General features: G+C 46.6%; 1 non-coding gene across 1 annotated transcript; it reads right to left on the bottom strand.

Moving 5' to 3' along the window:
* Window positions 1-41,422: 41,422 nt before the first annotated feature.
* Window positions 41,423-41,495, bottom strand: TRNAA-GGC (transfer RNA alanine (anticodon GGC)). The gene has a single exon. It is a non-coding gene; the product is annotated as a tRNA-Ala (tRNA).
* Between the last annotated feature and the right edge of the window lie 30,406 nt (window positions 41,496-71,901).

Here is a 71,901-nt window from a genome sequence, read left to right as displayed (position 1 = left end):
TTTAATAAAATTTCCCTCAAGCTCCGTTGGAAGTGGCTGGGATTCAGATCCTCCTGGGAATGGTATTTATCCTCTGAGTCCCAGCTGCCTTGATAATGAGAGAATCATATCTACCTTGTGGCGTTGCGTGAGGATTAGATATTGTAGGAAAAGTAACTGGCATATGGGAAGAATCCCTTAGATAAATGATAATTAGTGTTAGACATTTTCAGATTCAAGTTCTTTAACCCCAGATCTCAGTTTCCCATTTGTCCAAAGCACATCGCTCTAACTGAGAGTGCACAGTGTTCTCAGAGGGAGTTTGCGTGTGTATGTGGGTGTACACGTATTGTCTGTTCTCTGCTGGATAAATCACTGTGTCCTTGTAGCCCATCCATCACGGCATGAGGCTGGAGAACAACAGCAGCAAGCAAATCAAAGCAAACCAACCAAAAATGACTCTAAACTCTCACCGTGGTTATATTTGTCTCAGGAAATTTGCAAAGCATAGAGACCAGATATTAAACAGAACCCACGGGATAGGGCTGATCTGTGGCACAGCCTCAAGTCTGGAGAGAAAGATCCACCCTTTCCCTGGCTGGAGGTGTCTTTGCTTTTTGGAAGGATATTCCCTGCAGCAGAGACTCTGGGCAGAGTGATGCTGCAAGGATGCCTTTAAAAGCTATGGACCTCCTCTCTAGAAATATGAACACACCCGTTTTCCCACAACAATTTGCATGCCATTTTAGAGTGTTCCTAGTTGCTATAAACAATTGACTTTGGAGTCTATTAAAGAAGCCTGTAGGAATTCGAGCGCTTGGCTTGGTGAACCTGGGGTAGTAACTTTAGTTCTGCTTAAACAGGGAGGGCTGCCCTGTGGCTTCTTTCCTTATAAGGAAGGAAGCCAATGTCTATTGAGCATCTAATGTGGAGCAGGGGTTTCACAAATCATAACTTTAATCCTCAGGAGAGCCTGGCAGGTGTTTTATCTCTTCTTTATTATGAAACTGAGAGAAGTGAAGTGACTTTTCCAAGGTCTCACAGACAATAAGCATTGGGGCCCAGATTTGAGAGATGCCAACATCCAATGATCTTCTGTCACTTTCTGTTTGGGTCTTGGGGTGCTGGCTGGGACCTGCTTCTTCAAACAGATCATGACTGGGGAGCTTGCTGGTCCTAAGCTTGCTGTTTTATTTCCTGTGTCCCTTACTCCCTCTCTTCCATCTCTGCCTACCTCTGGCCCCTTTAACTGCTAGAGTATAGTGTTGAGTGGCAGTGGAGGGCCTGCTTTGTTGCTGGCAAGGCTTAAGAGAAGCCATCAAAGACAGTGATGTGAACAAGGGCCCCAGAGTCCGTGTGCTTGGTCTGGAATCCATTGAGCCTCCCAGACGAGCCGTAACTCCAACATTTATTTAGCACATTTGTTTTACAGTTTTTTCCTTTGAAATAAGCTAGGCATGCAAGACATTTCTATGTCCATTTACAGCTGTGGACGCAGAACTTTTTCAAGGAAAATTGTCTTACCACATCTTCTGATTCTGGTTCCTGGTCTCTTTCCAGTCCCTTCGAGCTGCCTCTTTTGGAGAATAAGGTTAAGCAATGCCATTCTGGGAAACTGAAACTACAAGAATGAAAACATGATGGCTTGGAGCAGTAAGCCATAAGTCATTGTGATTGGGAGGTGGCTTTCCTTGCTCGTGTTCTGGGAAACAGCCATCACAAATGTAGCTAATGTAGAGTGGGCAGTAGTCTGGGAAACTGTGACATGAGATCACATCACGCCAGTGGCTTTTGAAAGATAGGGTAAATGATAAGGAATATCAAGGAAGGAACAGAGGAGACTAAGACTTTGAAAGATTTCCTCTAATGTTGCCCGATGAGAGCGTGATCTGACTTCAGATGACCTGCACTGGTTCCTCAGACTGAAATATTCCTCCAGTGGAGAAAGGCAATTTATCAAGCAACCGGAGCTGGAAAGTAATTCTCTGAAAGAACATCCAGCTGCCCTGGCTCGTGTTCTCTGCTCACCCAGCAGAGAACTTGCAATCTGATGACTGGCATGGGCTTTTTTTTTTCAGTGAGAACCCTCCTGCTGGAAACTAATAAGGGATATTAGTCTATCAATCACTCTTTGTTGAGTTCAGCTCCCACGATTCAGTCTCTTGTTGTCTGATCCTCTCTGCTGGACCTGATAAGACCCCGTTGAGCAGATTTGGGACCTTGGGTCCTGACTTTGGTGCAGCGAATACTTTCTCATTATGTGGCCTTGGTAGCTTCTGGGGACCATAGTCTTATTTTGTCCGGGAACTCAGCATGTACATCTAGTCCTTAAGCTTCAAAGAGCAGGTATTTCAAAGCACATGGGTGTGTGTTTGAGTAAGAAACTTTCAGAAGCATTCCTAAACACAGCCTCCAGTGAGGGTCTCCAACTCAGGTTAGCATCCCAAATAGAGATGAAGGGAGCCTCCCTACTACTAGGCTAAGTGCCTAGGAGGCCCCTTTGGGCCTACAGTGTCCTGAGGCTTTGAAGGAAGGAACTCACCTGTAGCCTGAAGGGACAGAGCAGTATCTCAGGAGGCAACCAGATAGAATCTCTTTGGGACAACAGCTGATCAGGCCCAGGGGCAGACGGAGAGGAGGCAGCACAGGGAGGAGAAAGGGAAGCTGTCATTGGTCTGGAGGCTGGGAAGTTGGCTGGTAAGGATGCCAGTCACATTTGGTCCTGGGTTCTCTTTGTAGAGATCCTTCCCATGGTCTCCTCGCCTGGCCTTGGCAGTGTCCCCCCTCCACCGTTGGCAATGCCCTGAGACAGGTTGGGTTGGATGGAACACTTTGAGATTCCATGATGAAGAGGTCTCTAGGTGAGCCAGTGAGCGGCCCCAGGATTCTGGCTTGCTGGGACTCAGTAACCCAGATTGGTGGGGAAGGGGCAGAAGCTGGATAGCTTGGCTGCTAAGGCAGGACATTATATAGTGTCCTGTTGGCACAGCAGAGTTTGGGGAGCCCTGGTGTAGTGAGGGAAGGGAATGTCTTACCTGGTGGCTGGAGATGGGTGAAAGCAGGTGACACCTAAGTCAGATGGTACGTGTGTCCGGGCTCGGCACCACCTATCAAGACCAAACAAGATACTACACAGTACAGTCTTTACACTGTGGCTGATAAGTGCTTACTTAACAGTGGCAACCACCACCACCATCATCTTCAACATCGTCACCGCCATCTTGCATAGTACTTGACTCCTATGTTCATGTTGCGTTCAGAACGTCTGATAGTCGGTTATAGAAATTATAGTAAATTGTTCTGCAGTTGTATTCAGTCCACTGTTAATCCATGGTAGAGGCTGGGCCCTTAGTGGCTTCTCAGAACTGGAAGAGCCCATGAGGAACCAAGGGTCATATGCTCAGGATCAGGGCCAGGCGGGTAGGACGTATATGTTAATCAGGTTATAGAATAACAGGGAAGACTGGGGGCTGGGGGAACCCTGGAAGCACGTGCCACGTCTAAGGGCAGTGGCTCATCAACTCTGGTTGGCTATTGCCATGCAGAGATGTGCACCCAGGGATTCTAGCGCTTCTGATTATTAATGAAAGACAGAGATTCAGATTTTAAGGTGACATTTTACAGTTTAAAAAATATTATAAGCCAACAAAAATGTGTCTTTAGGCTGCACGGGCTCCGTTGAGTGTCAGTCTGGGACGCTCTTCTCTGAAGTGACAGTCCCCTCTAGGGCCCTCCTGCTCCACGGTCATCCAGTGAAACCCCGGCAGGATGGCCTGATTGTCCTTTCTAAGTCCTACCTGTATGGCAGTGTGACAAGCCTCCGAAGCTGCAAATCTGGATCAGGGCTGGGTCAATAGGTCTGTAACTGCAGTCACCTGCTATTGCTTACCTGCTGTTCCAACCATAATTGGATTGGACACAGATTCTTATCTTCCACCCAACACCATTCACCCCAGGCCTGAACTCACTTTGGAGCAATTGGAGGAGTTACATTCCTCTTGTTTACAACCTTGCCGCTGACATAAGCTGGGGCTTAACCTCTTAAAAGCTGCAGAAAACCGGAGTCAACCTGAAGAAGCAAACCCTGGGTGATGCTAGAAACATAAATGCAGCACTGGCTACATGGTTATGTAACCTGTGCATTTGCACAGGGCCCCGTGCTACGAAGGGCCCATACTTGGTAAAACGCTCTGCTCTTGTTTTGAAATTCTTAACATTTTTTTGAACAAGGGTTCCGTGTTTTCATTTAACACAGGGCCCCACAAATTGTGTAGCCATTCTGAATAAATATGGTCAGAGTTGGAACCAGATCGCATAAGTGGAATTCTTTTCTTTGGAGGGGGTTGGAACCTCCTACAAACAGATACATGAGCACTTTTATGTGAGTTGAGGTAGTACCCACAGAAAGCAGGGAGCAGGACAAAGCTTTCCTGACCATTATAAAAGATGAGTGTGTTCTCCCCTGCTTTGTGGTGTGGGGAGAGTTGGGGAAGGGTCAGTTTCCCACGATGTGACCACTTCCTGGGGTTTTTTCCCCTTGTCTCAGGTGCTGGATCAGCACTAGCGGGTAGGCAAAGGAGATGCCAAGTGGATGTGGAGTTAACTGTTGGGCATCTGAGCAGTTTTACTAATGCATTTTATTTGGCTCTACAAGATCAAAACGGAGGACGCTGCAAAGCTACTGAAAGGTCCTCATCGAACCTCTGTGGGAGATTCACTGGTGCTGGAACCGTAATTAATTCCACTTCTGTTGCTCCCTTATTCATGATGTCTAGGGTCTGCTGCACGAGATCTTAATTGTGCGACTTTGGGTACAGTGGGAGAATCCAATAGAGCAAGCTTTAAAAATTAGGACTTTGTCTTTGCACTTTGGCTTTTTAGCAAAGGATTCAGAGACTGCAGCTACGGAACTTGCTCTTAGAGAGGAGGCAGAACTCGAGGCAATCTATTGTATTAATGCCCTCTCTAAGTCGCAGAGATTTGTAAATCGAGAAATGGCCTTACAAAGTTGGCAAACTGGATAGGATGGCCAACGAATGATGATTAGAACAAGCCATCAATCTAAGGCTCAAGCAATAAAAGCAAGTGTTTCCCCTGGATAATCACCCCCTCTCTCTGCAACTCAAACACTCAAATCTTTGGGATAAAAATTACATTAACTGTATAAATGAATTTGGGAGAGAATTGACATCTTTACTACAGTGAATTCTCCTGCCCAGGAACACAGGATGTTTCTCAGCTGATTCAATTCTAACTTTTATGTCCTTTAGTGAAAATTTATGGCCTCTTTTATTTAGTCCTGCATATTTTCTTATTAACTCTGTCTTTGGATATTTCATATTTTCAATGCGATTTTGAATGTCATCCTTTATTTTTTTAAAACTATAATTTCTACCTGGTTAGTTCTTACTGGTATAACAGAAAGTCAGTATTTTTATTTAATGAAAGATTCTGTAAATTCTATAATGCTTTATGATTTTCAAAAGTTTCACACACATGATTTCATATATACTTATTTTGTATATTACCATTGTCTTATTAGTTTTAATAGTTTTAATACCCCTTTTGGGGTAATTAATTATGTAATATGCAACATGTGGAATGACAGCTACAAGCACTTTCTCCAGGGTCAGAAATCGCTAATGATCATTCCTTCGACGATGAGTGCAGTACATGCTTCTCATCTGCACTGTGTTGGGAGACGATTCTGTATCATTTTGTCATGTGCCTGCACGTATTCTGAATGGGGCACTCACTGCCCATTGCTCTGAACTATCTTTTCAATGTTGTTTGTATAGCAAACAGCCTTGGAGGACAGAGATAGTGTCTTTCTCATGAGCAAAGGGAAGCTATGCTAGGAAGGACCGAAGACTTAGATTCCTTAAGCTGAGATTTCTTCTGTAACACATCTCATTGCAGGTGCTGGTGGCCTCTGGCTTTCTTTCTATCACCTGGTGGGAATTGGAATTGATGTAAACAAAAATGGGCTACTGCTATTGATGTGAGTAATAAATGGTCTTTTATCTCTGACCCAGGAGTCTCTGGTCTTCTACCAGCATCTACAAAACAATGTCAGGCTAACTTGTTGGCTTATAAGTGGGGCAAAATCTCAGACTCTCTCATTTTTTGACAGTTTTGGTGATGAGGACGAGATGCTCCAGAAACATGGTTTTCTGGAAGAGGAAAGATGACAGTCGTATGGGTTTAAGAATGAGACCTGACGAAAGTCCATGGAATTGGCAGCAAACATGTCCACTGAAATTGTGTGGTTGGGTGGATAATAGTCTTCCATTCTACATTTCATTAGTGAGGAGAAATTGGGGAGGGGGTTGCAGACTGAGTACCGGGAAATAAGTTCAAAGACAGCAGCTCTAACGGTGCCTGGTTGTGCTAATTCTCCCCCAGGACTTTGTCACCAATCCAGCGGTCAGCCTCCAGTCCACCCCATTTAATAGCTAGGACTAAGGTCTGCCTTGAGCAGGGAGAGGGTTCATTCCTTTCAGACAACACTTACAGAGATGCCCATCTACACCAAGCAAGGGAGGAGGGAAATTTGTCACTGCTGTGGGCAGAAATCATTAAAACTTCGGCTGGTTACTTGGTCTGAGAGTTGGTGTGTATTAGGAAGAATGGCAACAGCTGAGACTCTTATGGTTCAACCTCTCCTGCAGGCTTGATGTCAAACTTAGAGCCACTGGAAACAAGAGTGAAAGGTCTCAGACTTGGTTTTTTGTTTCTATTTTTGTGTGTTGTTTTTGCCTTTTTTTGGTTTGTTTGTTTGTTTTTTGCAGTGGTTTCCAGCTGCTATAAGGGAGCTTTGGCCCTTTTAGGGAGATTTCCCTGAAAAAGACAAATTGCTGTGGGAAACCATAGTTGAGACATTGACGTGTATTTAGGCTCTTAAAGCCGAGCTTTGGGTTTACAATGCTATGAAGATGAAGGAGAATGAAAAATTGAACCAGAGAAATCTAGCTAGATTCTTGTGACCAGCCCAAGCACGTGGGAAAATTGTCCTTAGACCTTTTGTTGAAACTGCACAAGAACTTAAAGGATGTTATCATTGGCGATGGTGCAGCACAGCGATGAGCAAACCTTCTCTGTGAAGGGCCCAGCAGTACACATTTTAGGCTTTGTGGCCTAAAACATGTGCTCTAACTACTCCACTCTTTCACTGGAGCACAAAAGCAGCCACGGGCCATATGTAAACAAACAGATGTGACTTTGTTCCAATAAAAGCTTATTTACCAAAGCAGACAGCAGGCTGGATGTGATCCACAGTCGTTTGCTGACCCCATATCAGATGCTTCTGGTGAAGATGTTGTCCTCAAAGAAGGATGCTTCTGGGCTAGCTGAGACTGAGTCAGCAAGGGGGTGAAAACCCCGTGGCTCTAGAAGCTTCTCAGTGAGAGGGTTTCTAATACTGAGACAGATGGTGTCAGCCGTGAGGACCTTGCTGCCTGACGCAAGAGTGTTAGGTGGGCAGAAACCATTGGAAGTTTGTTTGGAGGAGCCAGGAGCTGCCACCATGATGCTTAGAACCTAAAGTAAGTGAGAAAGCTTGTTTAATGGATGGAGCCATTCTATCCCTTCATGCTCCCTCAGCCCCTCTCCTAGCTACCCTGACCTCAGCTCCTTTATAGAGAAATGTGATTAAAGGTAGGGCTGAAATCTCTGTCTTCAAGGGGGATCAAAGGTCACACACATGGAGGGGTGGGTATAGCTCAGTGGTAGAGTGCATGCTTAGCAAGCATGAGGTCCTGGGTTCAATCCCCAGTGCCTCCATTAAAAACAAACAAACAAACAAACCTAATTACCTCTCCCCACTCAGGAAAAGGTCATACACACCCATCTGAGCATGCTGGGTAACTTCAGGAAGGGGAGGGACTCAGCTTTTTATGACTTTGTGAAATACGAGTGCCCAAGTCACTATCCTGCTCAGAGGAAAGGCACCTAGAGCCAGCTGTTCATTACACAGACTTGGCCCTTGGTATGTTGTCTTGGACGTTGTCAAAACTTTCTTTTTTGTACCACTGACATCTGAGAATTAAGATCATCTGGTATTACCATGGCTCGGCCTCCTTTCCCCAAGGTATATCAAACTCCTGCTACCAGAATTTAGCGAGTGTGCCTCTACCCTTTCACGTCCACAGCTTTCACTATTTGGATGATGTCCCATTGATTGGTATTATAGACGGAACTGTGTTCCCCTTAAGTTCACACGTTGATGCTTTAACCTCCAATGTGATGATGTTTAGAGATAGGGCCTTTAAAGAGGCAATTAAGGTTAAATGAGGCATAAAGGTGTGACCCTGATCCAGTAGGACTGGTGTCCTTACAAGAAGAGGAAGAGGCCCTATGGGTCAGTGTACACAGAAAACAAAAACAAAAACAAAAAACAACACATGAAGACAGGTAAAAAGGTGGCCATTCGCAAGGCATGGAGAGAGGCCTCAGTAGAAAGCAAACCTGCGAACACCTTGTTCTTCGACTTCCAGCCTCCAGAAAGGTAAGAAAATATATTTCTGTTCTTATGCCACCCAATCTGTGGTATTTTGCTATGTCAGCCCTAATAGGCTAACACAGTTGGCAAGTCAGAGTTCTGACTCAAGGGTCCAGACTTCAGGGTTATCACATCTCTTCCAGCAGGAGTGGCTGGTGATCCTTGAAAAATTCAGGGGGATCCTCCAAAATAAAGATTCTTGGCTCTGTGTTGGCAGATTCGCAGTGCTCAATCTCTCTGTCCAGGGGAATGGTCAAGGAACAATTGCTGTCTCTTCAGCCTCCCATCATTAAAGAGAAGGCCCAGCACTTTACTGGACTCAGATTTTTACCTTAGGGGTGGTTGTAAGAGATTTTCAAATGTTTAAGGAAATGTCACCAATAGATAATGTAACCCTCAAACAACTGTGGTGATTTCTCCACAGGAAAGCTACCCTAGGTCACTCGGGAAGCTTCCAAGAGGATAACGGACTCGTTATTTATGCATACCTTGCAGGCAGTTATTCCTAGGATGGGAGTCCAACAAAAAGGCGGGATGAAACCCATCCCTGACATTAGTTTAAGTGGTGAGTGACACTATACTTGTCCTGGAAAGCATTCAGGTTAGAGTCAACCTGTTGGACAGGGTTGTTTTTATTGGTAGAATTGCTTTAGTCTTTCTCCTCGTGGGCCAATATAGAGTCAGTGCAATCATTACCCTTCTATGCCTGGATCAATATCTTGACCCAAGTTGAAAGGTTAACACAAAAGCTTAAGGAGAAAGCCACCTGGTTCTCTAAGGCAGACCCTGCTGGTTTATGGGATTTGTTCAGCTGGCTGGGTCTGTTACTTGGAGTCTTATTGATACTGGCCTTAATCAAAGGCTGTATGAGACAAATGGAATGGATTTGGAATCGGCCTCATTTTGTCTGATTGATTGGAGTGGCCAACAGAGTGGGGAAGATTCTCCAGAAGACAAGATGCTGTGTAAATGAGGGCTACTGTTCTGAGACAGTCTTCAATGGGCCTCTTGCATGTCTCCTGAGCAAGACACTCGCTGCCCTTTGTTCTGGACTATCTTTTCTAGGATGCGTGTATAGTGGCCAGCCTCGGAAGATACAGTGTCTCCTTCCAAGCAAATGTTAGATTTGCTTACATTCTTGGAAAATGGAGGAGATAGTGTCTCTCTCCAGAGCAAAGAACCAAGCATACTTAAATTCATTATAAAAGATTTGTGTTCCCTGAGCTCAGGGTTCCTCTTCTGTAATGCAGCCAATTGTGTGTGCAGTGGCCACCTGGCCCCCTTTATGTCACCCTGTGGAAACTGAGGCTTGGGGAACTGGTGTAAAATGCTGATACTTTGGCTACAATTGTTGTGAGCCATAAATGATCCTTCCTCTCTGATCCAGGAGTTTCATGTTTTCTGCTAGCTTCCATAAACCTGTGGCAAGCTAACATATTAACTTGCAAGAAAGAGAAAACCTCAGACACTGTTCAATTCTTGATACACTCCATGGAGCCACTACTAGGCTGTTGAAGTTGGCACACAGGATGAAACCAATTTTCCACCCTGGGCCCAGAGACTGTGAAGAGGGCAGTGGGCCTGCAATGGACCAGAAAAGGCCTGGACTAGCAGGCCACGGCAGGGGGGAGGACCCAGGAGCAGAGGGGCATGGCCATGCCAGATCGCTCTGTCTCTAGGCATGTCACAGGAAAGTTTTTCACTTAATATGAAAAAGGATTTTATCCGGACTTCTTGCTTTATTTACTAGAGCAGTTTTGCTTGACCTGTCTTCAGTCTTGCAAGGGACAGGCCAGGCTGCCATGGTGGGGTTCAGGAAAACTTGTTATCTCCTTCAATTCCTGTTTTTATGTCCTTGTCTCCTTCCTAGAAGCTCCTTTTCTACAATGAAAATCTGTTTGAATGGAAGAACCCATTAATGGTCAGTTACACCCTCGTGTTAATTTACATTATTTGGAGTGTTATATCTCTCGGAGAACATTATTTGAACCTTAGCTACATTTTTGGAAAAGATGACTCTTCACACAGAAGACAATTACAGCACTTTAGAGCAGGCAGAGATATCGGGAAGGGTCTTCCAGTGCCTTTGGCATGGTGCCACGTTGACCACAGCTCTCCTCCACCTTTCTGACTAGCAGGGGTGCTGATGGCTGGCTCCTTGATACCCTTTCCCTCTCTGAACAATCCTTAGACTTACCATATGATCCAGCAATCCCACTCCTGGGCATATGTCCGGAGGGAACTCTAATACAAAAAGATACATGCACCCCAATGTTCATAGCAGCACTATTTACAATAGACAAGACATGGAATCAGCCTAAATGTCCATTGACAGATGACTGGTTAAAGAAGTTGTGGTATATTTATACAATGGAATACTATTCAGAGATAAAAAAGAATAAAATAATGGCATTTGTAGTAATATGGCTGGACCTAGAGATTGTCATTCTAAGTGAAGTAAGCCAGAAAGAGAAACACCGTATGATATCACTGTGTAATAGTGAAAAAAAAAAGAAGAAGAAAAAAGAGGACACTAATGAACTCATCTACAAAACAGAAACAGACTCACAGACATAAGAAATCTTATGGTTACTGGGGGAAGAGGGGAAGCGGTAAATTTGGGAGTTTGAGATTTGCAAATGTTAACCACTATATATAAAAATTGATAAACAACAAATTTCTTTTGTATAGCAGAGGGAACCATATTCAATATCTTGTAATAATCTTTAATGAAAAAGAAAATGAAAACGAATATATACTGTATGTATATGCATGACTGGGACATTGTGCTGTACACCAGAAACTGACACATTGTAACTGAGTATGCTTCAATTAAAAAAAAAAACCTTAGTCTCCTAAAACAAAATTGTACTAATCTAAAACTGTAAAGAAAATTAATCTAAGTATATGCCACCTTTTAGAGTCTTTTGCAAACCTCCACCAGCTGGGAAACCTCAGGGCATCATTTTCATGCTAAGGGGCGCTTTTCAGAAACTTGTAGAACATCTGAAGGGAGAGAGAATTTGCAAGCGATCCTCAGGCCAATTAACTTGGCCCGTTTTTAAGAAACAAGAATGATTATCTCGGAGATTAATTAAGCCTGCTAACGGTGATGGCAGACTAGAACCTGAGTGGTCCCATAAATTCTTCTCCCCTGGTTTAGAATGAACACTTCACAGGCAAAAGGGTAGAGGTTATTAAAGTGAATGAGGTTGTTGCCCTTTACAGGTCGATGGCGCCCTTTCATTTCACAGCAGCAGGTAAAAGAGAGGAGGAGAAATCTTCATTGCCTTCACATTTGGATGTGGATTCTCTAATGTAATATGAAATATCATCCTAATGAATTAGTCTTAAAAATGCTGCCTATCAGAGTAATGAACAGAGTGCCTGGAAGTCCAGGATTGCTTCTGCCAGTGACATCAGAAACCATCCAGAGAACGTAGTTATCATCCAGTGCCTCATCTCCGAGGATTGAATGGCTCTGAGAGACGTGGGGAAGAATGAGTTCAGACTTTTTAATAAGAAATGCCTCTGAAATGGCTGAATCTTTATTTTTGATTATGAAGAAAAAAATATTGTCCACTGGTCCTTAAAAGCTCTCAGACCTTTTGGCCTGACGTGATGGAGACTGGAAAAACCCAGGAACAGCATCTTTCAAGCTAAACGAGACCCTCAGATCGTACACTACCTGCAACAGTGTCTGAGGGACTGGCTTGTGAAGATTCATTTCCCACTGTGGTCTCCTGACCTGAATGAACATTTCAGAAAGAGTTTTGTTCCTCTGCAGTGACAGTCCAGAAGGAGCCATGCTCCAACAGGGGAGTGTCATCTTTCCCCGGCTTTCTCTTTTTTTTCCCAAAATTTTAAAATTATTAAAAACTTTTTTGATTAAATTTTAATATAATTTTTTGAAAGTTACACTCCATTTACAGTTATTACAAAATATTGGCTACATTCCCCATGTTTCCCCAGCTTTCTTGATATGCTTGGATTACTTGGGAGTGGTTCCACATGCATCCCTTGCCCACTAACAGAAATGATTTTGTTCAGGTGTCCAGCTGTCACTCTCTGGGCCCAATCTCAGCCCCGGGAGATAAATCTTTATTATAACAAATCAACCACATTAATAATGTCCTGCTTACCAGTGACAGAATTCTGGCCAATGAGGTAGAAGTGAAGTGAAGATGGTGATGTTTTGGAAATGTTTTCCTTACTCTTAAGAAGAGATACAAGAAAAGGATGTTCTCTCTAGGCCTTTGGACATTTTTGTGTGGAGACATGATGTTTGGAGCTGCGGCAGCCATCTTGTCACCATAAGAGTTCAAGCTTGAAGACAAAGGGGACAAGCAAAAAGCTGAGAAGGGCAGAGCCCAAAGGTAGAAGGAACCTGGCCCCTCAGTGACCAGACTGAGCCGCTGAATGAAACTGAATATGCCCCAGTTCCACACTTCATGTTATGTGACGTAAGTGCTCTTACTTAATTTTCTCTTATTTATTCAAAAGCCTTTTTGAGTTGTGTCTGCTTTTACATGTAGCTGAAAGGATTCTAAACTGACATATAGTCACCATCTTTGCCTCCCCTTTCTTTCCCCTTTCCTCTCCTCACCCTCTTTTATGAAGACTTTATTATTTTTTTTTGGTGATATACTAATTACCTAACATAAATTATTTTCTGATTTTTATTTGAGCATACTATTTTTTTTTCTCCCAGGCTGCAATTTGCATCAAACTTAGTTATTTGTTTATTTATTTATATTGAAGTACTGTCAGTTACAATGTGTTAGTTTCTGGTGTACAGCACAATGTCCCAGCCATGTATATACATACAAATACTCATTTCCATATTCTTTTTCATTAAAGGTTATTACAAGATATTGAATATAGTTCCCTGTGCTATACAGAAGAAACTTGTTTTTTTTTAATCCAGTAGCTAAATAAATCTCAACCTCCCAAATTTATCCCTTCCTACCCCTTTTCCCAGTAACCATAAGATTGTTTACCATGTCTGCAAGTCTGTTTCTGTTTTGTAGATTAGTTCATTAGTGTCCTCTTTTTTCTTTTTTTAGATTCCATATATGAGTGGGTATCATATCATTTTCTTTCTCTTTCTGGCTTACTTCACTTAGAATGACAGTCTCTAGGTCCATCCATGTTGCTGCAAATGGCATTATTTTATTCTTTTTTATGGCTGAGTAGTATTCCATTGTATAAATATACCACAACTTCTTTATCCAGTCATCTGTTGATGGACATTTAGCTTGCTTCCATGTCATGGCTACTGTAAATAGTGCTGCTATGATCATGTATCTTTTCAAATTAGGTTCCCTCCAGATATATACCAGGAGTGGGATTGATGGATCATAGGGTAAGTCTATTTTTAGTTTTTGAGGAATCTCCTTACTGTTTTCTGTAGAGGCTGCACCAAACTGCATTCCTAACTAGCAGTGTAGAGGGTTCCCTTTTCTGCACACCCTCTCCAGCATTTATCATTTGCAGACTTTTGAATGATGGCCATTCTGACTGGTGTGAGGTAATACCTCATTGTAGTTTTGATTTGCATTTCTCTGATAATTAGTGATATTGAGCATTTTTTTTTCATGTGCCGATTGGCCATTTGTATGTCTTCTTTGGAGAATTGCTTGTTTAGGTCTTCTGCCCATTTTTGGATTGAGTTATTTGTTTTTTTGTTATTAGGTTGTATGAGCTGTTTATATAATCTGGAAATTGAGCCTTTGTCAGTCGCATCATTTGCAAATATTTTCTCCCATTGAGTTAAGTTGTTGTTTTGTTTTGCTTATGGTTTCCTTTGCTGTGCAAAAGCTTGTAAGTTTTATTAGGTCCCATTTGTTAATTTTTGCTTTTACTTGTATTGCCTGGGTAGACTGCCCTAGGAGAACATTGCTAAGACTTATGTCAGAGAATGTCTTCTTCTAGCAGGTTTATCGTGTCTTGTCTGAAGACTTATTTCTTGATAGGCAGTTGTTGCTTGCAAGCTCAGGCATCCACATAGATCCCACAACAGCTGGCCCTCTCTGAGGACACGTATGGGACAGGGGTTCTCCAAACTTTCCTTGAACTCAATGGCTCAGAAAGGAACACCTTTAAAGCAGCGACTTGATAAACATCAGATTCATTCTTCCTTTAGAGTGAAGTCAGAGACTCATGAAACATCAGAGGAGTGACAAGGACTTGGGATCTTCGGCAGAGCAATTCACAGTGGCCCATTTTCGCTTGTCTACTTGTCTGGTCCTCTGACTCCCGCTGCAGGATTCTCCTTGACTGGGAGAGGGGAGTCAGGTCACTGTAAGGAAGAGAAGAACTTGTATTTCTTAGAACTTTTTGCTTTTTCTTCCCCAAACTAAAAACAAAACAAAACAAAACAAAAGAACAACAACAAAAAAAAACCCAGGAAAATAAATCCCCCACATATTTCTGAATTTATTTTCTTCCCCAGTCCTCACATCTCTAAATATATCGAACATGATAATTTTATGAGCAACCAAGTTATACATAATACATTTTATGTTCTGAAATGTATCAAGTGATTTTAGATCTGCACAGGATGCTAAAAAACAAGAACAGACAGTGCCCAATTTGTAAATTAATTTGGGAGTATAACTTTTTTTAAGTGGGTTTCTTGAACTCAGAATGCTTTTTCTTAGGGAAAGAAACAATGGTGGTTGAGTTCCAAAAACCCACACATTCCATAATGTGCTGCAGCCTTGTGGTTTACTCACCGCACTAATAATGAAACATTGCTGAGCCCCTCCTGTGTGCCTGACTCTTTACTCCACCTTTATATATGTTATCTTGATGGTTGAATGCTCACAACATGTGTCAAAGGGAACTAAAATTCAGATAGCTTAAGTAATTTGCCCAAGGACACACAGCATGTATATGGTTAAAAAAAAAAAAAAAAAGACCCTGTCGTCTCTCTGGCTCCAGAGTTGGTTGTTTTCACACTCACCCTGCCCACCTGATGGGTCTCAATCACCATCTGCATCAACATTTCTATGTAAAAATGCATTCCAAATTCCAATTCCAATGCCAAGATCACATCTCTCAGCTCTGGCAGCTGAAGTCCCCCTTGCCCTTCCAATTTCTCTGTTTTCTTTTCAATAGCAGAGAGAGAGCGAGAAAGAGAGAGAGAGAGAATGAATCAGTGTGATGGGTTGGTCTGGCAGGAAAGCCTCATCCAACCATTTGGCAGGCAGCCTGTCTCCATCTCATCTCAGGACTTGAGCATCCACTGCCTCCCCCAGCTTCTTCAGGTAGCTGAGCTGAGATAATACACACTCTCCTCATTACATTTCTGCTACTTTAACCACCTGTTTACAGCCTGACCACTGATACAGCTTTGATAAATGAGCTTGGTGATCATTCAGATCCCACCTTGGACCAGAACCTCACTTTGAAACCGTTCAGTAATATGTGGGTTTAAGATAAACACAGTGAGATTTCTGCCTCTCCATCTCCCACTGGTCTCTCACCCAGTGTGGACCATCAAAATTTTCTCTATGTCTCATCTCTTGTATCTAGACCTGCCGTCTCCCTTCCCACCAGGTTAATCTCTTCTTCTTTTTTTTTTTATTAATTCTGAAAGTGTTGGGAATCTTGTAAAATCAGCCAGGCTGCCTTAATGCCTCCAGTTGACCTACATCTCACCCAATGTACAATCACTTTATTCCTTAGTTTAAAAAAATTCTTCCAATCAGGTTTGTAGTCTTCCTTGATAGCAACTACCACCCCACATTTTTTCCTGAAAAGCATGTCCTAATTTCTCCTGTTACCCTGTAACGATCTTTTGTGCATCCTTGACTGCTCTTAAGAAGACCTTAAACTACCCTCTTTGCGTTTAGTTATTATTATTATATTGAGAATTTATAACTTAGTTTGTGGAGTATTTTGGGCCTGGCTCCATGATTCTTTTCTTTCCATTTCCTGGATTTCTCTGCTCCTTGTGGCTCCTACCCAAGGGGAAAAGAAATGGCAGGAAAAAGACACAGCACGAAGCCACAGCCAAGGGGAAGTTGTTGCCTCTTGACTGGCTGAAAGGAGGTGTTTCCATTCTCCGTGGACTCTCAGTATTGGCTTTATAAAGTGGAAATGACAAGAAAAAGGAAACAGAGAGACAACATAGCAACACAATCCACCCTGAAGATACATGCATTCTGAGTTCTTGGCTAAGAAATTATCCTGAGTTTTTAGGAAATAGAGAATGATCGCTGATAGGAGTGAAAAGTGTTCCCTTTGGGAGCTGAGCCTCCCTAGTCTCTGAAGACCTTCGCTGCCATTAGTTGATTAATTAATTCATTAACACCTCGTAGAGCACAGGATATTGACTCCATATGGCACGGAGCAGGCAGTTTGATTTCTTTAGAAAATTTCTCTTATACGAAAGCACAGAAATAGTAAATAATTATGCTCTAAGCCGCCTCATTGTGATCTTTTATTGATCAAGGCAGAGATTTGAGAGGAAGAAGGCTTCAGGCACTCACTCCAACCAGACTGTATTTGCCCCACGATGAGATGTTACTGCGAGACGCTTGTTCCTATTATGAAGACTTTAAGGAACAAAACAAGCCCGCGATGTGTTTATGGCTCGCGGTACTTCTGTCCGAGGTTAATCACCCCAGTCCTGAAGACTGAAGCATTTTCTGGTGGACTCTCAAGGGGCCAAAGGAAGTGAGAGATGCGGATGGGCTGCCTGCTGCCTTCTGAGTCCTGGCTTCATTAAGCTGGATTTTAATGCCTTTTTTTTTCTAATAAAGCTATTAGAACAATGACTTATGATTGTGCGGGTCAGTGAGACCTCCAGGGAGTGAAGGGCTGAGCCTGGATCAATGACAGGGAAAGTGGTCTGAGCCGTTCTGCCCATGGGATTTTTGCTGCTTCCCTCCCAGTGCACCGTGCTGCCCCCCAGAACACCTGCCCCCGCTCCCCAGCCAGCCAACTGCCCCTCCCCCAAGGTCTCCAGGTGGACCCAGGTCGGGGAGAGAGCCATCCAGGTGGGATCGTTCACTGCCTTGGTGTCTCAAACCTCTCCCCGTCTCTCGTCCTGCTTCAGTTCCCTTCCCTGCCGTGTGCCCCTTCAAGGACTATCCCCTTCCCTGCCTGCCTTCTGCGCAGAGCTCCTTGAGGGAATTGTCTACACCCACCATCTCTACCCTTCTTCCCACGTCCCTGGCACCTTCCAGCTGGGGCTTTCATGCTCCACTTGTAACTGCTCCTTGGTGACAAACCTCATCTCACTGCTCTGGGGGGTAAATCGAATCCACAATCACATGGTAACCTTCCTGCTGGGACGCTTTGGAAACTGTCCACGATTCTCTCCTTACTGTCACCTCCTTTGGCTTCTGTGACAGCTCGATGTGTCTTCCCACTTACTCCTTGCGGTGGTCATGGAAATACAAGGCTCAGACCTCCACTTTGAGAAAGGACGTACTGCCTAGTTGAGGCTCCCTCAGGATTCCCTTCATCTATGGGTCAAGGTCTTCTTGACCAATGGCCGGGCAAGGAGGGGTAGAGGGCTCAGCCACTTTCCCACCTGGGATCCTCCAATGGGAATCTTTGCCCTGGAGCTCCCAGTAGGTGGCGGAGACTTGGGTCTGCACCAGTCTGACCAACGCCCTGCCCAGTCCTCCTCCTTACCTTCCTCCTTCACAGCGTTGCTCCCAGTGAACCTTCTGCCTCCTAACTCCGTCTCGGTGTTCGTTTCCTGGAGGACCCAGGTGACACGTTCCTGATACTCCTCTGTTGCCATCCGTTTTTGCCAGCCTCTTAAAGGATGATGTTTCAAAGGTGTTGATCTAGGCCCTCTTCTCCTCTCAATTTGCCCATTGTTCTTGGGCCACTGTCTTCTCCTCTGTGTCTCTCACTCGCCCCCACCCCATCTAGTGAAAAAATTCAGATCGCCCTTAGATCATCTCTCTCTCCGGTCTTCAAGTCTGTGTATTTTTGCTTTGCCGAGATCTCCATTTCAACGTCTTGTAGACATCTCAAACTTCACAGGTACAAAAAACCCTCATCAATCCCAAATCCTTATCCCTGTCAAAATTAAAAATAAAAGGTCCTCTTGTATTTACTGCCTTAGGGTGTGGTCCTAACTGTGGATAAAATCTCTGTGCCAGAAACCTTGCTTTTGTTCTTGATTCCCCTGGGGCCCCTCTGTTGCCCTGCCACCCACAGCCCATCTCCACGCTCACGTGACCACCGTCTCTGTTCTTGCTGGAGCTGCCTTGTTCTCACCTGGGTCCCTTGCAACTGCCTCCTGACTAGTCTTTCTTTCCTTAATCCCAGCACATGCAGTCCATCCTTGACTGGATGTTGTCAGAGTGATCCTGAAATACAAACCTGGTATCATTCCCCGATCAGCCCCTTTTAATAGCCTTCCCTCCACCCTCAATCCAAACATTATTAGAGGAAGAGGAGTCCCTGGACCAGCAACATCAGCATCACCTGGGAACTTATTAGAAATGCAAATTCTCAGGCACCAGCTCAGACCTGAATCAGAAGCTCTGGGGGTGGGCCCATTAATTTGTTTAACAAGCTTTCCAGGTGATGCACGCTAAAGTATGAGTATCAGTGGCTTGGGAAGCCGTTCACGTCTCTGGTTCCCTCATTTGTCCCAATACACATCCGCATCCTCCCCTGCTCTGATCACACTGAACAACTTGCCTGCTCAATATGGGGCTCCCTCTGCTAATTCCTGAGTCAGGGCATGCACCACCTCCTCCAGGAAGCCTTCCCTGACACTCCTCTAGCTGAGTTAGGCACCCCGTCCTTTGTGCTCTCAAGTTCCCTGGGCTTCACTCTATCACAGCTCTTATCTTGCTGTGGTGTAATTGCCTTTTTACCAGGCTGCATCTCCCACTAGACTGTGAGCTTGTTCAAAAGACAGATTGTCTTTCATCTCTGACTCCCGGGGGCCTGGCTCGCTGCCAGGCCTAGAGAGGGGGCGTAGTCATGACGTCCTGGTGGAGGAGTATGAGCCTCTGCCTTTGCTGGGGTTGCTGGGCGACAGTGACACCGTCAGCTGCCTGGACCAGGTGCATTTGGCCTCCTCAGGTGCCTCTGGACATCTACTCTAAAAGTAGTGGGACTGGAGTTTGATCTCATCCTGCCTGTTTCATGTTAGCCCTGGGGAGGTGGATGCTGGCGTGTGCTAATTGGATGACAGCATTGGGTCTGACTGGCCTTGTGAATGTGCACACAGGCAGTGAGAGGAGCACAGTTCAAACAGAATCATCTTGAAAATGCTTTGATTCTCTCAGCTAAGCAGCCTGACCCTGCACTCCTGGGAACGGGGCAGAACTCTGCCACGCTGCTGCTGGGGACCAGCTCTGCGGAGGGGACTGTTGCTGCTCCATCCTCCCAGCCTGTTTAACCCTGCAAGGTCTTAATTTGTCCATCTTCGCAGTGGCCATCATCCAGATTAGTCATGTGTCATGCCAAGTGCTCTAGGCACAAGCCTTTCCAAATGAGTCACTCCCACCATGGTTCTGACTTGAAAGCACACAGAGCATTAGGTGTGCATCTGGAAATGCATAATGGAAAGGGGGAGGCTGAGGGCGCACTGGTCTTCAGGCAACGTGGGAGCCTGAAGGAAGAATGGTCCAGGTTGCAGATGCTAAGAAAAAACAGAGCAGAGAAAGCTTACTTCCTGGACTGAGAAGAGCTATGGTTCTCCCTTTCCTCACCTCAAGTCATGACAGCTCTCACCAGTGTCCAGGAGTCAAGGATGCAGCAGGAAGAGGGAGCCCAGGAGACAGACAGGGGAAGGTTTGAGCTACATAGAGCAGTTTTGTGGATGCTGATCCCTTGTGACACTGCACCTGTCAAACGTTCAGCTTCCTCCTATAAGCCACCCCTTAGACCAGATGCATCGCTTTAAGGCAGGCACTGGTCCTTAGTCTATCTGGTGGGGAATCAGGGATCCTTTTGAGAATCTAAGAAAATGGTAGTAATTCTCCCCAGAAAAAGGAACAGTTCCATAGATGCATATTTTTTGGTCTCATTTCGGGTGGTTTATGAAATCCCTGAAGTTTATCCATTAACCTATAGAAGCCCCTGAACGGCTGAGAAGGAATCCACACTGCTAGTTGCTCCTGGTCTTTTCTGCACTGAAGTCCCTCCTGTATCAGCCTCACTCCTGGAGCCCCAGGCAGAATTGCTCCCTCCTCAGCGCACACGTGCACGTAGCCTCAATACACAGCAAAGCCCAGGAGAGGACAAGGCCTCAGTCCCCAGAGTCAGGAGCCCAGTTGCTACATGGGTTCCTGCCCTGGCTTCCCCACTTACCCGCTGTGTGACCTTGGGGATGGATGGATGAGCCGTGCCAAGCCTGCTCCCTGGCTGATGCCCGAAAGTTGGAGAGCTGGCCAGCTCAATTATGGATTAAATGAGATAATGTGAAAAGTGAAGCACAAGGCAGACGCCCTGGCTTTACAGTCAGAACAGAGTTCAAAATTAGCCCTTTGGGAGGGGGGAGGGTATAGCTGAATGGTAAAGCGCGTGCGTAGCATTTGTGAGGTCCTTCGTTCAATCCCCAGTACCTCCATTAAAACAAAGAAACAAACAAAAAGCCTAGTTACCCCCCCTAAAGATATTTTAAAAATTATTTAGAAAAGGAAAAAGAAAAAAAAGCTAGCCTCTGACACTTCTCTGCCTTCGGGCAAACTTAATCTCTAAAGGCCTCAATTTCTTCAAATGAAATGTGGGCCGATTAAAGGCTGTCTCATAAGATCAGATTATGTCAAGGATATAAAATGTTTAGCATATAAAGATGCTGAAGAAGTGGGCGCTGTGGTTGTTACTGGAGGCAGTGGAGGGCTGAACGGACGTGAGGTCTGAAGATCGATCGGTGTGCTGCCGTTCATGGTGGGGGTAGGGTCAGCCCAGCCCTAGACAGAGGACTGGAAACTGGCCTGATACCCGGCTGCGGGTTAGGCTGCTTGAATTCCAATCCCAGCTTATCCCTTACGAGCTGGGTGGCCTTGGGCGAGTCAGTTAATCTCTCCGAGCTCCAGTTTCTCCACCTGTGAAATGGAGACAGTAACACTGTCTACCACAGAGTGTTGCTCTTATTGTGAAGGTCACGTGAGAGAATGTGTAAACTGCACCTAGCGTGGAGTCTGGCACCGAGCAAGCACGCAGTACGTAGCAGCTTTATTACAGGTCTTGTCTGAGGGAGGGCGGGGGGGCATCCACACCCCAGTCCCTGCCCTAACCTGCAGAGCTCACCAGGTAGCAGGGGTCAGCCTTAGCGTCTTGAGGAATTGTTTTATTTTGGTTTTGTTTTATAGTTAAATTTGGACAATGTAATGAAAGCCTGGGGGTGGTGTGGCCCGGCGTGGGGTGCCAGAAGAAAGACTAAGGTCCCATAGACTCCAGGGCCGCGGGACCCGGTATGCTCCCGACAGCCTGCTGCTCGAGCTCACTGTCGGGGATGCTCTGTGCCTGTTTCCCGGACAATGGGTTCCTCCCTTTCTCGGTCCCTGGAGCCCCTGCCAGCTGAGGTTTCCAGGAATACACCCACGCTGTCCTGGGTGGCAGAAGTTCATCTCAGGCTACCTGAAGCAGAGGTCACAGGGATCCAGTGCTCTGTGCATCCCAGCTCCTCCAGGAGAGCGCCCCCCCACCCCCTCCCCCTGCCCAGGCCCAGGGAGGCTGCTGAGCTTCGTTCATATTCATCATCACTTGGAGCTGCACCTTTTCTCCAGGCTGTGTGAGGATGTGCATCACCATGGAAACGCTAGAGGTGAAATCACTCAAGTGTTGGCAAGTGGAGTTTCTCTCTGGAGCTTGGAAAAATGGAGATCAGGCTCACTGTGTCACAGAAAGGAAAGATGCCCTCAAAACAACCTGCACACTCCTCTCCATTCCATGTGGGGACTTTCTCTTTAAATAAAAACTGCACAATAGATGAAAGAGAAATGTTTTCAGGCTGCAGATTGGTGGCCCCAGAGAGTCCACTTGGAGTGGACACGCCAATCCTTTCTGGCTTTCCTAAACTGCTACATCTTGTAGAGTGCATAACACGTTTTTTCTGAAAAGAAATGGGGTGACATCTCGGAGCTGATATTTTAAATTGATGGAGCTGGAGCCCAGAAGCATGGACCCTTGTGCTTCTTGGCCATTTCTGGTCCTTTGCCTGATTTTTGTGCCCAGGACACATTTTCTAAAGGAAGATCTGTCAGGCTCCTGGTGGCTGAGTTCATCAAGGATGTATTTGCTACCTGGGCCGGCTCCAAGACCTCTGCTCATACCTCCTCCCGGGTTGCCCTGCCTTCAGACTCTGGAGGGCTCTATGCCAGCTCCCAGGAGCTAATTTGGGCAGTGAGAGACCACACAGCTTTGGCTGCCCAGGCTGGGGCAGAGGAGGAGAAGCAGGGAACAGAGGGAGTGCGGGCGGCGCTGGGGTGTGGTTGGGCACTAGGGCAGCTTCTGGGAGACTTTGGCTAGGGGCTGGGGGGTGGATCTGAGTGCGCCCGTGGCTTGGAGGAAGCCCTCGGTGTGGACCGCTTGAATCTAGTTCAGCCTCAGAGTATGGCTTGCTTTCTTGTCTTATTTTCTCCCACTGGGTGAGAAGAGCCCTGGTAACACTTCCTTTCCCCCCATCAAGGGCAGTTTTGGACACGACGTGTAAAAGCTTGGCTTCACTCACTCACTCATTCATCTAACAAGTACTCACTGAGTGCCTGCTGTGTGTCTGGCACCATGGTGGGACGTGAGGATACAGCCTTCTTGCAAATAGTTATGGACCAGGATGGCAGAAGGAATATATGGTCACAGATAAAGTAGATGCTTTCAGCAAATGACCCTATTGTAACAGTGGTAGCTTTTCTGTTTTTGTCAGGGACTTTGCTCTGTCAAAGGAGGTTAAGACAGACAGACAGACACCCACATCCACACACACAGCAACTGGTCTTGAAACTAAGGTCAGTGTTCCACTTTCTGTGAGAGACAGGTCATTTGAAATGCAATCTAAGCTATTCCATTCTGTGCTTTTAAGGTTGCCCCTTCACCTCTGAATGCCTTCATTTCTCGATATTAAACGTCAGTCAGAATGATTCGAATAATCTATGTTTCAGTGGTCCTAACATAGGAAGAGCAAAGGTGTGGAGATGTTGGCATGTGGGGTCAGTGATGCCTTTCCTGGTGTCTGACTTCGGGCTGCCCACGGCATAACTCAGGGGGCATCTTTTCCATGGATTACATTGTGGAAGGTGCTTCTGGAGCTGTGAAACTAGACAGCCCTGCTGCAGGTGGCTCTGAGGGTGGTGTTTGGAGCCAAGTGGGGACTAAAGTCTAGGAGGCAGGCAGGAGGGGAAGAGGTTCTTCAAGGGGAGGAGGAGGTCCAGAGTGAGTCAATGCTGGTGGGGTGAGCGCTGTGCTGTTGACACAGCAGAACGTTAACGTGATGAGCAGGGGGATGGTGGACAGGAACCAACAGGAGAATGAGCAAGAACGCATGGGGAAGAGACCACCAGTTCCTTTGGGAGGCTTCTAGAAAAGCACCAAGATGGAGAGATCTGAAGTGCTACCATACTGTAGGTGGGGCTAATGGTCTGCAGCCTGGGGGACAAAATTGTAAAATGGCCACATCTATGATTCACTATTTAGTGGGGCGTTGGGTCATATGGGCCCCCGGTTTGGTAAAGAGTTCTCAGGAGGATTATTGTTTTAGAAAAGGAACACTTGTTTCCTTCTTGAGGGCCTCCGGGAGAGAACTGCCAAAATGTGAGAGGATGGAAAATAATGTTGCGAATCTACCTCTACTGAGCGCCTGGCGTCCCTCTGCTCCTGGCAGAGGCTGACGAAGGTTCAGTGGATTTCCTCTTCTTCCTGAGTACGTAGCTAGACTACATCTCCCAGTCTCCCTTGCAGTTGGGTGTAACCATGTGACAGGGTTCCTGCCAGTGGAATATGAGCTGAAGTGATGTGCTTCCAAACCTGGCAAAAAAAACATCCCAAGTGCAGGGCTCTACGATCTTTCCCGTTCTGCTGGCTTGCTGTAGATCAACATGGCAACTTGGAAGCCACACTTTGAAGGTAGGAGAAGCTCAAGATGGAAACAGCCTGGGTCCCTAAATCACCACTCAAAGGAGACCTGCCTGCCAATTAGGAACCTCCATGTAGAAATTTACACAAGTAAGAATAAGTCTATATCAGGTGTAACCCATCATGCACGTGGGTGTGTTTGTTGCAGCAGCAAACATTACTTTACCTAAAACGCTGCTGGCCCTGTGCGCTCCCCATGGTCAGGTCTGACTATTCCGAATCAGGAGTCTGTCTACTTCTGGTCCAATCAGTGTGGTAAAGGGGTTGCACAGAGCAAACTGTGGTTATCTCTGTTCCAGAAATGACCTAACACTTCTCTCAGCAGGGGCTTCAAATTTTTTTTGGAAGAGAACTGAGAGCCTGGCAGTTACCTTGTTTTATTGTCTAAGGCTGTTGGGGGGGAAACACACAGAATTCTATATGACCCCAAATCTGCCTTCTAGCAACATCTTAACTCCTTATTCCCAGTTCTTCTCTTTGCAGCAAGTGTTTAGTCCCTTCTCTGTTGTCACATTTCCAGGGGTTCTCATCTGCAAGCGATTCCTCAGTTCTGACTTTGTTCTTTTATGGTCTGGTTCCAGAAACACGGGCTTTTGGAGTTACAGGGACATCAGCCCAAGTCCACCCATTCTCACACGCTGGCCTTGTGATGGTGAACACGTTCTCTCTCTGAATCTCAGCCTCCTCATCTCTACAGCAGAGACGGAGGTACTTCATAGGGTTGTTGTTGTAAGTGTTTAATGAGCTCTTGTGCCTGAAGCACCCAGCCTTGGGCCTGGCAGGGTGGGCTCCCACTCAGTGGTGGCTGTGATTTCTATTGTGTTTGATGTTGTGATTTCAGGATTTCATCCTGGTTAGTGGCTCTGAATATATTGAGGTTGGTTCAGATCCTGTGGAACTTGGATCTGAATGTAATTTGGCAGCTGGTATCCAACTGACATCAGTGCAGGGGACTGTTGCTTTCTGTGAGGTGGATACTGTATTCCTGCTCCTTTCTGCTGGTCAGCAGGCCCATCAAGGAGCTTGATCTCAGCTGGACCCTCAGACCAGGCAGTAGGATTGTACTAAGGCACCTGGCCTGCTTAAGGCATCATTCTTTGTCTTAGGTCTTGACGTCTCAGGACACCTCCCTTGGCCCTGGGAGGTGTTTCTGGGAGCCTGACACATTCTAAAGGATGTTTGAATGGACTTTATAGAACAATCATTTGTCACCTTTCTTGGATCGTGGGTCTTCTGGAGAATTGGATGACAGTTCTGAATTGTCTCCTGACACAGATATCCAGACACACACAGTGTTTTGCATGCTACTTGGAAGGCCTCCTAGGAAAGTCAGCCCTTGGCTGGCCAGGTTGGGCTGGGAACATGCCTACATTTCCTGGGGAGCTGTGGACCCTTCCCGGAGAGGGAGCTCCGGGCTGCCTTCCCTCCCGCCACCTCAGTGAAGTGAGGATGAGCCAAGCACTTTTCTCATCAAGCTCAAATCAACCGTGTGAAGCCTCAGAGGGGCCTTCCACATACCCTCCTAGTCATCTCGGTCTGAACAATCCTACAGGTTCTGAACGTTCATCAGTGTCATCCGGAGTCTGCCGCTGTTGTGTGGAACTTAATTGATTCTTTGGAGGAAAGTGAGTCACCATCGAGGAGTGCAGGCTGCAGGGCAGGAGTGCACCCAAGGGAAAGGAAAATGACACTGCGCGCAGCAGAGATCAAGTGTGCCCTCGCGTCTTCTCCCAGACCGCAACCTGAGAAGAGTCTGCTTTGGCTGATGGCGCTTAAAGAGGTTTTCAGAAGAGCTGAGATGCTGGACGCTGCCTCCTCCACCCCCCTCATCCCCCTCCTTTGTTTCTTTCCCTCCTTTTGTGCATGTGGAACCGCATCCAGCGGAGGAGGAAGGGGACAGGCCGTCCACTTGACTGTCAGAGCTGATCACTGCTGACCTTATCAAAACACAGAATCAATACACTCTTCTCCCAGCAGCCCGGAAAAATCACAAGGAGTTTGAACTGAGGTGATTTGAAGTGCAGCATCGTCTGAAGCAGAAGACAAGTCAGGAAACCGCTGGGTCTCTGGGTCCTCCCCCACTCAGAGCCTGGTGAGACCCAAAGCAGGCTTTGTCAGTCACGCTGCTCCTGGCTGGCTGGCCCTGGGGGCTCAGAGTACCCCCTGCGGGGCTGGGGGAGGGAACGGGGTGGGTGTCGGGAGGGGGGTGTCGGGCAGTGACCCTGGTCCTCCCCAGGACTTTTCAGCAGGCTCTTGGGAAAGCCCTCTTCCAGCCTGGCCCTTGAGCAGAGAGGCCTCTAGGCTCTAGCTGGATCCTTGGAAAAGCCAAGCCGTGTCACTAATTTAGTGCCAAGGGGTCTTCATGAGGCTACCACCCCCCACCCTCGTTTCTTTGCTCCTCTTTCTTTTTTCTTAAGCCTTGCTTTTATATTCCCTTTCTCTTTCTACTTTGCCTCTTTCTTCAGGAGGAAGAAGATTGAAAGGAAGCAATGGAGTAGAAACTATTGTGGGTGGAAGGGAAGGGGAGTTAGACGAGGTCACCTGGTCTCACAGAAGACAGGGTCGCTCTCTCTGGTAGGTTTTGGGTTGGGGTAGGGGGCATGCAGACCCTCCAGGACACCAGAGGCTATTCCCTGGTGGCAGTGGGACCTGAGCTGGAGTCTTCTATTGCTTCTCTGGCCTTCTCAGCCCTTCTACAACAAACCAGGGTCTTGGGTATATTCCCTCAAGACATCAACCCCCTACACATGTCTCCACCTCCTATTTCTGGCTGTTCCTGCCATTCAGCGCTCATAACTGTTGGAGCCAGCGTGGGTCAGGTGCCCAGGGCTGGCAGAACCATCAGGCTTTGCTGTACTACACACAGTGTACGACACAGCATACACATGGTGTGCCACCACCCAGTCTCTCTGTCCCTCGGCACTGAGGACTTCAACTGGTCTGATTCATCCTGGTGTCCCCAGAGCCTGTCCCAGGAGACTGCACAGAGGAGCGCCCAGAGACTGGCATTCCTGAGGGGCCCAGTGCTCATCAGGAAGGCAAGCCTACCTTGACTGAGGTCTACATGGACCCAGCCCTACAGAGAGGCATCACTGTCAGCCCTTCTGTGGCCCCGTAGCTTCATTATTGGGCAAGAACACAGACAGCAGAGCTGGCCACCTCACTTGCCTCACGACACTAATGCATTGTCCTGCCTTTGCACATCCAGTGGCCTCTGCCTGGAATGCATCCTACCCAGGCAGAATTAATTGCTGTCTTTTCTGAGTTCCCAAAGGACTTTGCACTTAAGATTTTTACAGCATTGATTACATTGTGCCTTATTGGTTGTTTGCATGACTGTCTCCTCCTGTGCAGGCATTCATCCCACAAATACTGATCGAGCATCTTTGCCAGGTGTGGGGGTACGTGGGGAACAACACAGGCAGGGCTCTGGCCCTCATGGAGCCACATGGGAGGATGAATGGCCTTGACAATGCCAGGCACAGAGTAGGCTCACATCGGATGTTCATTGAATGGAATTGAGGATGTGGTATTTGGAGAGACTGGGCAGAGAAGGGGGCCAGGAACAGGAGATGGAGGCACATCTAGGCGGTGAGATCTTATTGTTATTATTTAGAGAGTTTAGTACTGGGAGGGGAGAAAAGTGAGCAAAACAAGGAAATCTTGTTGGTAGAGGGGGGCTGGGAGAGAGAGCGGTCCAGCAGGTTAGGCTGCTATAAGGATGGCATTAATGAGGAGCCTGCTGTCTGCAGGTCTTACCCAAGGCTGTGGCTGCAAGTGTTCTGCCAGCCATTGATACCTGCCACCACTGTGGACACGGGTCTCTGGATGCTGGGGAGAGGGGAATGGTAACCAGGAGCGTGCGTGAAGCAGCAGTGGCAGGTAGGCTCTGGAGCTGACTTCGTTTATTGAGGGGAGTGTAATGCACCCGATTTTTTAATATCACACAGGTAAATGGAGGGAAACCATCCCTGAGCAAACAATAAAATAGCAAGGATGAAGCATCACAGGTTTGCATCCTCCCCTCTAAGGAAGAAGAAAGTAATGGTGTGGGGTGCAGATGGGAGTGGTACCCTTGGCCTCTCGAGTCAGAGTCCCCAGCATGTGGAGCCCATGCCTATGACTGGTGCTGGAGTGAAGCTTCCAGTTCCCTGTGGAACTTAACCCGCCCCAGCGGCAGATGAGGCTGCCAACCTGCCAGCTGTCAGCATCTACTGACAGAGCAGCCCAGAGCCAGCTCCTTTGGAGCAGAGGAACGCTGGTACCCGACCTTTCTTCCCAGCGCATCCCTTCCCACACAACTGGGCTTCCGAGGCCTGGGCATCCTGGGAAATTCCTCGTGCCCCAGAAGCTCATCCACACGCGGGCAAGGAGCAGAAATGAACACGGCAGAACCAGCCACAGATGGCCACGGCTTCTAAATAAGCATTTCATTAGTTCGGAACCCAGGGAAAACACGGTTCAAGTTATAGGGAAAAATAAATGAGTAAGGAGAGCCCGATTTTAAATCCTTCTAGTTATATTCCGCATGTCCATAAAAATAAGCGGAGCTCTCTTTTTAAAGGGGCCACTGTTAATTAGCCACGGTGCCCATCCAAGCACTTTGTCTAGTTACAGTCTGGTTATGCCATGCTGGGGAAGAGGCATACGGTCCCACATATCCTTTTTATGCCTCCTCCTGTCATGCTGAAATTGGCTCCTTCACTCTGTAACTGTGCTTTATGTAGGAGCTGAATGGAAGTAGCGTTCTGGGTGTTTATACTTGCTGTCCGCCCCCCTCTAAGGCCAATTCTTCCTCATTCCTCCTTCCCCAGGTTGGTGGTCCATGCCGATTGCAGTGGACATTCTGATTCCATTTCCTCAAGCTATGTGTTCTGTTTCTCTTTTTCTTTCCCCATGAAGTGATGCCTGGGAGTGCTTGCTGTGTCCTCTGTCTAACCTCCAATGGCTTGCTCTGATTTTTCATCCTCCGTGGGAATAGCAGGAGTCCTGCCACCCGCTCCCCACTGAGACCTGGGGTCTAGTCTCAGCTCTCAGCTCCCAGGTAGGCTTGTCCTGCCCAAGGAGGGGTTTAGACTGTGGCTCATAAAGCCTCCTGAATGCCACTGTCATTAGACATTTTAGCAGGTGACAGGGGCTGTGTGGGGCACCGGAGACCTGGGTTTGGGTCCCAGCTGCACCACTGATAACTGAACCCCAGTTTCTCCATCTGCAGGATGCAGACAAGCGGCCATGTTGTGGGGAAGAATGATGGCCCAAGAGCTCCAGGGCATCTTCTGACCTGCTTCTTTCAGTGTTCATCAGCTTGGGCTTACATTAGCTAGAAGATCAGGTGACCTTAAAAACAAAAACAAAAAAAAACCTTAAAAAAAAAAAGCCAAAGAGCTTCTCAGATTTAGGCTGATTCTGGGTGCAAAGGGTTGTGGTTTCAGAGTAAGTCTAGTTGGCTTGGATATTCCGAGATGCTCTTGGAAGGACCCCACGAATCCCATTAGGATGCTAGCCACTGCTCTGTGAGCACCTACTGGTGTGGGCGCTGATCTGGTGGTTAGCACTCTGCATCATGCAGTCTTTACCATGACACCATGAGGCAGGTGTCCTTACTCCGATTTGATGGGTAAGGAAACTGAGACTCCGGGAGGTGAATAATGGTTCCAAGACCTCACATTCAATTTGCATTTCAGCTGGCCTGCTGACTTCCGACTCTGTCTCCCAGCATGCATTGCCGTTCCTGCACAAATCCCAGAATCCAAGAGCAATTCCCTAGAGCAGTGCTGTCTATTAGAAAGTTTTCTACAATGATGGAAAAATCCTATGCTGCTGTGTCTAGTACGATAACCATTAGCTGCTTGAAATGTGGCTAGTGTGACAGGGCTGAGTTTTACATTTTATTTCATTTTGCTTTCTAAATTTAAATAGCTCACGTGGGTAGTGGTTGCCATGTTGGACAGTGCCGTGCTAGAGCCTGAATTTAGTTAATGCAAGGTCCTCAGGGAGACCCCAGGAGCTCGTAACCTATGGCCCCCACTCAAGCTCCTCCTACCCCCCTGCCACGTATAGATACGCTGAGTGGCTACTTTCCCATAGCTCTGTAGTAAACTGGGTGTCACCTTCTGCTCACAGTGATATGGCCAGAGCCCTGGGGGCTTCTGTTGGACTGGATGGCTCTCCATCTGGTAGTTTCTTTTCCCAGCTTCCCTTTAACTTTTGGTTTCTGATCTTCAATGTCAGAGTCGAGTCTCCCGCTTGCCAGCTCAGTTCTATCTGCAGCTATGATTGGCGGTCCAATTAGCCCTCTAGAAGTCACTGGTGCATGGGTACACAGGCTCTTTTCTCACTCTTGGCAGTTTGGGCATCACGTCTTTTCTTTCTCTTTGAAATGTCTTTTTTTTTTTTTCTGATTGAAGAAGAAGTGCATGTTGATTATAGAAAATGTAGAAACTACAGGAAAATAAGTAAAAACTGAGAGCCATGCTAGTATTCACACTATATCACTTTTATAGTTTGAGATTTTTATTCTTCCAGGTAGATGTAGTTTTAACATTAGGAGGATATAATTTGAAATGTAAACTTTTATTTACCAATAGACCATGAATGTTCTGTCATCAAACATACTGCAATAACATGGCTTTAAACAGGCGTAAAATACGTTCTTGTGTGACTATTTTAAAGCTTATTTAACCAACCTCTCAGGGGAACATTTAGGTTAGTCCCAATGTTTTTGCTATTTTGGATAACACTAATGAACACCCGTACAGCTGATTCAGGTAATTCTTTGCGTATATCTGTCATCAGTTCATTAGAGCAGACTCTTAAATTGCAGTTGAGAGGTCAAAGCACATGTGTCTTTTAAAGCTCTCTCTGAGTGTTGCCAAAACTGCTTCCCAGGAGGTTTACCAACTTTTATTCCCATCCGTAGGGCACAAGAATGCCTGCCTGTGATGCGGGCAAGTGACCTGAGCAAATGCCCGCCTCTTGGGTTCACCACTGCATTTTAAAAAATTGGAATTAAAAGGTGTTTCACTTACTCTTGCTTTGTAACAACTTATTCCCAAACTTAGCCACTTAGAACTACCACTTAATTTGGCTCACAGTGTTGGGAGGCAGGAATTCAGGAAGGGCTTGGCGGGGCGTTCCTTGCATGGAGTCTCTGATGTGATCACTGTCCGAGGCTGGCTGGGGCTGGAACCATCTGAAGGCTTGGTGAGGCTGGACATCCAAGACGGCTCACTCACGCGGCTGCTCTTGATGCTCCCGGCTGCGTGGGAGCTCAGCTGGGGCTGTCAACTGGAGTCCCACTTGTGACTGCTCCAGCATGGTGCTCTCAGGGCAGCTGGATTTCTTGCATGGCACCTGGCTTCCCCCAGGGTGAGTATTCCAAGAGATCCCACTTGAAGCTGCACAGGCTTTTCTGACCTAACCTGGAAGTCCTACAGCATCACAACTACCACACTTTACTCATAAATGTGTGCAGATTCACGACAGGAGACATAGACTCTCCAGTTCAATGGGAGAGATGTCAAAGATTTGGGGCCATTTTTGAAAACCGCCAAGAAGATATTTTACATGGAAGCATGGTCTGCATGGTATTAGAGATGTACCATCACCAGTGGTCCTCAAGTTGTCAAGGGACCTGTATCTGAGACGGTGTCTAAAGACTGTGCTGGACATACATGATGGCTGCTAAGGGCCTTGTGCTGGGTGGATGTGTATAAGGACAACCATGGGCAGGCTGGGGATTTATTAGTCAATGTGAACAACAGTCAAGAGTCCAGAGTCTGGGGCTGGCTGGTCACTGACTCCCAGGCATCTCTGACATAAGGAGGGGATTCAGAGAGCCCAGTCAGGTAGGAGGATGGAGCTGTGTGGACCAGAATCTTCTGGAGACTTTTCCAGAATACATATAACCAGACTGAGGAAGAGAGTGTGGCATGTCTATTTTGCAACAATTCTCTGACAATTAAGATGCTGCCCTCCCCAAAGGGCCCTGGCTGACAAGATGTTTTATTTTGTGTCTGTCACCTCAGTTGATTCTTGCAAAAGGCAAGGCAGGTGTTAGTACCCCTGTTTCACAGAGAAGGAATTGAAAGTGCAGAGAGATTGAGTGACTACACAGACAGATCCACGTTCAAACTGAAAATTTCTAGAAATCACTCAGCATGTTTCTTTCTGGGAAGACTTCATGGCCAGTCCCTTTACTGTGGCATTCTTGAGGCTGTCAGTGGGGTGACTGGCATACATTTGGTTGGACTGTGTTGGTAGCTTTATGGCCCAGAGTGTCTGGGACAGGGAGACTCTGGAACTTGGACTGAGCCATCTTCTGTGCACATAGGGACAATGTCCTATCTGATTGGACTGCAAGTTTCAACTGAATTTGGGTTGTGAAGGTGACACCTCCTCTGGTGGGGATGCTGAGGCCATTACGGATGCACAACACATCTCCAAATGCAACAGCCAGGCTCCACTCCTCCAAAGGTGGATTGGTGGTGCAAAAACAACAAAACAAACCTTGATTTTACAGTTCAAAGGGCTGCTAGGGGGAGGAGGCTGGCTTGCTGCTTGGAAGTAAATCTGGGCAGGAGCCAGCTTTTAAAGATCAGGATGTATCCTTTTGATAGAAAGGAAAAGGGGGTATCGAGGAGCAACAGACTTCATCCCCAGCCAGCGGGAACAGTGATTGCTAAATAAATGTCCCCTGATCTTGCAAGCCTTTGATGATAACCGACAGTATAATCTCTTCAGGTGGGAGGAGACAAATGAAGGTGAAAACCGCAACTTGTAAGAGTTCAGAGAGCCCCTGGTCAGCTCCCATGATGTCCAACATAAAAGCCAGGCTCTGAGAGAAGAGACTTGTCTAAAGTCACTCAGTGCATAAGTGGCAGCAATAGGATGAAAACCCAGAACTCGCCCTGCCCAGTTCAGGCTTGTGCCGTCACGGCGACCTTGAGGCTCCCTGGAACAGGGGACCCAGAATGCAGAGCGGAGCCAGGCATTTTCTCACTCCTGAGGTGACACGTTTTCTGTTTTGATCCTCTTTGTCATCCCATCCCTCTTCCTTTGGTGGGAGGATGAGCTGTTAGTTAAAATGAGATGCCTTACAATTGGCCTGGTGAGCTTTGAGCGCTTGGAGAAACACCCCAACCGTTTCCTCCCACCGCTAAAAGGATCTCTGTTTGTAAGGTCCCAACATTCCCAGTTAGTATGTAAAGCAATAAGCTATTATTAGCTTTATACATTTCCAATTTTGTTTTCCCAATGAGTGTGAATCATCAAAGCAGATCTTCCGATAGGGACAGAGGACAGGTAAGTCTTGATGGCTGGAGGTGGACTGTGAAATATGTGTGCAGTGAACATCCCCTGGGGAAGACCATGTATCTGGGAGTTTTATGGGCCATCAGGGATAATATAAAGGTACCCAGAGCCTGAAGTGAGGGGACGGAGGAGGAAAACCACCAAACAATGGGCATGGCGGGGAGTAGCTGCACCAAGACCTCCACTGCCCAGTTCACAATTCTCCTGGGACTCATGCCTGCTGTTATTCTTGGCTAAATCCATGGGGTTTCTCACTAGGCATATGGGACATTGGATCAGTGGTCAGAGAATCTGGTCCTCCTTTGGTCTAAGAGCATGTCTGCCATGTCTGTGTCCTAAGAACCTGGTATCAAGAAGAGCTACTCTCTGGAAGGACATCTAATCAAGTCCCTTCACTGGACTGGTGAGATCCTGAGAGACTCTGTGACCTGCTTCAGCCAGCCAGTGGGGCATTGATCCTGAGTCCCCATTCCCTGACTTTTATCTCCTTCCTTCATTAAAAACAAAACCCAAAGGTACCAAAAACTGCTGTCTGCAGCTGGTGATTGGGACTTGGGACTCTGGCTTTGGCCTCTAGCATCTCTGAATTGACAAGTGTTGGGGTGAGGAAGAGATGTCTCGCATCTTTCCTGGGTCAATGATCAGGTGTGGCCCACGGTGTGTTCACTCTGAATGAATATTTCCTGGACAAGTGCCTTACCTGGGGAACAAAAGGAGTGAGAGAGAAAAGGGAAGAAAGAAGGGAAAAGTGGCTTAACTTGGCAAATTAGACGAGGACAAGGATAAATTTTATAGTTCCCATTCCCAGAGGGAGTTCTTGATGCATGGGATGTCCTGCTCAGAGAGAGAGCCCAACCTGTCCACTCAACCTCATGCCTGATCATCTGACTCCTTTGATAGAAGCCAATAATGATAGTCCACATTCACTTAGCACACATTGCCAAGAAACTCAAAAATGTATTATAAATGTCATGTGCTGTGACAGGCACTATTATCCTTTGAGAGATACGGCAACAAATCATTTAATAATTAATTTACAAATACCAGAAAACCGGAGGGTACTGGATGGAAACCAGCGTGACTGTGCAAGGGACCAATCACATCAGACCAATTTAATTTCCTCCAGTGTCAGAATGACAGGTCTGGAAGATGAGGCAAAAGCAAAAGACGTAAAATATCCTGACTTCAGTGAGCCCTTTAGCTCTGTTCCGTGGGGTGTCCTCATAAACATGCTATGAAAATATGGTGCAGCCTCTGCTATTGTTATTTAGTCTTTGATTTATCAGGGTTCCCTTTCCCTAAAGAGTTGGAGTGGAGCGTTCTGCAGAGAAATGCCTGCCTTCCTGGAGAGCCCTGGGAGGGCCTCGCTCAGGACCCAGGCCTGGAATGAGTCTGGTTCAATAATATGATTACAGAGATAATTCATGGTGACATATGCACTTGAACATTTAAAAATGCTTCAAGTTGGATCTCAAACCCAAGTCGTTGGATTCCCAACTCAGAACACTTCCTGCTCTCCCATAAACACCTTTAAAGGAACTGGTCACTCAGCCATCCTAGAGGAATTGTGGTTTCTTCTAGGACAGCAAGGAGGAGGTCTTAGAACAGTAACGTTTACCGTGGAGACTGGGGAAGCTTTCCTGAGGAGAGCCCTCCAACCCTGTGGCCTCCAGGCCCTTTCCAGAGCGATTCCCTCCGTGCACTAAAGGAGCGGTGGGCAGGCCTGCTGGTGAGCCCAAGCAGGTGTGATGCTGGCCATTTGGCTCAGGTGAGCGTAGAGTGACCAGGGTAGAGAAGGCTTTCTATTCTCAGCGTGAAGACAGAAGATTTCACAAACCTCTGAGAGATCCAATTGTTAACAGGTTCTGGGGGACATACAGAGAGCTGCTGTCCTGGTTGTGTGGTCCCTGGAAGCGCTGCTTGAGCCTGCTGACCAGCGGTAGAAGGTGGGAGAGGACCACTACTCTGCCCACTGAGGGGAGACACGTGGGCAAAGCTGCTTCCGGGCCCCCACTGCAGAGAGGAGGCTTGTCATCATTTGACAGCCCATTCACTGCCCGCCCACTAGGAGGCAAAAATCCACCATCTTTCTGATGCCTTTGGTTTGAGAGACCCTCAACAGCTGGAACTGGCTGAATGCCCAGGAAACATGTCACAAGTAGAAGAAGAAAACTCATCACCGACTTAAGGGAATTTAGTCAACAATGAGAACGGGCGGCTTTTACTGAGGTAGAACCAAACAATGAGGCAGAAGAGAGCTTTAGTGGAACAGAGGGAAGAACTCTCAAGGAAAACTAGAGAAAACACTGACTTTCTAAAACCACAAAAAGCAGTTTCTTAATTAAAATTGATAGGCAAACTGTAAAAGAGACTGGTCACTGCTGGGAACCAAATCGATGTTCTGGATGATCGTAAGGGAGAAATAGCTCACAAACAAAATAAAGAAACAAAAGACGTGGAGATCTGGAGCAAAAGCTAAGAAATATAACCAAGTAATGCAATGTGAAAAAAAATTGCAAATACACCAGGGGTTCGAGAAGGGTAGATGGAGAAATAATAATTAAAGAAATCACAGAAGAAACATTTCCTGACCGAAGAGAGACAAAGTTTGAGTCTTGGCGGTTCCAGGATCATTGCAAACAGATGTACCCTAGACAACGTCAGGTGACGTCACTGAGAACCAATGAAATAGAGAAAACTTTACAGGCCAGAAGCCAGAAGACCGTGGACCAATATTCACTAACACTGAAAGAAAAGAATTATGGTCTAAGAATTCTATTACCAGTGAAGGTAACGGTCACCTCTCAGGGCATCTTTGGACACATAACTCACCAGTGATCATTCCATCCACATTCTGCACGCAAGTTCAAAAACTGGAAGGGAACTTAAAGATAATTGTAGCCTCTTCTCTCCCCTCGATCCATTGTATTTATTTTTCCTTTGGGTGTGTTCCTGGTGTGATAAAAGCAGGGCAGGAAGTGGAGAGAAAGTCAGGAAGGATGTTAAAACCATTATATGGGTTTTAATGCTTATTTCTGTTTAGAAGAACTGAGTTGACCATAATAAACATAATCCCAGTTCTGCCTGAGGGGCCCCAGGGAATCAATTTGGTGCCAGTGGAATTTCCCAATGGGGGAGGCACGAGACAGTGCTGCAGGGTTGGAAATCCCTGAAAAGTTCCCACCTACAGTTTTCCGACTTGAATAAAAATATGGGATGCCCTGTTAAACTTGAATTCATGTAAACAATGACATTTTTAAGTATAAATACGTTCCAAATATTGCATGAGCATCCTGTATTTTACCCAAGAACTTTATTCTCACCTCCACAGTCACCCGGAGTCATAGAGAGCTATAGTTTTCAGGGCGTCTGGGACATGGGCTATAGACGGATGCTTAAGACTGGTGTTTCAATGGAAGGAAAAAAAGAACACCTAGAAGTGAAAGATGGGGTTAGTGCCAATGGGGGAGCCAGAGGACCAGTTTCTGAAGGACAGCTTGTCTCTCTTGGGATTTGAAACATATTTGAACAGGTCCTTGCCTGTGTGGCATTTAAATCGAGACTGGCAGTTACTAACTACTATGTATAAAAATAGACAGACAACAAGTTTATACTGTATGGCACAGGGAACGATATTCAATATCTTATAGTAACCTACAAGGAACAAGAGTATGAAAACGAATAAATGTATGTCTATGTATGACTGAAACATTATGCTGTACACCACAAATTGACACAACATTGTAAACTGACTATACTTCAATAAAAAAGCATGCAAAAAATCTCATTATAAAGAGTGTGTGTGTGTGTGTGTGTGTGTGATAATAAAGGCTAATTTTCATTGAGCATTTACTACACCAGGCACTCTGCAAATCACTTTATCCCACTGAGTTTTTAGAACAATGACTTCATTTTATAGATGTGGAAAAAGGTGCAGAGAGCTTACGTTACTTGCTTAAGGTCATAAAGCCAGCAAGTGGCAGAGCCAGAACTTGAACCCAGGGTTGCCTGACTTAGCAGCTATGCCATGCTATTATCTAACAGCAAGCAAAAACCAAAACCAAGCAAAGCAAAACAAAAAAGGCTGATGCTGTATGCAGGCGCTGAGGCACTGGAAGGGGTCGGGGAGATGTCAGTGTGGGCCAGATCAACTAGGGAAGCCTCTTTGGAAAAAGAAACTCCGGCAGATTCAGGGCTGGGTGCCTGTAGGGGCAGCACATTGGACATTACGCCTCTCAGGCAGGGTTTTCCCCATGCTCTGGTTTTACATAAAACCCACACAGCCTTTCAGATCACCCACAACCCCGGGCCAGGCGCTGTCTTCAACACTGTGTGCGGGCAAGCCAAGCCATCGCCCTGCGAGGCAGCTGAAATAAAATGTGTAATTGTGCTCCAAGACACCTTAATTGTTTATTAATTACTCCATAAATCATAATGACACCTGTGTTTGTGCTCCTGTTAATTTACTCTCACAAGATGGGGGATGGAAGCTCACAGCCAAAGAATAACTGGGCTCATAGCTATGGGATGGAGGGACCCAAAATGGTCCGGGGACACCGGGGCTCACGATGCTTCTCCCTTGCCATCAGCCTCAACTGCATTTCCATCCACTTCTGGCCAAGACTGCTACTTATAAGGGGTACTAATAATAGCACTCAAAGGAGCCTTGATGGGGCCAGGGTGGGGCTAGGCACTTCATCTTTCCATCCAGAAGCCGGTAGAAAGAGGAGTTATTGTATTCATTTCACAGGTGGGAAACTGAGGCTTTTGTAAGTCCCAAGGGCACACAGCCAGGTAGGTGGCCTTGCTGGAGTTTGAACCCTGGTTTGAATGGCTCCCGAATGATGTAGCCATCGTGCGAGAGTCAGAGAACAGCCTGCGGAGAAGGGAGCTTTCCTGTTAACTATCCCTGACATCTCCTGTGTGTCTTTTACATTTATCCAAGGAAAGGCAAGCTATTTTCGAAACACTGATACCCATGATGTCCCTTGAGGGTCATATCTAAAACAGAAATAGAATTCATCCAGGGGTTTTGGCCTGGATATGCTGGTGCCCTGCCACTCCGACTAGTCCCTGCTGGCGTCCCCCTCTAACTGACCTCCATCCCAGACAGTCACCCGCCCCTGTCCCTCGGAGCCCCTCTCTGCCCACATCTGTCTGCAAGTGCTTGGCCCTGGAGAGCACGCCATTGCTCCAGATGGCTAATAGAACTTTATTGCTGCAATCATTCTTAATGTGACCATTCCAAAACCCCGTCTGGAAGCTCAGCCCCTGGAAGGGGGCGGCAGTCCCTAGAAGCTGGGAACAGGGCCACCGCCGCCTGGCCCTCTCTCCTGGGTCTGATAGCACACTTTCGCAGATGCCACGAACCGGCTCTTTAGAAGACAAGTAATGCCATAAAATCCAGTTTGAAGGTGATCCTTTTTCCCTGGGTTGAGATCAAGACTTTGGAGGAAGGGGGCGAGCCCCAGGCAGCGGCTGTAAGAGACTGTCTGCTCTGGGTCCTGAGCAACGTGGAAGAAGGGGGCTTGTCAGGGGTCGGCGGGTAGAGAGGCCACCCTATCCTGTCCCTGTCGGCCCTGCTCCTCCCTTAGATCTCAGCTGCCAGAGACTTTCCCTGAGCAGCCAGTCCAGGTTATTCCCTCCCTCTTTCCTCCCCTTCCCCCCACCCCCACCTCCCGCATCTCCCTCAACCTGTTATTTTCCTTCCAAGCACTTTTCTCCATTTGTAATGATAAACTTGTTCATGGGTCTATTTATTGAATGTCTCTCTCGGACAGGAGACTAGGCGGGGGTGATGTTTGTTTTGTGCTGCAGGGCACAAGATGTCAACCCAGTGCCTGGCACAGAACAAGTATCCAACCAATATTTGTTGAATGTACAAACAAACGAATGAGTATTATTTATCCAGTGATGGTCATTCCAAAACAGTGCTCTCAGGCTCTCGTGATGGGCTTGCAAGCTGGTGATTTAAGATTGGAAGGAAGGTGGAAGGACATAAAGATGCTTTCAGAGGCCTACAGAGTAGGTTCTGGGCACTGAAGCCTGAGGCTAAGATGCCCAACGCAGTGCCTGGCACATGATGGACACTGAACACATTACCTGAACAAATGAATACATGAGAAAAGGTTAGAAAGACTAGAAAGAATGTTTCTGTGGACAGCAAGTAGGCGAGTCTGCAGGAGGAGAGCTGCCGTGTCTTCAGACAGGGAGCAGGAGAGTTTGAACGCTGCCCCCATGTTCACGAGGTAATGTCACCGCCACAGGAAGTGTGGCGTTTGCCTCCCCAGCCCGCCTTCTCCCTCCTGTGCTCTGGCCTGAGGGGAGCTGCTAGTGGCTCAGCGCCTCCCAGGAGGAAGGCAGCCAGGGCACCAGGCCGTCTCTCTGGGCTCCAGGTGTGGTGGGACTGGACGGGTGGAGGACGTTCAGGTCAGAACCAGGATGTGGAGAGGGAAACCCCGAGTCTTTGAGGAGCCGTCTGCAGAACCACCCTTCCTCAAGAACCAGAGCTTTCAGGGAGTTTAGAAACCTCCCCGGCCCCCTGGACCATTCTCCCCCTGGCTGGGCCAGTTGGCTGCCTGGTTCCGGTAGGTGGGGCCTCAGCCAGACAGGAGGCTCCCCGCTGGGAGTCTAAGGAACATAGGTGGGCGTGGCAGAGAAACCGCCAGGTGGGACGTGTGGCCGAGAAAGCCTTGGCGGAACCTGCCGGACTAGTTCTACTGTGTTCATCACCATGGCTGCTGTGGGGGAGGGGGAGGCCTCAAGAGGAGGGGAGGAGCTTGACCTGATCCCTAGAGGACCCCAGAGGGTCAGAGAGGCAGGGGAGCTTGGATGGGGAGAGCAGACTGTGGTGAGGACGGGCTGGAGGAGGGGGACCCAGGGGCTCGGGAGGAAGGAGGTAGAGAGAAGACTCATTAAGAAGAGGCCTTTTGTACCCGAGGAAGGGCTGTGGAGATGGCCTGTGATTCCAGAAGCCTGGAACTATGCAGTCCTCCCTGCAGGCTGGAAATGCACGACCATGAAGATGAAGGTGTAAAGCAGGCACTGAGGACCGAGGCAGGGAGGGGATGGTGAGAGCCTGCGGCCAGTTCAAACTCCACACACCCTGCCGAGAGGATGGGGAGATGTGAACTGAGGCTGCAGGTTCAAAAGCCAGAAAAAGAATCCCACAACCAAGAACAAGACATCTGGTTTATGAAAACTTAGGAAAGATGTTGCAATCATTTGAACTTACATGGATTCACTGAGTTTTGTCAAATTAGCCTCATACTTGGGTCAGATCTTGTCGTGCCATCTTCTAGATAGGTCAGGAAAATAACGTCCCTGTGTGATCCTGTCTTGGGCAAGTCAGAGACCTTGCAGTCTCGTGTTACATCTGTGATGAAGGTGATAAAATGCGCGCTGGACAGAAAATGTGCGGGAGCCATGATGGTTGAAGCCAGGCAGTGCACAGTTAAGGGTGATCGTGTAATTTATCATCTAAATGGGTTCACTTTTGCATTGCTGTTGCTCATCTGCAATTTAATATTTTTGGGGGGCTGGAGGTAATTAGGTTTATTTATTTATTAATGGAGGTACTGGGGATTGAAGCCAGGACCTTGTGCATGCCAAGCACACACTCTACCACTGAGCTATACCCTCCTGCCTTAAATGGGTTCACTTCTGAAAGCAAAAGAGAACTTGAGTCAGCTGGTCCTCTGGGAAGCAGACACTGAGGACTTAGGAGGTCCTTTCCTGGGAAGGACCACTTGTGGAAGGAAAAAGGAAGAGGGTGTAGGATTCGCTATAGGGAGCGGTGAAACCATGATGCAGACCTGCCAGCGTCTGTCAGTCTAAGGAGATAGTATTGACCATTAGGAGGGTCCTGTGTTGAATGGAGATTGGCCGGGCCTTTGTCCCACCGCCTTGCTCAGTCACCAGCCAGAATTTGGGCTCAAAAGCTGACATAGTCCTGAGGACAGAGCAGATGTAGGCTGTCAGGTAACCACACTCTGTAGGGGGACAGTGAGTCATTCTGGGACTGGGCATCTGAGTAGCACGGTTTCATGTCTGGCCCAGGGCACTGTTAACAACTATGCTGGGACCACAGGGGTAAACCAGGACCGTCCCTCTAAAACCAGGGCATCGGCCACTGCACTTCCAGAGAACTTTTATAGGATTCAATCTTTGACTCTATCTTATTCTATCCTGGTCCTCTCCTGTTAATTTTTTTCTTTGTCTTGAGTAAACTAGCTACCATTCACTGAACTTGTTTACATGCCAGGCATGAGTTTAGCACTTTACATAAATTCATCCATTTACTCTCCTAATGAGCTCATGAGATAGATACTATTATATTTGTTATATACTTTATTATAATTAAATACCTCTATATAATATAAACCTATATACTATATACTTAAATTATGTGCTTATATTGTTATAATATACTGATATTATACTATCACCCGTTTCACTGGTGAGAAAACTGATGCACAGGGAAGCTATGTGGCTTGTTCAAGTTCATACATCGGATAATCAAGCGGCAGAACTGGGCTTTAAACCAAGAGAGTTTGCCTCCAGGGCTAGACTCTTGAACACTTCACTATTTGTAGGATTTGGAGCTAGCAGGGACTTTAGCGTTCATCTTATTGAGATCCGGAGAAGTTACAGAACTTTCCCACAGCCATGCCGCAGGTTAGGTCTCATGTCTAGCTCCCCAGCTCCTGAGCCTAGGCTTTCTTCCCTGCTGCAGGCCTCAGACATGCTTATTGAATTTGTGGATAATAGAAAGTTGGAAAGGAAGATTCTACAACTGAAAATACAATAGTAGTTCAAAGTGATTTTGACAGGTTAAAATGTGGGGTTGAAACCAATAAGATGAAAGTTAATAGAGAAGTATGTAAGCTTTTATACTTAGGTTTGAAAGCATCAATTGCACAAGTGCCAGGTGGGGAAGACCTTGTCTGAAGGCAGTTTGCTGGTAATAAGATCAATAAGAGGTGATAAGAGGTGAGAATGAGGGGACACAATTTTAGGCTGCCCTAATAAGATGACGTTCAGCTCCCAGGAAGTGAAGGTCCTCCCTCTGGACCCTTTTACTCTTACCTGGGAAGCAGAGTTTTGAGCTCTCTTCTGGTCACCATGTTTTAACAGAGATGGAGTGAACTGTAGTTCCAAGTCCTTATGTCTAGTATTTATGAAGGTGACCTTACTTGGAAATAGGGTCTTTGTAGATGTAATTAACTCAAGAATCTTAGACAACATCATCCTGGGTTTAGAGTGAGCTCTAAATCCAATGGCTATTGTCCTTATATAAGAGAAAGAAAAGGATGCTTTGAGAGGCAGACAAGGGAAGAAGGCCATATGAGGAGCGGGGCAGGGACTGGAGTTATGCCACCACATCCAAGAAATGCCAGGAGGCACCAGAACTGGAAAAAGCCAGGAAGGGTTTGCCCCTAGAGCCTTCGGATGGTGTGTGGCCTGGCAGACACCTTGACTTTGGACTTCTGGCTTCCAAAACAGTGAGATAATACATTTGTCGTTTAAAGACACCTTGTTTGTGTAACTTACAGAAGCCCCAGGAAACTAATACAGAGACTAGGTCAAGACCCTAGAAAACGGGGCCCTAAGGAGGGCTCCTAAGCCCTGTGCATGGAGAGAGTGAGAGGCGCTGGGTGGAGGAGGGCCAGGGGGCCATTCACTGACACTGCTGCTCGCTCAGAGTTGCCAGGTACTGGGCTAGTGGGGCCACCTGCAGGCCACCCTCAGAAATCCTACAGAACCTGGGAGTCTGAGCTCAGCGCTGGCTTCACCGGGAAGCATGATTAAGTTAAAGATGGCTGTCATTGTCAGCTTGCCCCAAAGTAACATGGAAACCTCCCCCTCGCCCATCCAATGGCCTTTTGATTTGTCATCACCCTAAGCAGTGACAGAGCCCCCTGGGGCTTGGCAGAGCACATCCAAGGCCTCTCTTGGAAATGCCACAATACAGGAGGGGGTGGTCCTTTAGGGGGCTGCAGTTCTCAGGTAAGGGGATGGAGCAAGTTCCCCGGGGATTTGGGTTGCCCATTTTGGGTGATGTCTTCTTAAACCTTTGTCTTACTATGGCTTCGGGACACCGTCTTGCCTGGTTTGGATGACCTGATTGACTCATTGAGACAGTGAACACCGAGGGTAGGTAGAACATGGGGGAAGGTGGACAGGACAAGGTCAATTTGGGAAGCTTTGAGCTGGAGACTTGGGTAGGGTCTTCAACTGGAAATCCTCCTTACAGGCTAGGAGCTCAAGATTCAGGGGGACTACATGTGTGGTGAGTGTTACTGACATACAGGTGGCAGTTACAGCTGACAGTCCAAGGAGACTGGGAAGGCAGACCCTCCTTACAGGCCTCCAAATGTGTTTGTAGACCAGCAGCACTGGCATCTCTTTATTAGAAACGCAGAATCACATTCTGCACTTTAACAAGGCCCCAGGGGGTGCGTTTGCACATTAAAGCCAGGGAAACGCTGCTCTAGGCCAGTGGTTGTCTCTCAACCATTTGTGCTCTTTAGAATCCCTTGTCCTCAGGCTCTGATTCAATTGGCCTGTGTGTGGCCCAGGCCTTATTTATTTATTTAAACAGCTTCCTAGGTGATTCTTTTGTGCAGCCATGGTTGATATGAATCAGTCTTCAAATTTGAATGAGCACCAGAATCACCTGGAGGGCTTGTAAGCACAGATTGCTGGGCCCCACACCCCTAGAGTTTCTGGTTCAGCAGGCCTGGTGGGGAGCCTCTAACTTCTTTCTAACAAGCTCCCTGCTGCTGGTTCCAGGCCCACACTTTGAGAACCACCAGCTAGGCTAGAATCCTAAGGAAAACAAAAAGTCAGAGGTCAGTAAAGGAAGAAAGGAAAGAGGAGAGGTTCCAGATGTGGGAGGCAAACCAGGAAAGTGGTGTGGATGAAAAAAATTTAGTCAAGAGTCAATTTAAGAAAGATATTTTATTGGCGCCAACCTGAGGATTGTAACCTGGGAGACCATCTGAGAGAGCTCTAAGAGTGGTTCTGAAAAGCTGGGGGAAGCCAGCATATCTGAATTTGGAGAAGGGTTTCGTGCAATCAAGTGATACAGGAAAAATAAATGTCAGGTGAGAGGAGAGCCCCCGTGAGTCCCTGGGATGTGCCCCACCAAGTGTGGGTACTTGGCTTCACACAGGAAAGAATTCAAGAGCAAGCCACAGGTGAGTAAAGGTAGATTTGTTCAGAGATACATATTCCATAGAGCACAGGCTGTTTCAGAAGGTAAGAGAAAGGCCACGAGGTGTGGGCAATGGGTACTCAATAGATACACACTCCATAGACAGAGTGCAGGCTGTCTCAGAAGATGAGGGAGCGAGAGGCGACAGGCACGGTGTTGCTAGTTTTTATGGGCTGGGTAGCTTCATATGCTAACAAGTAGGAGGATTATTCCAGCTCCTTTTTGGGGAAGGGGCTGGGATTCCCAGGAATTGGGCCATCCCCTAATCTTTGACCGTTTATGATCAGCCTGAAGCTGTCATGGTGCCTGTGGGAGTGTCATTTACCATGTTAATATATTACAATGAGTGTATAATGAAGCTGAAGTTCTGCTAGAAGTCAAATCTCCCGCCATCTTGACACCCAAGTTCTGTTGGGAGTTGAATTTTCTACCATTTTGGTGTTACTTGCTGTGTCATTCCTTCAGTGGCTGTGCCCTGCCCCCATCCTTCCTGGCTCACAAGCAGACATCTTGGTCAAAGTTTACTGCTATCCACGAGGAACAGGTATCTTTGTTAATGGCTTTCGTTCTTTTCTAAGTATGGGGAGTTGCAAGAAACTGAGTTCATATTTGTCGATAAGCAACTTGATGTGCTATTACGGGACTAGGCTCTGCTAACAGGAGCCAAAACGCTCTGGACCACCTGCCTTACTAGTCTGTTATGGTCCAGGAAATGGCTCCCTCTTGTTCTTCCCAGATCTAAAGTTACACTATTACAGCCATTGATCTTACAGAACTATACATTTGATCAATTGTTGCAAGTCACCTAGACATCATTCATTTTATTGGAGGCTCCCTCACCCATTTGGTAATGCAGGAAACAATAATCTTGTAAAAACAGGCAGGACACAAGTAATATAGCAAGCCACATTAACAAGGTCATAAGGAAGTATTTAAACTAAGAACTTCCATTAGGTGCGGCCCAGTATCTCCCCAGGCCATCCGACTCAGTCTGTTCCTCACCAACCTCCATCTTTAAAGGAAATGATGTATCGGCATTGTCCATCAAGTTCACTGAATATGTCTGCATGTACAAGGTGAGTGGTGGGTCATCGTGACCCCTTACAGGATCGAGAAAGGAATGTTATCATCTGAAGAGTTACAACACGGCTGGTGCCAGACGAGGAAAAATTGATCTTTATGGTTGAGCAGGTATTTCTGCCATTGGGGAGTTTGATCAATAAAAAGTGCAGATACATTGTGCCCTCGAGCGGGGAGGGAGGAGGCCCAAACGGGCAGAGAAGAATTTTATGTCTGAAGTTTTCTTCTCTTGCCTTAAAATAGGAGTTTTTATTTCCTCAGTGGGTTTTTCCTGTGTTTTCCACCAGATTATTAACCCCCGGTTTTACTGCATCCTGTTCCTGCCTCCTGATTTGGTGACGTCTAACAGTGCCCCTGATTCTCAACAATCACAGCTTGGAAATTTTCTGTCTATCTGCTCCTTCACCCCAGCCTCCCCTGCATTTGAGGTAAAGGCCAGACTCTTCGGCTCACTCAGCGCTCAAGGCCCTGGGCACAGGGGCAGGGCTGCCGGCCTCCTTCCCGCCTGTCTCAGGGGACCCTTCTCTCCAGGCATCATAATCTACTTGGGGACGCTGCATTAATTTTGTTCTCTTGGACTTCCCAGCTTCTGCTGTGAGTCTGAGCCCTCCTCCTCTTCCTCATTTCACGGCTCCTACTCAGCAAGATTAGATTAGAATTCCCTCAGGGAAGGAGTCTCTTTTTATTTATTTATTCTTTATCTCTTTCCAGTCCACCCTTAGCTACCTCCAACTTCTGGCTCAGTTCACACCTAAGCTCCTTCCCCCAAGTCTACCCTGAATCCCCGAGGCTAGGGTAGCCCCCTCCCACGTTCCTACTTTGGGACAATGCGCACCACGTCACTTCACAGCGGTTGATTTAATTATCCACCTCCCTCACTACAGGTGGACTTTCTTCCAACAGAGAACCAGGACTTATCTGATTTTTGTACCCCAAGCTCCCAGCACAATGCCGGCTCAGAGCAGGCACCCAATACTTGTTTGTTGAATGAAGAGATGGAGGAATCAGTGCATGAATGGTTATGAATGCAGACACACTTGAGAACCAGGGCCCCCTTCCTCCAGCCCAGAGTATCAGCGGCACCCTTTCTGAATGTGGTCTGCTCCTTCCCCAGAAGGGATACCAAGGGCCCCCTCTCCAGTCGCAGATCCCTGGGAGAGCGCCAGCTGGTCATTTCTGCAATAGGTGGCTGGTGTCTTCATCTCCTTGGCTGGAAATGTGACCACCTCTCTCCAGACAAAAGTCACAGGGAACGTGTGTTCTCTTCACATGGACAATTCTTACCTTCTGAATGGGGAGCTGGTAACGTGAAGTGCAGAAGGTGGAAGTGCCTCCTTCCAGTTCCTTCGGGTTTTCTGGGCTCCAAGGATTCAACCCACACAGGTTTTGAGAGGGGAGCTCAGCCTTCCAGCACCACCAGGTGGCCACGAGTCAGCAGCTCCCCGGGCCTCGGGCTTCACGGAATGTGGTGGCTTGAGCCACTCTGAACCGGGCAGCCTCCTGACCGGCTCCTCAACACGCCCAGGGGAGGAAACTGCCCGGAGAGGGATGGGGAAGGAGGATGGCGGAGAGCCTCCAGAGGTCGCCGTCCTGCCTCACTGTCCCCATCCTCACCACTGCCGTGGTAGTTCTCTGTTCCACAAGAGCTTCCACACCTTCTCTTTCTTTCCTACTAAGAGGCTCAGAAGGATGGAAGTGGGGAGTGCTCAAATCCCCTCAGCTCGAGATGGGGCACCCATGGGCCAGAGTGTGGGTTTAACTTGCACAAAGTCCCAGAGCGGCTCAGGGTGCAGTGGGATTTGAACCCAGCCTGGTCTGCCTCCAGCCTCTTCACCTCCTCAACATGCTGCCTCTAAAATAACGTTAAAATACGTAGAAACCACACAGGGTGCAAGTGTGAATTATTCCTTCTGTGGAAGTGCAAAATAGCCCAGTGGTGACGGGAACTTGGCAGGACGGAGCGGGATGAGTCAGGGCCGCCTTTCTGACGTAGGGGGGCTGTTCTGTGGGGCTGAGGGCGGGCGGGGTGGGCGGGGAGCGAGGGGGCAGGGCCTGCCGGGGGGGGGGCGGGGGGGGGACAACCACAGGCCTGGGGCGGGGCATCGCTGTGGGGGGCTGTGGGCGGGGCCGGAGGCCCGGGCAGCACAGAACTGGAGAGGGCTTGTCCGGGTTAACGTGTCTCCAGGGCCGGAGCTGTGTGTGTGTGTGTGTCTGTGTGTGTGTGTATGGTGTACGTGTGTGGTACTTGTGTGTGTGGTGTGTACGTGTGTGAGTGTGTGTGTATGCGGGGGTGTGGGGGTGCGTGTGCATGGTGCGTGTGTATGTGATGTGTGAGTGTGAGTCTGAGGGTGTGTATAAGGGGTCTGAGTGCATGTGTCTATGGTGTGTGTGTATGTATGTGAGTGGGGGGCGTGGGTGTGTGTGGTGTTTGTGGGTGGGGGAGTGTGTGACGTGTGATGTTTGTGTGTGTGTTCAGGTAGGGTACTTGGCACATCAGAAAATCGCGAGTTGCCGGTCCCTGGTATCCTGTCTTTTCTTACCTGTGGATAGGCCCTGCCCACTCCCCTCGCCCTCAACACCCCCTGCCCAGTGCCAACCCTTTTCGTTTCAGATTTATAGGATCATGGAATTTATTTAACCGAGTTAAGAAAAAACGCACATCTTAACACACGTAACGCAGAGCCGGCTGCAGCTGCGTGAAGAACTCAGACAGTGCTGATGCGATGCGGGCTTTCTGTCTCCCAGCTCTGTTCCCCTTGCTGTGGATCACATGCAGGCTCTGTCTGTGCGGGGGCTTCTAGGAGGATATGCCCAGGTTTATACCCTCCCAGCCTCAAGCCTGGTAGAAGGAGGACTTCTCTGTACCTGTAATTTTCACACAAAACCCAAACTGAATCTAAGTGGCTGGGTTTGGGTCACGTGTCCATCTCTGAACCAATAACTTTGGCCTTGGGATAGTAAGCTCTGGTTGGCTGCCCAGGTCACATGCTCACTCGCAGCCAGTTGTGTGAGGTCAGGTGCCTCTGAAGGTAGCCCAGTTCCCAAAGGACCTTTGGGATGCTGGTGCCAGAGGGGCCAGTCAGGCTGAGCAGACACAGCCTTTGCCTCCTCCTGTCCACTGAGGGCTTCCTGTTTGTGAACGTGGCCTTGACTCAGAGAGGGAATGCAGGTGTGCACGATTACTTTGTGTGTGTGTCAGGTCTTGGGTGAGGGGCAGTTCTGAAATTACCTGTTTAATCTTCACAACCTCTTTATGAGTTGGGTACCAGTGCACGTATCTCACAGGAGAGGGCATGGTATTCTGAGGAATGAAAGGACCTGTTTGGGTCACACAATTAGAACGTGGCAAGGGTGGGGCTGAACTGCACACGCCTTGGGCCCACGGCATCCTATAAGGTGATCACGCCCCAGTTGAAGACAAAACTCGGGGCTGGGAACAACTTCAGTACTGCAGCAATACTGTGAGCAGCGGATTCAGACTTCACTCCCAGAACCAGTTCTTTTACTCCCCAGTTGCTCCTAATCTGCAAAATGAGGGTGATGCAGCCAGCCCTGCTGAGATTCCAGAGCTGTCCTGTCAATCAGATAAGACTAAGGAGAAATGACTTTTGGAAATGGTCAAGATGTAAAACGGGATGGCCACCAGGGCTGGTTATTAAAATAGTTATGTATTTCTGTACTGGGTGGCAAATAGTGTCCTCCCCTGCCCACTTACTGCCACTCTGGTTCCTCCCCACAGCCATGGGGTCTGGAATTTCTGCAACGTCCCCTCAGTCTAGCAACCAGAGGAACAGTGCCTTCTCCTGGTCACAAGAGAGAGGGTCACCCAGAGAAAGGGTTGCAGCTTCAGCACCCCCATCTCTCATCTCTTCCTGTGGGCCCAGAATGTTCATGGTGGCCCTCCTCTCCCGTGTGACCTGTCTTCTCCTTCTCCGACTCCCTATGTTCACCATGAAGTGGCCTGCTCTGGGGGGAGGGGCAGTGGTACCATCTCCTGCTGCTCTTAGTGGTGCCTCATGGGGTTGTTCACATCGTCAGCCGCCCCCAGTCTCCCTCGATCTCCTTTGGGTCACAGCTGAAGTGGGCAGGAGGGAGGAAGAATGGGTGAAAGCCTTTGAGAAGTCCCACAGGAAAGGAAACTATTGAATTTTATTTAAACGGGTGCTTCTAAACTGTGGCAGGTGGCCTAGCCTGATAGTTAGGCGCACAGAGTTGGGAGCCAGACTCCTTGGAATAAATTGTGCTCCTTCATGGTGGTCTTGGGCAAGTTACTAATTCTGCCTGTGCTCCAATGTTCTCATCTGTGAAATGGGAATGTTCATGGGACCTGCCTCCTGGGCTGTGGAGAGAAGGACGTGGATCATTTAAAACCGTTAAGTGTCTGGTTTGTAGTTTGTTAGTCACTTCTACTGGGACTTTAAAAAAAATGATATCACATCTATTTTCATACCATTTTTATAGAATGGGTATTCTATAAAAGCTGCTTTTGGAAATGCTGATGTGCAAGAATCTTGAACAGAGAAGGAAGCAGAAGATGTGTTCACTATATACTTTCCCAATTTCAAATATTTCTTTTGTGATGAGATCATTTGCCTTGGGTTTCGGCTCAGATACTTTGATTGTCGCCATTTAGGACGTGAATAGCTCTTAAATAATCTTTCAGGCGATTCTTATGAAGCTATTACTGCTCTGGAGAACCTGCCATGCCTGTCTGTTCTCTTTTCTGTTGAGCCCAAAGCTCCTCACTCCTGCCTTCAGTTGCCCTGTCTGCCTGCTTGCAGGCCGGTGTCATCAAGATGCTCTCACGTCCAGCGCCAGCACAGACTCTCTGTTCCACCCCAGAGTAGGGCCCAGGGCTTGTCTTTCTCTTTGTCTTTCCCACTCCCACCTGTGATGTCCTCCTGCTTATCCTCACCAAAGCCTGGTTCTTACCTTCCAAATTAGACTCAAAACTCCACTGTAGAGCATCACCTGAGTGTTCCGGGAAGCACAGACGGGGCTTCAGCCTCAGCCTTGTGAGTACCACTTGGAGTGTGTCCGCATGCAGCCAGGTGACTTTGCAGCATTTTCTGTGGATGTTCTTTTCTCATTTAGACAATGAGTCCCTTGCATTCCCACCTTCCCACAAGCACAGGGTCCAGGCCTTCTCTTTCTTTTGCAGCCAGCTCAGTTCTTTGCACCCAGTGGGTGCTGCTCAGGGCAGGAAGGAGGGACAGCTACAGAGCTAAGGATGCAGGCCCAGAATCGGATGAATTTTCCAAGGCCAGAACTCATCAGGCCTATAGTCAGAAAGCCTATAAAGCAACCAGAAATTGCTTTCTTTGTAGCATAAGCAGTGAGGGTGTTTAGAAAGCATCCCTTTTATCTTCTCGCTCTGCAGGAGCAGAAATGAAAGCCTAGAAAAACTGGCTCTGACATCACACAGCGGGAACTCAGGGAGGGGGTCTGACCCTGCACCTGGTATCCTCTCCCTGACAGGGAGTCTGGCCACAATCCATCTGCTGCCTAGACTCCCAGCAGGGACCACACCTGCCTTCACGGGCCGCATCAGTCTCCCTAGGAGCTGCCACTGGGGGATGAGGGTGAAGAGGGCAGTGGCTTCTGGTGAAGGCTGTCTTCACCTCCCAGCTGTATCATCCAGCTCTGTGCCCTTGGGCAGTTACTCGACCTCTTTAAACCTCAATTCTGCGTCTGGAAAAGAAAGGGAGACGATGATAATGGTTCCCATCTCATGAGGATGTTGAATTCAGTTGGCTCATCTGTATGGAGGGCCTAGCACAGCGCCTGGCAGTAAGGGCTCATCACATGTGCCATTATTGTTTTATGTATGACTTGACTCAATGCCATGGGTTCTAGAAAGATCTCAGCTCAGAAATCCCTCCTCTGTGAAGCCTCCCACACTTCTTCTCTATGTACAGAATCTCTGCCATCCTCCTCCGGGCCTGTGAAGCACCTTAAACTCACATGTGTTCACATTCAACACCCTTCCATGGGCCCTCCCCTCCACGGTCACGTCAGGGACTAGTGAGCAGGCGGCCGGTCCTTCACATTCAGCGAATGCTTGAAATAAACATATTGAAAGTGGCTTCTCCTGCCCTGCTCCTCTATTTTTAAATTTTAATTTAATTTATTCATTTTTAAAAACAGGCACTGCCTTCCCGTGGTTCAAAATCCACAGTAAATATACAGTAAAAATTCTCCCTTCTTTGCCTTTCCCTTCCCCAGAGGCAAACAGTGTTACAATTTTTAAATGGCGTTTCCTTCCAGAACTATTATTTGTGTGTGCGTATGTAAAGCTATGTAAATGATCTGTCAATATTTCTGCCCCTCCCATTTGGATGACTCGTCTGCATTGTTGATGTGGTTGGAGAGCCCGGGTTCCGGAGCCAGAGGACCTGGGTGCAAAGCCCTGGCTCGACTACCTACCACCTGTGTGATCTTAGGCAGGTTACTTAACGGCTCTGTGTCTTGCTTCCTCATTTGTAAAATGGGTATGTAGCAGTAGCTGTCCCGTCGGACCGTTAGGAGATGTGTGTAAAGCATTGAGAATGGTGCTGGCATCGAGTAAGGGCACCATGACGTCAGTTATTATTATGGGCTGCCATTCATTCAGTGCTTACCCCAAGCCAGGGCGACGCTAGCTCCTTTATGCTTATCATCTCCTTGATCACCCAACAACCCTGTGAAGTGAGGACTACGTCCATCACACATCAGACTCAGGGCTGGTGTCTGGCATCTGAGTCCAGTTTCCTTGGGCAGTGAATGTCAGAGATGAGATTGAAGGCTGAACAGAATGGCCAGGGTCCATATTGTCCCTTACAGCTTCTGTTTGTATCCTCTTCCTCGGGCTGAACTCTGCACACAGTAGGTGCTCAGAAGAAGCTTGGTCTCGCCTTACCCATGCCTTTGGTTTGTGTTTTGAGGGCATCATTTCTGAGCAGGCTCTTTGGGGCTCTCGATATGTCCTGGTTTGACCCTCAGTTCAGCCCAGGTCCTCATGCTTAGACTCTGCAGTGCCTGCCTGGCACGTCTCTAAGGGAATCTGCCTTCCAATTATCTTTTTCTTTTTTTCTCGTGTTTATATCAGCAGAAATGAAGTACAGAAAAACCAGCCTTTAACTAGGATTTTATTACCCATTGACCTCAGCCATCTCCATCTATGTCTGCCAAGCTCTGCCCATTAGTAGTCAGGGCAACGTGGTGGAACTCCCTGCCTGCTGCAGTCGGCTGAGTTTAATTCTCCCCTGCTGCCCCCGCTGGCTGGGCACGGCCACCCCGAGTACTTGCTTCAGAAGCACTGTCAGGCGCAGCCCTGGAAAAGTACATCAGGAGAATGAGACGTGTTTGCGGGAAGAGACGGGTAACTGCCCAGCCCTTTATTCTCAGAGAATAATTGCTGCTTAAAGTATGGTTCATGGGTCATTGCTGGAAATCATGAGGTTGAACATGATGCAGAACTGTACTTACGGGAATGGCTGACTTTGAAGATGCTCAGTTGGGCGGAAGCTTTGCTCTAGCCTGTCTTGAACCTGATAACCTGATCCCCACCCATCCCCCCACCTCCCTCTCTGTGTCTCTGGCTTCTGCAGAAGAAGGGAGCACGGTTTTCTGCATTTATCTCCTCCTCACTTCAGCACAGTTCTATTTCCCTGTCCAGATTCACATCATCTTCTTCCAAATTACCCATCTCGCCTCTCTCTACGATCTCTCCTAACTTCTGAAGCAAACCGGCTTCTTTGCTTTTCCAGAGGTTGAGAATGTTTCCCTATGTTTTCCTCTCCACTAGCAGCTCTTCTTCTGCCTTCAGATCCACCATCGCTTGGCTCCATTGCCGCTAGTTCCTTCCTTGTCCCGTGAGTGTTCCTGACATCTTCTGTAAGTGCAGAAGACAAGAACAAAGCAGACACAGTTCCTGTCCTGGAGAAGCTTACACTTGAGCATTGGGACAAAAATGTGACCAATGGGTATGATGTGTAGGGTGTGTGCTGGGATAACAGTAAGCACGGACCCGTGGGAGCCCAGGTGAGGCTGGTGGAAGGACAGATCTGTTGAGAAAACCCAACAAAGACAAGTGGGCTTTGTCAATCAGGACATGGAGACTTTTGCACTGAGTGTGTACTGTCAAGGTCAGGCAACCTTTTTTTTTTTTTTTTTCAGTTGACAAGTACTTGATTTACAATGTTAGTTCCAGGTGAACAGCAAAGTGATTCAGTTATACACATACATACACATATGTTTTTTTCTTTTCAGATTCTTTTCTTTTATTATTACAAGAAATTGAATATAGCTCCCTGTGCTATACAGTAGGTCCTGGTTGTTCATCTATTTTATATATAGTAATGTGTGTCTGTTAATCCTCACCCTCTAATTTATCCCTCCCTGCCCTTTCCCCTTTGGTAATTATAGTTTGTTTTCTATGTCCCTGAGTATTTTGTTGGTTTGTAAATAGAATTTGCATCATTTTTTTTCAGATTCCACATATAAGTGATATATGATATTTGTCCTTCTCTGTCTGACTTACTTTTCTCAGTATGATAATCTCTAGGTCCATCCATGTTGGCGTAGCAGATAACATTATTTCATTCTTTTTTATGGCTGAATAGTAAAGGTCAGGCAACTTCTTATAGCTGCCACCCTATACCAAGTTCTGCCATCCACATCTGGAGATGTAATGCAGTTAATCCTGATTCTGTCCATCTTTTCTCAACTCTGTGTTCAGTGACTTCATGTTGGTAGCTTAAAATTAGCCATGGTGGGAGTGTTAACACCATGGAAGTCAGCAAACACTACAAAAACTGAGCTTTTGGTTTGTTTTTTTTTTGAGAACCAGTTTACTAGCACATCTCTAGGGCATCACAGAGAAAGTAACATTTATCTTGGGACTTGAAAGGTAGGCAGCAGATTTCTAGGTGAAGAAAATGGGGAGAGAAAATGGTGGAGGACATTTGTTTGCTGGGGATTTTTCAGTTGTAAATGATATAAACTTAATTCAAACTAATTTAAGAGGGTGAAAAGGATTGCATTAGCTCTGTCATAAGGAAGATGGGGTACTTGCAGGCATGGCTGGAACAAGGGGTTCAACCAATGTTATTGAGAATCTCTATCTTTTCTTCAAAGTGCTGCTGGCTCTCTCTCCACCTCTGTCATCTCTTCTCATCTCTCTTCCTCTCCGTCTTCTCTATCTCAGCTCTACTTCCAGTCACACAAGGTGAGATGCTTTTAAATCCATCTGCCGATTGATTCCATATGTAGTCATGTGCCTACCCGTGGACACCTACTGCAGGAGGATGTATGTGTGCTAATTAAAAGAAAAGACTCTATTTTCAGAAGAGGAAAGATTTACTAAGCAGGGAAAGAACATCATTTTCTCACAAGATTACAGGCAGTGGGAAGAGAGTGAGAAGTGAAAGGACCTGACGAGCTTAAGGAATGTGGAGATGCTTGGTGTGTGTGGCACGGAGGATTCTTCCTTGCATTGTCAAACTTCCAGAAAGGATGCCTCATACTGGTGGCTCCAATTCTTTTGAACTAACCCTCTGCATTGTAGAGTTCGTCTTACCATTCTATTGAGACTAATCTCCTGAAAGGACATGAAAAAACTCTTTGGTCCCCAAACCAACAGTTTTCTCTACCCTCGTTTTCTTGATCTGTGTTGTTTGACATTGACCCACACAATGTTCAGTTTTTTTTTCTTGAAATTCTTGTCTTCCTCCTTGGCCTTCACAATAATACCATCTGCATGTCTTCTGCCTCCCTGCAGCTTCTTTTTTAATCACAGCTATGGTTGGACACCTTTATCCTTGGCCCACTTCTCTTTTTTCACTTTTGGTTTTCCTCTGGGCCATCCCTTGTTCCCAGAGTTTAAACCACATTAGTAACTTACATTATCTAACATTCTGGACCTCGCCTCTGAGCCTCCAGTTACGTACCTCTGGCGCTCTGTTATACTTCCTTCCAGAGATTGCATGTTTAGTCAGACCAACCTGGCAGAAATGGAAGTTATCTGTTCTCAAACTCCTCTCATAATTCTCCTGCCCCTCTGGATAAAGCCGTATTTATAGGTTTACAGTTGCCAGTCACTACAATGATCTCTGGTGAGCATTTCCTTTTCAGCTCTCCCACTCCAGCCCTTGACCTCAGGCTGCACTATTTTTCTTGGCAGGCATACTGAATAATGACACAAAGATTTCTAATATAATTCTAGTGTGTTCAGATAACATACTTTGTATAAGTTTAATCCTTTAAAATGTTTTGAGGTTTGTTTATGGCCTATACTATACTCTGCCTTGGTAGTTGTTTTGTATGCACTGAAAAAGTATGTACTCTGCTATTGCTTGGAGAGTTCAATGAATTTCTGTCAGGTCAAGTTTGTTCATAATGTTGTTCAAGTCTCATATCTCTTTCCTTTTTTTTTTTCTACTTCTGTCAATTATTGAGAGAGAGAGAGAGCTGTCAAAAATCTTTGGCTCTTATTGTGAATTTGTCTATTTCTCTTTGCTTTTCTATCACTTTTTTGCTTTATGTATTTTGAAGCTATGTTGTCAGGTGTGTAAATGTTTAGGCTTGTTAATTCTTCTTGATGAATTGACCCCTCTGCCATTATGAAATGACTATGTTCACCTCTGGTTATATTATTTGCTTTAGAATATTTTTATGGATATTGTTACTCCAGCTTTCTTTTTTTTTTAAATGAATTTTAGTATGGTACATCCTTTTCCTTTCTTCAAAAAAATTTAAAATCTATTTGTGTTCTTGTATTTAAAGTAGGTTTCTTATAGGCACTTATGGGTCAGTCTTGATATTTTTATCTGATCTGACAATCTTTGCCTCCTGTTTGGGATTTTCAGCCCATTCATATTTATTATGATTAGTGAAATAGGTTTTCTTTCTGGGTTTGTTTCATTTTGGATAGCTTCTATGTCTACATCTTTTTTTAAAAACATTTTTTATTGATTTATAATCATTTTACAATGTTGTGTCAAATTCCAGTGTAGAGCGTAATTTTTCAGTTATACATGAACATATATATATTCATTATCACATTTTTTTCTCTGTGAGCTACTATAAGATCTTATATATATTTCCCTGTGTTATACAGTGTAATCTTGTTTATCTATTCTGCATTTTGAAATCCCAGTCTATCCCTTCCCACCCCCCACCTCCCTTGGCAACCACAAGTTTGTATTCTTTGTCTATGAGTCTGTTTCTGTTTTGTATTTATGCTTTGTTTGTTTGTTTGTTTGTTTTTAGATTCCACATATGAGCGATCTCATATGGTATTTTTCTTTCTCTTTCTGGCTTACTTCACTTAGAATGACATTCTCCAGGAGCATCCATGTTGCTGCAAATGGCATTATGTTGTTGGTTTTTATGGCTGAGTAGTATTCCATTGTATAAATATACTACATCTTCTTTATCCAGTCATCTGTTGATGGACATTTGGGCTGTTTCTGTGTCTTGGCTATTGTAAATAATGCTTCTATGAATATTGGGGTATAGATGTACATCTTTAAGTTGACTACACCTAATCTGCCGTTAACCCCATCCAGCATTATTATTTTTAAAAATACCAGACACTGCTGTTTTTATCTCTAGAAGTTTTATTTGGGTCTTTTAAAATATTTTCTGTACTTAATCTTTTCAAATATATGGAATACTATTATAACAATTGTTTTAATGACTCTCTAAGCTAATTCAATTCTGTTTTAGTTCTAGGCCATTTCAACTAACTGTTTTTCCTCATTATTATAAGTCATATTTTCCTGCTTCTTCAAATGCTTGCTTATTTTTTATTGGATTTTTAGACATTGTAAATTTTAACTTGTTAAGGTGTTGGCATTTTTATGCTTCTGTGAATATTCTTAGCTTTACCTGAGATGCAGTTAAATTATTTGGAAACAGTTTGATCATTCGTGCTTTTAAGATTTATCAGACAAAAATCAGAGCCTCATTTAACCTAGGGCTAATTTCCCCCCTACTGAGGCAAGATCTTTCTGAGTACTCAACCCACTATTTCATGAATGATGTTTTCCAGTCTGGTTGGTGGGAGCAAGCACTGTTCCTCATTCCGTGTGACCACCAAATACTGCCCCTTCTAATCTTTTTGAAAAGCTCATTTCTTAGCCTCAGAGAGTATTTTTTCACATGCATTTGCTGATTAGTACCTGGTGAACACTCACAGGGGCATTTCTGCATATCTCCAGTGTTTTCTTTTCTTGCTGCAGTCTCCTCTCTGATACTGTAAACTCTCACTGCCTTGGTCTCCTGAACTTTCAAGTCTGTGACCTCAGCTTAAGTAGTCTGGCAGACTCTGTCTGTGTTCTCTTGCAATGTCTACCATTATTTTTCCCTGCTCCATCTATCCAACTGGAGCGATCTATAGGCAATTTGAATTAGTCATCTCCATAGGTGATCCCTTCCTAGGTGGCGAAGGTCTTAATGTGCTCTTCAAGTCCTGGCTACCACATTTCAGATATAACTCTGGTGAGAGCTACTCTTTGGCTTTATATGATAAAAAAAAAAAAAGAAAAGAAAAGAAAAGAAAAAAAGAAGAGTGAAAAACTATAAATTAAGCAACAGTTATATGAGGCATACTTGGCATAAAATACCATGCAGGAATTAGAAACCATCAGTTTCTGCACTTCCGTCACATTACCTCCTGAGCACACTGGCTCTCTATTTGGCCTTTAACCATGTTTGCCAACCTGAGTTAAATTCTTCTTCCTCTGCCTGCCCCCAGCCTTAACATACACATTCAAAAGTCAGGAGTCTTCAGGAACTCTCCTCATGCATTTTTGTCTTCTTTTTTTGACTCTTTGATTGGCCAGAAATGAAGCACATTGGTTCAATGTCCTTTAGCTCCACTCTCTACTCAGCCTATCTGAGCTCTCAGGGGAATACTTCCGTACATACAGAGGGAGATGGAGCAAAACCTTTTCCTTCAGACCTTTCCTACATTCAGCAACCCACCTACACACACACACACACACACACACACACACACACACGTCAAATTTGTCAGCTGTCCAGTCCTGCTTTTCTGTTGCACCCCACCCTCTGCCGATTCAGTGAAACTGGGACTGAGGACAGATGAATTTGCCTGACTTCGGGGTTGTCTCCCAATGCTGGCACAACCCAGACACCCAGATGATGACAATCTAACTTCTTTCTGTTTTCTGAAATTCATGGCCAAAGGAGACAGCAGCAGTTCGCAACAGCTCCACTTTCTGTAACAGGTGAGTTCTGGAAGGATGTCTCCATAGAAGGGATGCTAGTTCTTCCAGATCATGTGTTTAAAAACATATAGAGGAGATAAGACATCTTTAGAGCAAATTTGTAGTAGGTTCCAGACAGCGACTTCTTCCAGCTAGCTGAGCATTATAGAATAGACCTCTGGTTTAGTTTGAAACTTGTCATTTATTTTCTTACCCAAGGATCGTCTGCTCAGCTCAAGTAATGCTGAATTTCTCTTTGGTGTTTAAAATCATTCCTTTGGTGTTCTTTTCATTCATTGGAAAATGGATTCTTTTCCCTCTAGATTTGGAAGGTAAATGCCTGGGTGGGACAGTGATGTGAGGCTGTCAGTTGAGAGCAGTAAGAATTCCAGTGAAGAACACGAGTTGGATTCAATCAGATATTGATTTTTTTTTCAGCCCAGTAAATTGTGGCTGCTTCATAGCAAGGGTAACAAGTACGCTGTGCTTTTCAGAAAGAGATGTGATCAGCTTTTAAACAATAAAGAGGAGCACTGCTGGGCAGAGTGATTCGATTTAAATCCGCATGAAAGCCAGTTGTGAGTTTAAGGTAAACAAAGCAACAATAAAAGCCATCGCCACACCCAGAACCCCATGTCAACAATAAAACAGATATGGGAATTTAAGCCATCCAAGGTGAATTTGAAAGAAATCGAATTCCTTTGAGGATAACAGACCAGATTTAGCTGAAATACCTCAGTGGCTATGCATTTGGTCATCCCTTTCCCAGGCATGTAGAAAGAATTCAGTGTCCCAGGGCCCTCTGATGGGCAGTCACAGGCCACTGAGGGCAGGGGACCACTTTCTCTTCTAGAAAGAGTGCTCTCAGGGACCAAAGGGATATAAGGTTTTCTGGGGCTCCCTCCCCCTGACTTTGTGCCTTGCCTCCTGTGTACTAGCTTTTTCGGCTTAGTTCCCTCCTTTGGGCATCTAATGCTGTGTGTCTCAGCTAAAACCTCACCCTTTCTGAGCAGAGGAACTGAGCTCACACACCTGAGATCTCTGTGTGACGATTTCTGCTGCTGGTGTTGTTTCCGGGAGACCCTGACTGTGTATTTCCAGCTCCAGGCTTATGGGGTCAGTGTTGTGTGTCTTCTGTTCTGTTCGGTGACAATGGAGAGCTCTGGGCCTCCCATTATTTGTGGGTCTAAGACTGCCCTGGAATCACCATGCTGAACCGTGCCTCTGGCTCCTGCAGGCCCGGGCAGGCACAGGGGCAGACGGCACGTGCTTATCCTCTCCTAGAGTCAAGACTGACCTGAGGGGCAGTGCCTCTCCTTTTCAAGCCCAGGAAGGTGCTATTTGTGTGTGTCCAGATAAGATTTCGAGCCTCTAATTTATGGTTTTTTTCTTCTTGCATTTTCCCCTGTCTCTTCTCCCTATTCATACTGGCTCTGCTTATTGCCTCAAGGAATGTTTAGGACAGAGTAAAAGGCAGATGGCAGCAAAACAACTCTTCTAGGATGTTGTTCTAGAAACATAATTCTTAAAGGGAGAGGATAGATTAAAAAGTCTTTTGAAAAAATACAAGGAGGGCAGCTTCTCACCCCCAACCTTATTCTAGAATTTGCTTCTCCAGGCTGGGGAGTGGGAGGAAAAAGAGGCTGAGAGAGCCCAGAATAGCACAGAGCTGGACCCATCTTCTTGGCCATGCCTTGGCGAGACAGTGATGTCTCAGTGAAAGCAGCCGTGTGGTACAGATGGGATCACTGGCCATATTGAAGAAAGAGGCTCATGCGCCAGGCGTGGAACAGAAATAGGGAGCTGCAAGTCACGCAGGGGCCACACGGACAGGGCCAATAGCCAGCTCACTGCTGACCGTTGTATACAGATGATCAAGGGCCAGTGGAGATCGCTTTCTTCAATATCTTGGCAAAGGGTAAGAACTTAGAAATAACTATCACAGCCTATGGGAGTGGGCAATAGTCCCAGGGACTAAGGTTTACTTAGTAATTGAGAGACCAGATCAAGTCTCATTTCCCCCCTGAGCACATAGGAAGAACATCTTGCACTTAAGGCCAGACAAATGACTGGTTCTGACCAATAAGCTGAGAGTAGAAGCGATGCAAATTATTTCTGGGCAAAGGCAGCGGAAAGCCCCATGTTACCTTCCGGCTTCTTACTTCTCCCATTGCATGTTGGGATGGCAGGGTCACACCCTGCAGCTGATGTGTGCTGGTCGTGTAATATAAATGAGAAATAAACCAATGTTGGGTTAAATCACTGAGATTTCAGGGTTAACTTGTTCCTTGCAGCAAAACCCAACCTGGAAAAGTTAGAAATTAAGTTAAATGGCAGAAAATAGAGTGCAATTTCCACTACGCTCAAATTTGTGGACTAGATTCGTGCCTGCTAGAAGAATATTTGCTGTCTGCGCATCTTCTTTGGTCGTGATGTAGGTTTTAAGTTTATCTAGGTGTGGGACTGTAATGAAGTCCTTTCACCCAAGCATGGAGCAAGATAAGGTATGTGAACGCATCGAGTAAGTACCGTTTGGATAACCAAAATGCCAGTTCCTCTTTCTCCTCTGAGACCTGCACCTTCCTCTGGTATAAAAAACGGGGAAGTAGGTGGGAGCAAGACAGGCTCAAGACAAAGCATTTCTTTCGTGTGCTGAGTGCCACCCAGTGCCAGGCCCTGTGCTGGACCTGGGACCCAAAGAGGAACCAGGAAATGCCCTTGATCTTAAATCTAAGGGCTCCAACGGGGAGATAGACACTGTCACAACAGTAGTGCACACACAAGAGAAGAGGACCAAGGGTGCTGGGAAGAACAGAGAAGGGATTTGGAGAAAGTGTGCCATGCAAATGAAGTTGGGAAGGAAATGACACAAGATAATCTTTGTTGATCATTCACAATCGGCGTGATGCTTTGCATGTAGTATCTCATTTAATCTTCGCAGTGATTCTGTGAGGCAAGTGCTAGTGATGCCATCGCAGAGTTCAAGGTCCTTTCTTCTCCAGGGTCCAGTTAGAAGGGGTGGGAAAGAGGCCACCTGAGAGTTGTTCTGATCATTCCGCCCAGGGAGATATGAGAAATTCAAGCCATAGCTACCATACTGGAGGTCTCACCAATGCCATCAGCCCCCGTATCCTCAGAAGGGTCTCAGCTCAGCTTCCGTGGACAGTTTCTATTTGTCAACTCATAGCCAGTAAGGAACCCTGAGATGGGGCACAGAAAAAGGTGTTCAGTCTCCAAAATGGGGAGGTCTGAGAAAGGACCAGACATGCAGTGTATCATGAATGGTAGAAATAGCATCTCACTCCAGTGCCTTTGCCAATTTGTAGATGGGAAGCCTGAGGCTCAAAATGGAGGTGACTTGCTCAGGCTCAAACAGGGGATAAGTGGCAGCATCAAGATTAGAACTCAAGTCCTCTAATTTCCCCAAACCCCAGCCAGTGATCCCCAGTCATGAAGCCTTGTGAAATTCCCTGTGGTGTGTGCATCCCTGACCATTGCTGCATCTGACCTCAGGGGTGTCCTTACCAGGGCCAAGCAGATAAGGATGTTCGGAGAAGAGATGGTGGACAAATGGCTATTTCACTACCCATTCACTCACTGGGCATTTATTTAGATTCCATAGGTACTGATCCCTGTGCCAAGATCTGAAGCTATTGCCAGGAATTGGCTGGATCTTGTAGCTTCTGCTGGAGAGGTGACTACAGGCACATTGCAGAAGGGGCCCTGAACTCGATGGATAATGGATGGCTTCTGATGAAATATATGAATATATGAATATATGAAATATGATGAAATATATGAAATGCCTCATAGGAGGGACCTTGAAATGGCCTAAGCAGGGACCTAACCAGGGGCCTAATGTGGGGGAAGCGAGGCAGATGAGGCTGGGGGCTCCGCTGTGAGGTGGCTATTTTCAAACCCATGCTTACTTCCATGGAAGATACTGTTAACCTTTGACCATCTCTCGGAGCACCCAGGGCTCAAAGTAGCTTTCCCTCCGTACCCAGGGAGGGCTGGTGCGTGCTGCTCCAGGCCTTCTGTCTCTGCTGCCTTCACTGGCTTGGCTTGGGGCAGCACCACCAGAGGCTACCTTCTGACCTGGGTGCAGACATTCCTGTGGGATCAGTGTGCTTCTGGGCTCTTATTTATGACCCCAACTGATTCTGCTGCACGGCTGGCTTCAAGGGACCATTGTTAAGGACCACAGTGGATTTTCTGGGGCCCCAGAGCTCACCACAGAGGAGAGCTTTTCTGGAATCGGGAATTCTGGAACTGTAAAACCCTCTCCCTGGTTTGCCACCTGCTGCCTGGAGTGGCTATGGAGCTTCCAAGTGGCAAAATGAAGAGACATCCTGGCTTTACAAGATGCCCCATCCAAACGCAGGCTTTTGTGGGGAGGGTGTAGCTCAGTGGTGAAGTGCATGCTTAGCAAGCACGAGGTCTTGGGTTCAATCCCTGGTACCGCCAATAAATAAATAAATAAATAAATAAATAAATAAATAAATAAACCTAATTAACTGCTCCCCCCAACCAAGCAAACAAACAAAAAAAAAATTCAGGCTTCTTCTCTCCTTTCTTACAAATCCAGTGCAAATCCTGGGACAGATTTAAAAAAAGTATTTTATTTATTTCGTTTGTGGAATTTTTTTGTAGAGGGAGATAATTAGGTTTATTTATTTAGTTAGTTATTTTAATGGAGGCACTGGGGATTGAAGCCAGGACCTCGTGCATGCTAAGCATGTACTCTAACCACTGCGCTATGCACTCTCCTCTGGGACAGATTTTTAAAGAGCCATGAGATTCAACATCGACTCACAAGGCTGCTGTCTGAAAGTATAAAGTCGGTACAAATCTGGAAGTTTAGAGTGACACCAGGGTTCTGGCCCTGCAGCCTCAGATTCTTATTTGAATTCAGACCCCAAAGAGATCTGTGAGACCCTGAACTGTGAGAAACCCCACGGTGTCTGATCACCTAAGCCGTGTCAACAGCCCAGGTGTCTGGCTCTTTTCTGACCTGATGAGATGGGACCTGGGTGTGCTGAGAGAACCCAGTGGGAGCCAGACCCAAGGCAGAGGATCCAGCTCTGTGGCCCTGAGCGAGCATTGCACCTGCCTGGCCTGTTTCTCTTCTCCAAAATGTGGACTGAGAGCTGATAAGTTCAGCTAGTACAGTGACCGCTGAAACAATGTGATGTGGCTTTGGGCAGCCTCTCCTCATGCAAACAGGTTCGGCAAATTTTATTAAGTTCTAGGTTTTCATGTGTAAAATAAAGAAGTGGATAAACATGCTCGAAGCTTCCTTCCACCTTGACATCCTAGGATTCTGGGTTGAACTTAAGCTTGAGACACCCTCTGTTATGGTTTCCACTCACAAGCTGCCACTGGCGCAGCCCCAGACAGAGCTCCGGCTGGAAGTCATAAATCTGGGTGGCTGAACCTGCTGGGGAAATAAACACGGTGTCAACGCTCCGATTTGCATACAATCATTATCTGTTTGCATAGAGCCATCGCATTCATTTTCTTGCAGAGGGAGGAGGCTCCTTTGAGAAGAGGAAGGCATCTTGAGACCTAGTCTCCCTGACCTGCCCTTCTGCTGGGGTGGGTGTCCACTCCAGCGTGTGCTCCTCTGGCCCCTGCACACATGCTATCGATCAGCTCAGGGACAAAAGAGAGGAGGGCATGACCAGCGATGAGGTGCTAGTGGGGGCAGGGATGGGGTGAGGAGGGCCAGATGCGGGCTATTCAGAGGGGAAGTCCATGAGAACAGCGCCCGGGGAAACTCAGTGGAGTGGTAGCCCCGAGGGAGAGGCACTGTCTGGCAGGCAGAATGAAGAAGTTCCTCCTCCGGTACTAAATATTTCTTTCCCTGGGTTATTTGTCACTGCGAGATCTCAGCAGGTCATTATCGTGTTACCACTTAGCCATCAATTAACAAAAGTCTACCCCTTTGGGTCATTTCTCATAAATCAATCTCCCCTTCCCCCTCATTATTTGGTTGTTTTCTTTTCACAGCCTCTCCTGCACTGTAATTTATGGAGCTCCATCATCCAGGGGCCAGCACTACTCTTGCTCTGAATCCAGGGAGAGCCTTTTGTGGAATTTTAAAGGACCCGCGAAAGGAAACTGCACAAGTGAGGAAGACCTTGTTAGATGAAACCTTTCTGAGTTAGGGTTATATTCTTTCTCCTTAGCCCAACCAGCAAATGCAAGGGGCAAAGAGCTCTGGGGCGGGAGGCGGTGAGTCATTGCACTGGGCATGGTCGGGTTTGCATTTTCCCACTTGAATCTCATTGTGTTGTTTCCTCTTCATATTTATTACCACTTAAGGTTCATTTACATTCCCTCTCTGTCCACAGTGATCGGAGCAACACCTCCCAAATTAGCATCATTTGCAAGTTTCATTAACATGCTGTTTACTCTACCTCTTTTAGATCATTAATAAAGATGACCCCCATGTACCCTAACCCCCCTAGCTCCATACATTTTCATTTGTCATCATCCTTTGTTTGCAGACTTTGAGCCAGTTTTAAATTTATGTGGCAGCACTCCTTACTAAGCCAATTTGAATTAATTTTGAGTGTAACACTTTACCCTACTATATCAAATGCTTTTCTTATAGCTGCATGCATTCCATCAATTGTAGTCCCACTCCCTTTCTATTTGGTATTCAGGTTGAAAGCTCTCAATTCTGTCTGGCATTTTAGTTCTTTAAAAGTCACTGTATCCTCTGTCCTGACGAGGGACTTTCTCCTAATTTTTCGCTTATTTTGAAATGATTGATGCTACGAAAAGAAGGGATTTGGAGAGCTATTTACGGCAATCAATAGCTTTCATCTTTCTTACCCACATCTGCTTTTGTGGGTGAGTAAGTAATTTTGGTGAAATCTCTTCACATTCCAGGATGCATGAGCTCTGGACCTTCTATTTTGAAGACTATAGATTTCCCAAATATTCTTTCTATTTTTTGAAAACATCTGAGTATTTTTTTTAAAACTGTGCACAAATTTTGAAGATATTTTAAATGCCTGGTATATCTTGGATTCTCAGGAAATCTGGGGGAAAGGGGTTAATGAAATAAATATAATACATGAATCTGTCAGTCATTCTTGCTTTCCCCCAATCTGCCCCATTTCCTCAATCTGTGAAGTAGTGAACAGTTAAAAAAAATCAAGGCTGTTAATGAAAGATTGATGTACTATTATCATTCATTCATTTCTTCCATATATATTTATTGAGATTTTACTGTGACCAGACACTATTTTAGGCTCTGAGGCTGTTGCAATGGACAGAAAGAATCTTATTCCTCCCACACAGTTAAAAAGACGGACAGTGAGCAAATATGCAGGTATGAGGTGGAAAATGAGTAAATATACAGATGATACAGGTGTATCTTCAGATTGTGATGAGTGTTATGAAAAAAATAAAGAGGAATAAATAAAGATACTGAGATTTTGTAGCATTCAGAAGCTTTTTTTTGTGTGTGTGTGACTGATCTATTTTTCAGTTCTGAATGTTGTATCTGGAAAGATGTACAATTTCTAAAAGCTCCATGGGTAGAAATAATGACTAACACAGAACTTAGAATTTCATTATAACAGGTGGTAAACCATGCCCTATTTGAGACCTATCTTGTGTACACGTGTGTGCATCTGAAGATGTGTCTATGCTGGGCCAGAATCTTGACTCTCATAGCTCCTGGAACCTTCTAGTTCAGGTGTCTTCAACGAGACACAAAAACTGTTGTCTTTCTGAGCTTTATGAAGGTGGGCTAAGAAGCCTTGGAGAACACTGAATTCATCCTATGGACTGCACCAGGCACAGATCACCAAGTGGTCAAGTGGGTATGAAGATACATGCAGGAGACCACAGTATCCAGACCCAGCAAAAGATGTCTAAGAAAGAGGTCTAAGCATGAGTCTGCAGTGGGTCTGCAGTGGCCGTTGGGATGGATAGAGGTGCTGGGAGGGCCTCAACTTCTTCTTTTGTCCAGAGTTATGCTCTGGGCCACTATTAACGGGGCTCATTGTCCTTAAGTGAGGTCACTTATGCAGTAAACTTCATTATGGTAATTATTGTTCTTAGATTCATCCTTATTTCCTTGATTTATTTCATTTTACTTTCATAACATTCTTTTGTGGAAAAATGATTGTTTCAAGATGCCACAACGGTGAAGTCACTTTCATATTGGAAATTCTAAGATGGTGATCTTCCACCCACTGGATCAAGTTCATATGCTTAGCCCAGTCCTCACAGCCTCCTGGTCTGCTGCCTTCCCAGCTGTCGAGCCTTACCGCCTTTCCCTCCCTGCTGCTCTGCCCCTGGGTTCTAAGAGGACCAAATTACCTATGTTCCTCACTTGCACTAGATTATGTCCTGCCTCTCTGTCCTCCTGATGTTCTTTCTGAGTGGAATGTCCTCCCTCCTCTTCACCTCCCAACTCCTGTTAAGCCCTTAGTCTTGTCTTAGATGCTGCTTTGTCCAAGTCTCAGGCTGGGTGCTTTACTTCAGCACCCTGGATATCTCCCTGTCCTCGCTCTTATACGTTACTGGTGGGGTTCCAGCATGGCAGGAACAATGTCTTGCTCATTTTTGCATCTACGCCAACCAGCACAGTCCCAGGCACACAGCAGGTGCTCAGGAAATATTTGTTAAGCTAAACTGAGTTGAAGATGGGGAGAAATGAAGTATCAATCCTACTTTGCTGTTGAGGAGACCAAGGAGGGTTAGAGGAGGGTCTGCTGGGGAGGGTTGGCGGCATGACTGAGGTCATCCAGGAAGAGTTGGGGTGGGGCCAATACCAGAGTGCAAGGCGGTGGGCGCTTAGTCCCCCTGGTCTGGGCTGATTTCCCAGGTGATTTCAAAGCACTGTGAACTTCCAGGGCTCAGCCAGTCTCCCAGCCCACAGGCATCATTTTTGTTCAAAACGCTTCTGATTTGTAACTAATGATTTTTGGTGGTTATCACAGTTATCAGATGGCCTATTTCTGTTGGTGGAGTTTATTCTTTCCGTGAAAGTTTTTATTCGTTTTCAACTTAAATAAGATCCGACTTTTATCCCCAAAGGAACTTATATTTCAAACCCCTGATTTGAGCAGGATTTTGGTTTGAGTTTGGGTTTGACTCATCTCTTTGATTAAAGGCTTATCTTCTAAATAACATGTCTTAATAGTTACTCTTTCCCTTTCTAGACCTTCTAAATTTAGATAAATGAGACCAATTATTGCTTCCAGAATGTTCAGTTTCTACTCTGGTCCTAGAATTTGGTCTCTAAGAGATGTTGATTTTCTTCCTGTGGGAGCATTTAAATTCTGCATTTTCCCAGTTGATGTCTTTACCCGAGGGGAGAAAGGCTGTAGGTGGGGTCTGTTGGCTGCTGGTTCACCAGGAGCTGCAAAGAACGGACATTTAGCCTCCTGGGAAACTGGACATGACCCCCAAGGACCTCACTAGCTGTGGGCAGAGGACTGTCCTGCAGCAAGTCAGCTGGTACACGAATAAGCCGGCTAGAGGATTGTGTCTGTGGATACTCAGGTAAGGGAGAGGAACGTCTGAAGATGCACTGAGGTGACGTGTGACCTGCAAGGGGAAGGGAGGGTTTTTTCAATTCCTTTTCTTCTTTGTCACTTCCAGAGATGATCCTGAATCCATGGCAGGGAGATACGGAACATCAATTATACAACACTCCAGTATGTATTTAGTAAGTACCTATGGTGGGCCAGGCACTGAGCAACACTTAGCATACAGGGTGAGCAGAAAGATGTACCCCAACTCTGACCCTGCCGTCAGGGTGAGGAGGAGGGTTTGCTGCCAGCCTTTGGTGGGGGGTGGGGAGAGGCTGTTACACTCAGAATTTTTAGATTACACTTAGAATTCTCTGTTGCTGCTAAGAGAATTTTTCCCTGCAGGGTCTCAGAGCTTGGGAGATCAGCCTGGGAACTACTGATGATATTATAGGTCCTAGAGGTGGGGAGACGGACCTAGAAGGCGTCTTTCCCCTCTCACGGAGTTCCAGCCCTGTCAACCCTGACTGCTCACTTCTTCCCACCTAGATCTTCCCCTCAAAATATGAGCCTGTAACTCTGGATACCTAGGGCCCCAGCAGACAGAATCTATTTTGGGCAGACACAGTCCGCATAAGATACGACCCCCCAGTCCAAGTCTCGTTGAATCTGAGATCGTTCAGATGTTGCAGGGTTGAAGTTTCCTTGGCTTGATCCGTGGGCATGAGGCTCTCTAGCACTTGGGTAAACAGCTTTATTTACAAGAGGAGCAACCCTTCACCTGCTTGAAAGTAGAATCATCAGAGTGGCCTAGAGGTCTGCATTTACCTACAAACGAAGCAGGGTGATTACAGCGTAAGAACAGACGAGCTCTGCTCAGAGAAGGAGCTTTGAGCTGGGATCCTTGGGCTGATCCCAGCTTCCGAGGGTTTCTGAGTACCACCCAATCGCATGTGAATTTGTGTGTGTGTGTGAGTGTGAGCATATGTGCATTTCCTTTGGAGAAAAGGGTCTGTGGGTTTCATCAGATCTGACAGGGTGCAGAGTCCGCAGTGCAGGGGACTTGATTCCATTCCTTGTTTCCTCTGTCAGCTGGTTGGGAGAGTCCTTTGGGCTCTGTCTTTATAATGGCCTGTTCTGAAATTGAAATGAGAAATTAGGTAAACGATAAGGTTTGCAAACCACAGGCGACTATGTGGGACCCCTCCTTTTCTCTTCTCCACCCCACTCCCCTCACCTCCCTGCTTCCTGGCTGATTTCTAACTGTTCTTCAAGATCTTGTTCCAGGAGCACTTCCAAAAAGCCTCCCCTAACTGCCCAGCTGGCTCGCTTTGGGTAGGGTGCCCCTCTCTGTGCTCCATCACTGACCTCTAATAGCACAGTGGCCATCATTTACTCACTGCCCTGCGTCCCGACCTTGCACCCAGACCCCGCGCTCCTTGAGGACAGGGATGGTGACTTGCTTGTCTTCTCTGCCCGGCACAGTGTTAACATATAATTCTGTTCAATTGAGAAAACGTTAGATAATTTATTTTTAAATTGTGCCTTAATGAGCTAACTACGAATCATTTTTATCTATTCATCAAAGGCAGACTTCGTGCCTCTGACTACGTGTAAATGAAAGTGATAAAATGGAATCCTTTAAGAGCCTCTTACTCCTGTCTATTAGGTTGGCCTTCTGGCAAATGCGTCTGAATTAATGAGGGTTCCTCTCCCTCTGTTGAGGGAAGCGGGGCATTGACAGTCACCCGCTGCGGGGTCACACCAGGCATTGTTCCAGTCTCAGTGACCGCCTTCCTCACTGGCAGAGCAGCACACGCCTGGCCGGCTTATCACCTGGGGCACCGGCTGCCCGTCAAGACGGATGGATCTGGGGACAGGAGCTACGCAACATGAGAAAGCGCCCGAGCTGGCCTCGCCAGGGCAGCACATCACTGGGGTAACGGGCTGTCCCCGAGCCTGCCTCTTGGCTCCTGTAGGTACTGCCGTCTTCCTCATCTCCCCCCAACTCCTTGTCTCTGCTGCTTGCTGGCAGGTTATTCCCAGGAGCCATGAAGATCTGACTTCGGAGGCTCTTCCTCCTGCCCTTTCTAGCATTTCCCTCTATTTTATCTCCTGCTCCTGTCCTAGGAGGTGCCCACATTTTCCATCCTGCCCGCTTTTACTTCTCTTGCTGGAGGGGAAAAAGGAATTATGTGCTTCCCACTGGCTCTGGCCCAGCTGGTACCAGACGCTGTGTAGACTGATGTCATGTTACCAAGGAGGAAATTATTAAAAGGACGAGGCCAATTTTCTCATTCACACCTGGAAAGCAGATCTGATGGCGCTTGCACAGATCTCTAATGAAATCACATTGTTTAAGAAGTTTCCAGAGGAATTCATCACTAATTGATTTTTGAACTGTGAAAAAAATAACACGGAGAGATGAGCTATGAGCCTCCGTCTGGCCTGCCTCCCGCGCAAGCCTTCTCTTCCCTTTAATTCTCTTTCCCCACGGAAAATCAACAGCAGCTTCCTGAAACGGTGGGCACCACGGAAAGGCCCACGTTCGGCTGTGCTGTATTTTCTTTCTGCTTCAGCTTTCCTTTGTTTGGACCTTGCTGTGAGGTCTTGGTGAGAGCCACGGGCTTCCACGGTGGTGCTGGAAGATTCGCTGTGACTCAAGTAAAAGGCAGCAAGCGGGAGAGAAGGACTTGGGGGCAGGTTGGGTGTCCTCAGACGTGGCAGTTCTCTAGTAGAGACACTGGGGCACGGAGCCCTCTTTGTCCCCAGGGGCTTCTCAGACCTCCTCCTTCTCCCAGTAGGCATCATTTATAAATACATATAGAGTCTTGGAGAGGAACCACTGACATTTTCTTGATCTTATATGAAGTATAAACAAAGGCAATTTTAAAATTAGATTTTGTTTACAAAAATTGACAGGAAACATGTAATTCCATTAAAAACTGAATGCCAGCTATGCAAAGCCAGGTCCCTGAAAAGTGACCCAGCCCCTCTTCACATAGGTTTTCACACTTACCTATCCATCCTCTTTAG

Source organism: Vicugna pacos, chromosome 1, assembly GCF_048564905.1.
Source record: "Vicugna pacos chromosome 1, VicPac4, whole genome shotgun sequence".
Classification (NCBI taxonomy): Eukaryota; Metazoa; Chordata; class Mammalia; order Artiodactyla; family Camelidae; genus Vicugna; species Vicugna pacos.
The sequence above is the reverse complement of the archived record's forward strand: the minus strand, read 5'-3'. Positions and strand labels throughout refer to the sequence as shown.